Here is a 72089-nt window from a genome sequence, read left to right as displayed (position 1 = left end):
CTCGCTTCCAGCGGCTCCCACCATCCCTTGCCAAGCCTTTCTTTGAGGACAGACCCTGGCAAAGTGTCCTGGCCGTTGGCAGAGGAAACACTTCTTGATGCTTTTCCCAGCCTTTCCCTCCCTTTTGCCTCCTTGGTTGGCGCCAGAAACCTTGCGCGCCCGCGCTCCATCGATTTCCATTGGCACTACATCATCGGCAGGCAGCTTAGGCATCTCTGGAATGCGGTAGTCAGAGTGGCGCTCTCCCCTCCCTTCCCGCCTTTCCAAAGCGCGCGCTTCTTGGCAAGCGCCTATCGCCAGCGCTGCTTTTGTCAGCTGATCCATAGTCTCCGGGCGGGGCGCACGGGAGAGCTCATCTTTAACGGTTGGGGACAACCCCTCCTCAAACAGCATCCGTATGGGAGGGCTATCTAGATCCCATTCGAGCCGGTGTATTAGCATCGCAAAGCGGGACCAGTAGTCTCTCACGGAAAGTTCCCCCTGCTTGCATCTCAGCAGCTCCCTTTGGTTCACGCTCTCCCCCAATTGGCTAGAATACATTGCGTCCATTGCCTGAAGAAACTTCCGAACATCCTTCATGGCGGGGTTCTGCGAGGCCATTAGGGGTCTAACCCATTCCTTCGCGCTGCCCTCAAGGTGCCCCACGATATACGCCACCTGCGCTGCCTCGTCAGCAAAGTCATCATGCTGCAGCTGCAAGGCATACTCTATTTCTGTTCGGAATCCATTATATTTCTGGGGCTCCCCCCAAAATTTGTGTACTAGTCCTGGCACCTTCTTTGCCACTGGGGTAGGTCTAACCTGCGAGTCCTGGGTGCGCCTCTCGTCCAGCCGCGCCATCAGCAGTGCTACATGCCGTTCCAGCTCCTGGTTCCTCTTTAGTAGGTCCGGCGCCTCCAGTCTGGCTCATGTTTCCACTGCTTGCGCACAAGTAACAGCAGAGACTCTCGGATTGCTGTAATGGTTGTGAGGGGTTACTTGTGCATAACCTTACTTCAGTTCAGTTAGTTTGCTTGCCCCAACCATGCCTAGGGTCGGAGCTCGCCCTCCGTGACCTGTTAGTCACTTGCAGAATCCGAGAGTGGGCGTCTCTTGAACCTCTTCCAGCATAAAAGCTGTTTGACCCCGAGTCTCCTCCTATGTTCTCTGCACGGAACGCGTCTGCGCAAGTAAGGGGAAGGCAGGGGCGTCCCAGCACTCTCTCCACTAGTGTCGGGGGAAGGGTCTTGGAGCCCTGTCACCAATTCCTCCATCTCCCTCTCTTCTCTATGGGTGTTACGTTGAAATCCTTCCCCCCTGCTCGTCCCCTCTCCGGCATCGCTGGGTAGCCCTGCCTCTGTTTCTCGCCCTGATGGCAGTTCCCTGACAAGATGCTTTCTTAATCCCTTGTTTGTCCAGGAAAGCTGTCTCTCCCTGGCGGAGAGGGGTCTCTGACTGCTCAGGAATGTGAAGCCCCAGTGATCTGTAATGTGACCCTCTTTGCACTGATGGCAAGGAAGATCAGGAAGAAGAATCTGGATAAAATTGCAGTAAACTGTAAGGGAGATTCAGAGGCCTAAATAGAAAACTACTGTATGCTGCGTGGAGGACCCCTAATTTATGTGTGGGCTTGCATTTTATGATTCTGATGCATTTAGGCAGAAGTACTGTTTTTATATATCAATATACAGATTTATGTTTATAGATAATGTTTAATGTCTAATGTTTTACAATTTTTTTATTTGTTGTAAGTCACCCAGAGTGGCTGGGAAAACCCATCCAGATGGGCAGGGCATAATTATTATTCTTCTTCTTCTTCTTCTTCTTCTTCTTCTTCTTCTTCTTCTTCTTCTTCTTCTTCTTCTTCTTCTTCTTCTTCCCTCTTTGGCGATCACTCGTAGCCAAGTAAGATTGTCATCCATAAACACGGTTTTAACAATGAGTCCGTAAGTGACTGTGGAGGCCAATTCTGGATCCACACATCCTTCCACAGTGGGGAAATTGGTTTCTGGGCGGGAGTTGATCACGGTGTGGATTATTATTATTATTACCCACTGCTACAACTGATTATTGTTTTTTAAAGTCCTCACCAAAGCCTATGAACATTTTAGGGTGCCTTTCTCCTAAAATACATGTTTTTGCAAGCAATTCCCCCAAATATATGCATTTTTGTAGGCATTTTGGGATTGGAGAACTGAATTACTAAATTCGGAAGAACACAAATTTTGAAGGATAGTTGCCCTCCAGTTTGCACATCATTGGAGAAAGGTATGTTCACTTTCACAGGTGAAGAAGCCCAATTTCTCCACCACCCATCCTTAATCTCCACTTGCCACCTGAAGGCCTACAGTGAAGGACAGGAATGTAATTTCTCCTGGAATAAAGTCCCAAAACCTTGGGTTTGATATTTTGGGGAACCAAGTAGAACTAAGATCAAAGGATTTCTACATTTTCTAACTTTACACTATCTGCCTGAAGTCCCCTGGAAGGAAGCTTGAAGATCTGCAGCAGCAGAATGACATTTTCTTTTTCTGATGAAGAGCCATAGAATGAGCTGGGATCATAACCTCTCTGTGTAATTACTTCAAAAGCATGGTGCCCAGTGGATGGTCTCTCCACACACCAGGGGCTACCTTCTTCACTTTTGAGCCAACTGACCAAGGACGGAATGAGAGTCCCCACCATGCAACATGCAAGACAGCTTGGCCTCCATTGAGAGGGAGAAATGGATTGCTATTCAGGTCATTGGGACAACTCCCCTTTCCCAGCAACCAAAACCTGCTGCTGCTTTCTTTCCCTTTCTCTCTCAGCATGCTGTCCATTTCTTCTCCTTTTCTTTTGACAAAACAGATCAAGTGGAGCTTGTCTCTGTTAAAACAGAATGGTGGACACAGGGAGTGGATGGGTGGAAGAATGAGAAGATGAATGAGCAGATGGGTGCAAATGGGGCATTGATTGATGGGTAGTGGTGTGCGTGCAAATGGGATATGACTATTGATAGCCATGTTCAAATATATCAAAGGATGTCACATAGAGGAGGGAGAAAGGTTGTTTTCTGCTGCTCCAGAGAAGCAGACACGGAGCAATGGATCCAAACTACAAGAAAGAAGATTCCACCTAAACATTAGCAAGAACTTCCTGACAGTAAGAGCTGTTCGACAGTGGAATTTGCTGCCAAGGAGTGTGGTGGAGTCTCCTTCTTTGGAGGTCTTTAAGCAGAGGCTTGACAACCATATGTCAGGAGTGCTCTGATGGTGTTTCCTGCTTGGCAGGGGGTTGGACTCGATGGCCCTTGTGGTCTCTTCCAACTCTATGATTCTATGATTCTATTGGGTCCACTGCTGGCCTGCGATGTTCAGAATGTTCCCCGGGGGCCAAACTGGGCTGGAAAAAAAGGTGGAGCAGGGAGAGTTCTTTGCCACCATCACCACCCCAGAGGAGGTCCTTCAGATGAACTCTGCCCTGCAGTTCAGTCATCTTCAAGAGTTTGTGGCCCTCTTTCTTTTCAAGAACTTTTCAAGTTCTCATTTCTTTTATCCTGTGTTCACAGATAAAATCACTGCCTCAGACATGGGCAAGGAGAAGGAGATAGAATTTTATTACATTAAGAGAGAAAAAGAAAACCCAAAATGTATGAAAGCAAAGGACTTACTATCCGGCTTCATCTGTGTACCTTTCCTCCTTCCCTGCCTCTCTCTCTCTTTAATATATTCTCTCTCCCTCCCCACCTCCCTCTCTCATTCCCCAATTCAGAACAACAAGAAAAAAACTAATTATGTGATATTTCAGTTCCATGTCGTGTTAATGGCACCAGATCGTGGGTGACATTTCCAACTTGTTACCCTATTTTTCTCACATATTGTTATCTTTGCAACTCTGAAAGTGGTCTGGAGGCTTTTATATCCCCACCCTTCCTCTTAATCCTGGCTCCCCCCCTCCTCCGCACTGCCAAAGTTCTCTTTCATATATCAATTGGAGAGAATCAGCAGAATATAGAAATGCAACATGGTGCATGGCTTGGTTTGCTGGGATGAGCATCATAGAGGAGAAGGTGAATGACCCCGTGGGGAGGGGGCAGAGGGGCTGCCATGTCTGGCATGTCAACACTACCTTGAACTGTTTAAACATGAATTTATTCACCCTAGGGGATCTTGGGAACTGTAGACCTGTGAGCTGGAACTCAGGATTTCCAATAGAGGGGATGTGAACCAGTCCTTTATATTACACATGCGGGGGGGGGGACTAGATGGGGTCCCATCTAATGCTACAATTCTATGATTCTATGCCTAGTGTCATGGGGGGAAACTGAGTCCAGAGTCATTTTTGTGTGTGTAGGCAATGCAAACATTTAAAATAATAATATGAATGACAACAGCAACTCCACAACCGTAGAGCCTCTGCTTGTCGGGCAGAACATCCTGGGTTCAGTCCCTGCATCTCCTGCTCAGAGCGGGAGACGGCCTTGTCTGAAACCCTGCCGAGCTGCTGCTGCCCGTCAGTGTAGACAGTCCAGAGCCAGATGGACCAATGGGCCTGACTCAGTATAGGGCAGCTTCCTAGGTTCGTCTGCTCCTGCAGCTCAGCGGTAGGGCTGTTCTCTGACTTGGTATGAGGTGGCTTCCTGCCTTCCCAACATTAAGTCAAGGGTTGTGTTCCTTCCTCTCCTCCACTCACATAATCTGGGACCATTATAGTAATTTATATGTAACCACAGTAATTTGAGGTGTTAAATGCTAGGCCATTGGGGAGAGATTAATCTTGGAATATTCATGTTTCTAACCACCTTACAAATTGTTTTATATCTAGAATCATAGAATTGTGGAGTTGGAAGGGAACCCAGGGCTCATCTAGCTCAAACCCTGCAGTGCAGGATTCATAGCTCAAGCATCCCTGACAGATGGCCATCCAACCGCTGCTTAAAAGCCTCCAAAGAAGGAGAGTTTGCTGCCTTCCAAGGTTGTCCATTCCACTGTCAAACAGTTCTTACCATCAGAAAGTTCTTTCTGAGTTGGAATCTTCTTTCTTGTAACTTGAAGCCATTGGTTCGAGTCCTCCAGAGCAGCAGAAAACAAACTTGCTCCATCTTCCATGTGACAGCCCTTAAGGTATTTGAAGATGGCTATCACATCACCTCTCAGTTTTCTCTTTTCCAGGATAAACATACCCAGCTCCTTCAACCATTCCTCATCAGACTTGGTTTCCAGACACTTGAACATTTTGGTTGCCCTCCTCTGCACACCTTCCAGCTTGTTTATATCTTTATAATAATTTATTATCATTATTTATACCCCGCCCATCTGGCTGGGTTTCCTCAGCCACTCTGGGCGGCTTCCAACAGAATATTAAAATACAATAGTCTATTAAACATTAAAAGCTTCTCTAAGCAGAGTCTTCTAAAAGTCGCCACAACCCTAAAGTCAGTCACGACTGGACCTAATGGTCAGGGGTCCCTTTACCTTTAAGCAGAGAGGGACGTGGGTGGCGCTGTGGGCTAAACCACAGAGCCTAGGACTTGCTGATCAGAAGGTTGGTGGTTCAAATCCCTGCGACAGGGTGAGCTCCTGTTTCTCAGTCCCTGCTCCTGCCAACCTAGCAGTTCGAAAGCACATCAAAGTGCAAGTAAATACTGTATTTTTCGTACCATAGGGTGCACCGGCCCATAGGACGCACCTAGTTTTTTAGGGGGGAAATAAAGAAAAAAAGTTTATTTCCCCCCCCCCAGGTGCGGGGCTGGGGCGGGGGAAGCCCGAGCTTCCCCTGACCCCAGCCCCCAGAACAGGCTGCTATCCGCAAGCCGTAGGTGAGCTGCGCGAAGCCCAGGGTGTGCTGAGCTCAGTGCGCCCAGGCGTTGGGGTGCAGGCAGCTCTCTGCAAGCCGTGGGAGAGCTGTGCGAAGTCGCACAGCTCTCCCACGGTTTGTGGATGGCTTCCTGAAGCCTGGAGAGCGAGAGGGGTCGGTGCGCACCGATCCCTCTCGCTCTCCAGGCTTCAGCGAAAGCCTGCATTCGCCCCATAGGACGAACACACATTTCCCCTTCATTTTTGGAGGAGAAAAATTGCGTCCTATAGGGCGAAAAATACGGTAAATAGGTACTGCTCCAGTGGGAAGGTTAACGGCATTTCCGTGCGCTGCTCTGGTTCGCCAGAAGTGGCTTAGTCATGCTGGCCACATGACCCGGAAGCTGTAAGTCGGCTCCCTCAGACAATAAAGCGAGATGAGCGCCGCAACCCCAGAGTTGGTCACGACTGGACCTAAAAGGGTCAGGGGTCCCTTTACCTTTAAGCAGAGTCTTCCTAAGTCTGGTAGTTGCTTTTCTCTTTGACATCTGGTGGGAGGGCGTTCAGCAGGGCGGGTGCAACTACCGAGAAGGCCCTTTAACTTGGCTTCTTGCAGTGATGGAACCGCCAGAAGGCCCTCGGCGTTGGACCTCAGTGTCCGCGTAGAACAACACTTAAATTGTGGTGCCCAGAACTTTACAACACCATGCCTGTGGCATGCCACACAGTCACATAATTAAAAAGGAAGGTCCTTGCCCCAAGCAGATTGCAGACTATTATTATCAGGGCTTTTTTCAGGTGAAACTCGCCAGAACTCAATTCTGGCACCTCTCAAGCGGGCATTGCCATTGCCATTCTAAGAGAAATAAGGGAGGTGTTCATGGTGAGTTCCACCACCTCTTTTTGTGGAAAAATAGCCATTATTACTATTACCATTATTATTATTATTATTATTATTATTATTATTATTATTATTATCTACCTTTTCCGCTAAGAGGGACTCAAGGTGGCTTGCAGATAAAAACAGTCTTACTACATCCGTTAGCTGTTCCTCATAAGGCTTGGTTTCCATGGGTGACCTTGGGCCAGGCACTCACTCTCAGCCTATCCTACCTCACAGGGCTGTTGTGAGGATAAATTGGGGAGGAGGAGAGCTGCATGCACCACCTTGATCACCTTGGGGAAAGGTGAGATATTGCATTTAGTAGCAAGTGTTCTCTTCTTATCCCCGCATGGTTAAGGGTTCTTTCCAAACGGCACCAACCCACTCACAGCATCTCCAATTCCATTAAGGCCGTTGCAGCTGCTATAGCTCGATACGCTCCCAACCTATCTCAGAGCTGGAAGGAGGAAGGCTGTGATCGGAATAAATAAAATAATAATAATAGTGGCCTTAATCCTTTTATCACTTTATTTCTTCCAGTCGTTTGCAGAGATAAAAATCTGCTGTTGTCTGCAGGAGGGAAGCAAGGGAAAGAATATTTCAGGGATTGAGATTCCTAAGTTGTCTCAGATCTGAAGCCATCGGGTGGCTCAGTGGGGTAAGGAAGTGCAAAGTGGGGCAGGTCACATGGGAAAGCAGAGACTGATATTGCAAGAAGAGGGGGGCCAGAGAGAGAGAGAGAGAGAGAGAGTTGGCTCTGCAGATAGCAGAACAAGTCAAAAGAAGGCATAAGGTATGAGGGTGGGGAGGTGTGTTTTTGTTTTGTTTTTTAAAGGACAATGTCAAGGAGACAAACGGCATCTCCCAACTATCATGATTTACAGATGGGATTCAATCACAAACTTTTGATGTGGCATCACCTACCCTTTGGAACTTGCTGGATCTCTATTGCTCTAGAACAGCCACTCTAAGGTCACTTAGAGGGCGGTGGTAAGTCTGGTACAGAATGGTTGAAATATTCCTCTATATTGCCATTTCGGTGCCAAAGCTGTGACCATTCATTGTATGGCATGCATATGTTTAAATAAAGTCAGAGAATATAGCAAATGGTTGGGCCAGAACCAGACACTTCACACTGGCCCTTTCAGTGATAAAACAGCTCTTTGCAAGATGCTTTGCCTTTCTTTCTCATTTCTTTTCAAATTTTATTAATTACATTTATACCTCCACTTTCTTCTGTTGTGGAGACCAAGGTCTGCTTAGACTTGAAGCAAGAAGATGGCCATTCCCTGGGACCTGATTATAAATGAAAGGTTTCATTTTAGGCAGCATACAATCTTTTGGTAAAGCTGGATTTGTTTTAGAAGCTGATCAGTGAGCCCACTATGGAGAATTTACTCCCAGGAAACACAGCATAAGACTGCAACTGGTCTCATCCTGTTGAATTGGATATTATGCTGTGTACTGGTGCTGGTGGGGGCTGCAATAATAGATCAGGAGAGATGCATTTTTGTCGTTTCCTTGGGCGTATGGGAATGGGAACTGTCATTATGAGCTCTTGCTCTTCAAAATTTACCCCTAGACCAGGGACATAGGAACCAACTCCTAGGGGCCAAGGGGTCTTTGGTCCCCCCCTTAAAATATTTGAGTGGGCCAGCCCCAAAAAAGTTGATGGGCATTGCCATTCAAATGGTGTGCATGCGCTGCATCATGTGATCAATTATGCAGGACAGGGCTTATCTGGCCCCCCAATATTTGATTTAAGTTGTCACCCCTGACCAGGAATATAGAACCTCAGGCCCAGGGGACAAATGCGGACCTCCCGGCCTCTCTGTCTGGCCCTTGGGACAGAGCCATAGCCCTCAATGGCTCAGCTTGGCACCTCCTTGAGTCTGCCAGGCATGTGCCCCTGACATCTGATAATGCCCCTTACCTGCCAGGATGGAGAGAGGTGAGCACAGAAACTAGCCTGTTCTGTAAAGATAAAATTCGTATATCTTGTCGCACCCACTTCTGCCTCTGGCCCGGCCCCTCACTGGCCGAGAGGGGAAGGCAGCCCTTCAGTTGAAATAGATTCGCCTTCCCTGTCCTGCACCACTGATTGATATGAAACAAGCAAAGCATCCTGGTCTGGCTTCAGCAAGTCACATTAACGCATGCGTGCACACAAATTAAAGCAGGTCCCAAATTGGGGACCCTGGTTTAGGCCTTTTTGGTGACTGCTCCTTCCCAGACAGCTTTGGAGCTCCTTCCCATGGGAAATTAGACTGGCTCCCTCCTTGCTGTTCTTCTGTCAGCGAAGATCTTCTTCCTCAAACCAGCTTTGGAGAACTGACTGCTTATAATGAAGGGGGGGGGTGCCTTGCTGTTTTTATTGTAATTATCTGTATGCATTTAATAAATTGTATATTTATATATGGTTTAAATTCTATTAATATTAACATTGTTTTGATGGTTCTCCCCCCAGCCCCTGATGTTTTAGGTGTTCCTATTCTAACTCTAAGCCACACTGAGTCCAAGATCTAGAAAGCAGGACAAAGCAGAGCAGCAGGAGAATATTGAAACCCTTTGAAAGAGAATGGAGCAAAAACAAAATCCAGGCTCAAGGAGGTGGTTTTCCAAAGGAACTTAGGCGGCCATGCTGTGTTGTTTAACACTGTCTTCTGTTTTTAATATTTGATTGGGAGCCACCCAGAGTGGATGGGAAAACCCAGCCAGATGGGTGGGATATAAATAATAAATATATTATTATTATTATTATTATTATTATTATTATTATTATACCAGCCCAGAGAGTGTTGCTTTACCTCCCACAGTGAGCAGTTGGACCACTCTGCTGGGAGCGACAGGCTGGAGCCCCTCGTAAAGTCTGACCTTCCAGCTGTTAAGGCCGTCATTTCACCCCCAGTGATGTAGCACGTGCTGCAGAGATGCCGCCTGGGCAGGAATGAAAATGCTCCTGCTGTAAGTGTTTTCCTCACACCATTTCTTACCAGTCCCTACATGTCCCTGCTGTTCTCCCAGCTGCCCAGGAGCAGGATCTTCACAGGGGATAATGAGTGACGGTGGGTGCATTGCCGAGAGAGTGCTGCTCTGCATCTTCCCTTGTTGTCCTGACGCTTGCAAGGGCCCCTCTGCTGTCACAGGGGTGCTGTCTGTCCTTGCCACTGCTGGTCTCTTTCAGACATGGTTTGGCCCTTTCACACACCCACTGGTTTCTTTTTCTCCACCCCAGCCCATCCCCCACCTGCCTCTGAAAACCCTTTTACAAAGATGCACCAGGCCTGTTTGGCCTAAAACCACAGAGACTTCAGCACTCCAAGCACAACACAGGGACAGATAAAGCTGAGTGAAAATTGCCCTTAAGTAGCAGAGGATGTGGAGCAGAAGAGGGAGGGAAGGAGCAATGGTGCCGTTTAACAGAGCAAACCGGTGTTTAAAAGGCAGGATGTAAGGTTGACGGTCTCACCGGACTCTTCTCCAGGCAGGCACTTAAGAGATCGGTGGGGTTGAGGGGTTGAGAGAGAAGAAAACATTGCTAAACTGAATGATTCACTTTATCTTGCAGTTCCAGTTCTTCGAGATAGAAGGAGTCAGGAGGAACAGAAGGTTAATTTGGTTACAGTGTAGCCTTATGAGGCTTTGCCCTCGTGTGGGAAAAATATTGCGCCTGGGAAAGGGAAGTGGGAGTCAACAGGCACTCAAGGAATAGTTTCGGAGAAAAGGCTTTTATTTCTACCATCCATGACCTGGTAGAAGGAGCAAGTGTGATAAGTCACAAAAAGCATGCACGAAATTCACAGTCATGTGCACAAGCATATATACCCCTTTCCAGTTCCCTCCTCCTTTCTCCTCCCTCAGGAGTCCTCTGAGCATGAACAGAAAGCTGTCTTGGGACTATTGGACTCTTGGCGCCCTTCCCAGGAAAGGGGTTTTCAGCATGTTCAGATATGTTTCAATCTCTTGTTCTGGCCTGGTTCCCACACAGAAAGTAAGTTGCAATGTGGTTCTTTAGCAAGGCCAGAAGACATGAGAAAGGCCTAAGAAACAATGGACTGTGTTCCCTACCTTTGTTGCAATCTTTTTAGTTCCAGCAAGCGGAATGTTTCTGATGCTTAGCTAATGCCTTTTAGCTGCTGAGAAAAATGATTTTGAAAAGCTCTGAGAAGCTTTGAGCCTGCTTTGGTGGGGGGTGACTTCGGGCCTAGGTGAGGTCACCTGTCCTCACCTTCCTTCAACAGCCAGTGCTGTATTTTATTATCATGCAGAAGTGGGTACTGGGCACAGGATCTAAAGTATCTGGGCTTCCATTTTTTTTCTTTAAAAACACCAATTTTCTAGTCTCTGTGAACTCTCCTGAACCTGCATCTGATGAGGTCTCAGTCGTTGGCCACTGCCTGTCTGTGACTGTATGTAATGAGGGTGACTTCTGCTGGTCAGCAAATAAGACTTAGATGTCCTGCTCCGCTCTTTTCCCTAGAAGGTTGCAGGCAGAAGGTCCCAGGTTCCGCCCCCTATAGCATCTCCAGGTGGGGCTGGGAATGTCCCTCACACTGCCAGTCAGTGCAGACAGGGCTGAGCTAGATGGCAGCTTTCTATGTTGCTAACCCCAAAGGAGCGAAGCACCAGTTCAGGCTGGCAGACGTTGGACACTGAGAAAGAGAAGCAAATAGCAAACTGTCAACCACCACATGACACCTGGCAATTTATTTGCAGAATGCCATTCACTCCTGATTAATACATTTTAATTTATTTCTGCCTTCCTCCGAGTGCGCCCTTTTGTCCAGCAGCAACAGCCACCTTGTCTTGCTGCTCGTTGTATGTCCAAGTGAAATACGGGACAGTATTTTCTAATATTATGTTAAAATGCACAATAGATCACCCTGATGCAGTCTCTGTGTGTATGTCATTAAAATGACTTATGGGCCCTGGCCAAAAATTTAAATGTATTCATCCCGCATTAGTGTAAAATGAATATTAATGTCATGGGGAAAGACTCATGCGATGAGGTTTCACTGGCGTGTTTCAGAAGGTGTTTTGTGCCAGGTTTGTCTGCCAGGTGGCTGAGCACTCAGACATAGGCTGAAGTCTCAGTTATTGTCGTTGTTTTTTAAAAAAAGAATTCATTGCAGCCCCACGTTTCCTCCAGGAAGGCATGCAGGAGCCACCCGCTTCTGACAGCCTCACGTTTGACTGAGACATTGGGTGTGTCAATGTCCTGCATGAGTGTGTAAGGTCCTAACTAGCCAGGATTCTCTCCTGCATGGAGAACTCAGTGTGCAGGTGGTTGAAGTGGGATGGTGCCATCTGCCTCTGGGAAAAGGTGGCCTCAGGACCCCTCACGTCTTCTTTCTACATGGGGGGGGTCCTCCAAATCCCCTCTTAGGTATGCTGCCCTGGAAATCCAGATGTTGTGGAACTGCAGATCCCATCTGTCCTAGACAGCACAGGTGACGGAATCTGTGGGGAGGGACCCTGAGGCTCATCTTGCCCAACTCCCTGCGATGCATCTGCCCTTGGTCTGTATTCTCCACAAGGGGCGATGGTGCCACCACTTTGCATTTGTCTGGGGATTGTTTGTGATTTAGATGACCAAACAATCTCATGGGGCAACACTTCTACTAAATATGATTGTATTTGGCAACATTCATGAATACTTGATATGTTTTGTATCCTAGCATGGAATATATTTTACACAATTCATTCTTTTTAAAGCTTTTTGATTATCTTGTATTTTTGTTCCTCTTGCCTTTGTGATTGTTTTTATGATACATTTTATGATTGTTTTGTGATTGTTTTTATGATACATTTTACGTTGGATATCTTGTTTGTTGTATTTGCAAATCTTATTGTTAAAATTATTAGTATTAGTATTAGTATTATTAGTATTAGTATTAGTATTATTAAGGACTTCCGGGTTAGCGCCATCGACTAATGGCGGATTCCCTCCGAGCTCCTGAGGGAATCGGCTCCGTAGAAGACGGGTCTTGCCGCGGCGGTGACGCGGGGACCCTCAGAAACCACAGGCGTTGCAGCCTGTGGACCTGGTGACTCGGCGGGCACCATTTGCGCCCCCTGACCCGCGAAGGAGCCTTTTTAAAGGCTACGGAACAGGGGACGGGGAGCGGCGCGGTGCTGAGAGTTGATTGCTTCTCCTTCAGAGCGAAGCCGCATGCCATGGCCGGAGAGCGCTGACTTCTTCTTTTGAACAATTGGACTCTAAAACTAACAACCCGTGAGTAGTACGGAAATTGGAATTACAAAGGGAAAATTCTTTTTTTTTTCTGAATTAGGCACGACCGGGGAAGGCGCAAAAAGGAAGTCCGTCTCCCCGTCCTGTAGATAATTTAAAGCAAGGATTAGATAACTAAGGCCGAGAGAACATCTTTTTCTTTACTGGATAAAAGTTATTAATTTCACGATTTGGCAGTATAAGTAATTTTGCTGGAGGATAAGAGTTGATTTTGAAAGCTGAAGTGCAACCCACCGGGACCCGGGAGTGATCTGCAAAAGAGCCTGTTGAGGAGACATAGAAGAGTTTGACAGCTGTCAAACTAGCTATCAAAGCTGAAAAAAAGAGAACTTTGTTCCTGTTGTCTTTGTTGGCTATATTTGTTACAACTTGGTTTTAAACCGTTGAAAACAAAGAAGAACTGAAACAAGTTAACTTGACTTTTGGATTGGAACTGGAAGGAATACTAAGTAACCAGAATCCCTCTAGAGGGGGTTCAGGGACACTACAAGAATGGCTGCAGGTGGAAAAATACAGGCTGAACTGGACAGAATGTTTTTTCTCTTGGGAAAGTTATAAGGTCAAAGTGAAGTTTGGGCTACAAATGTTACAATTTTGAACTTAACAGTAAATAAACTCACTGTATTTGATAAGGACTTGACTCAAGAAGCCCATGCAGCTGAACAAGAAAAGAAATCTGAGATTTTTGAGAGAGTGGAGAAAGAGATATGTGTTGTTACGGAGGAGAGGGAAGGAGGAGCTGGAATGCCGCAGATGATAAAGGAGAGCCAGAGGCCTGCTAAGATGGATACAAAGGAAAACAAAATTTGGATGATGAGAATCTGGTTTGAATTGGAGAATGAAGGATGGAGAGATCTCCTCGTGGGGAGATTTGAAGACCTATGGATTACAAATCTGATTAAGGTGGAAGTTGGTGCTTTTGGGACATTTGGGACATTTGGACTTAAAAGGAGTAAGAAACAAGATTTGGGCCCCACTTTTAAATATGGAGGTCTGGCTGGAAGAAACATGGACCCTATTGGGACAGAGCTTCTCCGAGACTTGGTGTTCAATACAAAGGACTATCAAAAAAACTGGCAGAGAGGAATTGAGAGAGAATTAAGAGCCTCGGACGTGAGGTCTCCAGGCTGATAGTTGATAGACTGATGGACATTTGTTGGGGATCGAAACCGGGAAAGGGGGGGTGGGATTTTGGGAATCCAAAGGGTGTACGATTACATTTTGTTTCTTTTTATTCTGTTTCGTTATCAGTATAAAAACTGGGAAATTCGTGGAAGGGAACTTGGGTCGACTTTAGAAAAGGGTTTAAAGAATGAGCATTGACGTACAAATTGAGGTTTATAAGTTAAAATTGGTTAATTAAAACGAATTAAATATAATAAGGCAAAATTTGGGGACAAGAACTTGCTGAGCTAACAATTGGAACTGGAATACAAGAAGGGGAGGTGTGGGGAAGTCAGGGAAAGATGTTATTGAAAATAAGGAATGTAAATGCTATGTGTTTTTAATTTTTCTTTTGTTTTTTCTTGTTTTTTGAAAATTTCAATAAATATCTTTTTTTTAAAAGGTATTAGTATTATTAATACTATATCCTCCACAAACTTTTGTCAAGCTGTCTGCCTGTCTGGATTCCTTAAGTGAAAGTGGGAGAGGGAGGAAGAGCTCAAGCAACAGATATTATCCTTACATCATTCCAGATGACCTTTCAGAGGTCCTCAACGGAGAAGGCAGAGGAGGAAAACTTATTGGCATTTGCAGCAGCAGTGGCAGCTGCCATTGGGGTAGAAAAATATAAATGAAAAGACATTCAACATTTCATTTCTCCCAATAAAATATTATATTCAATCATCATCGTCATCATCATCATCATCACACAGAGTTAATGTATGTTGAGAATTGGAGAGAAAGAGAAAATAGAAGCCAGAGGAATTTAGAGGGAGGGGGAAGAGAGACAGAGAAAGAGAGAGAGAGGATGAAAAGGTTATTATAAATGTGTCAGGCTTGTTTATGGCCCTTTATCAGTAAGCAGGGAGAAAAGAGAAGAGGCCCCGTTAGCACATTTAAAAAAAAAACAGTTTGGCAGCTTGGCCCAGGAATGTAAATAATATTTATATTCTTGAGCGTTTGTGTTTCTAGGCAGAGAGAGAGAGAGAGAGAGAGAGAGAGAGAGAGATGGGCATGCAAATGCACCTCCTGATCTCTGTGAGAAGCCTTTGAAGGACCAGAGGAAGCGTCTTTTTCCCATTTCCACACCCGTATCTGGGTCATGGATGCTGTTGATGACTGATGTGCTGCCAAAAGCAACCCAGTTTGGGGCTGAGTGTTGCAATTCCAAAGCCTGCACTTTAAACAACAACAACTACTATTACAAAAAAAAACAACCCAGCAACAATTCTGGTGGTGACAATTTGACTCCAGTTTGGCTGCTGGTGGGGGGGTATTTATTTGCAGGCTGTCATCAGCAGCGGGTCACTACCGTGAGTCCCAAAGGGAAGGTGTGATGTCATTGTCACAAGTGATTGGCTGTGGATAGGCTTGCTCCCAAAAGAGAGATTGGAGCAGTTTGGGGGGTTATTTGGTGATTGTGCTATTTTATATTGTTTTGATTGATTCATTGTGCTGTTATTGCATCTTTGTTTGGGATTAATAGTTATTCCCTGCTTTGGGAGCCTTTGGCGAAAAAGCGGTATATGAATAAATCACAACATGACACAACATCTCAGAATCAGCTCTGATTTCGAAGCACTTTGGTGTATTCTCACTACACCTGTGTCTTGTCAGCACTGTTTCAACTTTTTAGCACCAAAGGTATCTACTCCCTTTCACCTTTTTTGCAAAACCATCAAAATCCTTGCTATGCTTTAATGCAGACAGACAAACCATCTAGTCTGAATTGTGCCAAACCAGAGTGTTGCTGGATCAGGCCAAAGGATCCCATCTGGCATCCTGCTTCTGTGCCTTCAGAGCACTGGGCAATGTCACTCTCACAATATTGCACCCAGCAGTTGGCATTCAGTCTTACAGTGCTTCTAAAGATGGAGCCTCTGTTTAGTCCTCCATGACTTTAGGCCTCCATGACTTTGCCTAATACAGTGGTACCTCGGGTTAAGTACTTAATTCATTCCGGATGTCCGTTCTTAACCTGAAACTGTTCTTAACCTGAAGCACCACTTTAGTTAATGGGGCCTCCTGCTGCTGTCGTGCCGCTGCTGCACAATTTCTGTTCTCACCCTGAAGCAAAGTTCTTAACCCGAGGTACTATTTCTGGGTTAGCAGAGTCTGTAACCTGAAGCGTATGTAACCTGAAGTGTATGTAACCCGAGGTATCACTGTATTGATTTAAAGCTATCTAACATTCTTGGAGACTAGAGGTGTGAGAAAGCTCCCCCCCCCATTCCTCCCTGTATCCATCCCATGCAGCACTACTTCTCTTCTGCTGCTGTTCGTCTTCCGCCAAAAACAACCTGACTCATTTCTTTGTCAGCTGTAGTGTATGGTAATTATGTAGTTTAATAACACACCTAATTCTTACTTCCTGAAACATCATGAGAACAGAAACACCAGTGTTTACCCCCCAAAAATGCATATATATGGGAAAAGTGTGCATACAGTGTGTGTGTGTGTGAGAGAGAGAGAGAGAGAGAGAGAGAGAGAGGGAGGGAGGGAGGGAGGGAGGGAGGGAGGGAGGGGGGGAGAGAGAGAGAAATGGATTGTGTTGGGGAAAATCCCTTGCACAAATGTGTAAAACTCTATAGAAAAATGAGGTTATGCAAGATAATTTTGCATTACAAACTGATGAATGTTCCTGAGAGTTTTGGAGGGTTTTTAAAATGCAAATTGCTGCAGAAATGGGGAGAACTGGATTTAAGACTGCAAAAATGAAAAATGGGGTGAACCATAAATGACAGATCTGTCTGTCCCTACATATAGCTTAGGGATGAAAATAGCTAGGTGTTCTAAACCGCTGTTGAACAGTTAATAAGAAAGAAAGAGGCGGGCAGTGCAGATTTTTGAATTGCACCATGCAGGGTCAGAGAGAGAGAGAGAGAGAGAGGACTGCAAGATGGAATTCCCCCTGCGGATTTTTCATGCACCTCCTGGGTGGCACATTCATAACTCTCACTGTCAAATGTGATCCCGCTTTTGTCCACGCCAGTTAACTGTTCTCACGTGGCCTCTAGGAGCACATGGGTCACGCCAGCCTGGATCATCCTTCATCATTGTGATTATTGACCATTTCAAAGCAGCAGAAATCATTCAAATGACGTTTTTTATAAGGCTTTCCTGTCACTGTTAGTGTGGCAGATCCTTTTCTGTGTAAAGGAATACCTTAAATTGCTCCGCTGCTCATTTTCAGTAGAGCTGATCTCTTATTTTTAACCCAACCCCCCCCCCCGCCCCCAACCTCGGCCGCCTCCAGCATTGAATGTAGATGCAAACCAGGACAGTACCTGAGATAAAATGAAGCACCACTGCCTGCAGGTTGGGGGTGGCAGGTAACAAAGGCGCTGAGACCCACGCCCACAGAGAGAGAGAAATCCACTCTCTTTGAGGATTAATTTGTTTTCAAAGCCTCTTTCCTTCAGGGAGCCAAGCATTCTACTCTGTGCTTCAATGAGATGCTGAGCATCGCTCCGTCTCTCTGCCATTCTTGGAAATTGCACTTAATTTGAATTGTCACCACTCAAATGCTGAAAATCAAATCCAGGCACCCTTTGAACGATAGGAAGCTATTTAGGGCTATGCTGTTTGGTTGTCCCAATAGACCAGCTACTTGTAGGTTCCTGGCTGCATGACACAAATATGGCAGTTAGGGATGGCAGGATCAGAAGATTTCTGTTCCATGACAGGTTCTCATTCTTATAGGTATGTTCTGCCCCATTTTGGCAGGAGATGTGTGTGTTTGTGTTAAAAATGCATGGGATTTTCACATTTAGATTGTATGTGCTTTCCCCTAAAGTACATGTTTGGAAGAGTTATTGTCTTCAAATATGCCTCTTTGCATACCTTTCAGTGCATCTTTCCCCTATGGATTTTTGCATACATTTCCCCCTTAAAATAGACCATTTTGTGTGCATTTAACAAACCTGAATCCGCACCATCAGTGAAGTTCATAATCTGATTGAAAGCTGTGTTGAAGTCTGAGACTGGCCAATAAGATCAGTTCTCTATCAAATGTGAACCAAATTTCTCCTCCATCCCTAGTGACATGCAGCATGGCTCTCTTTCTTAGGAGAGAAGTCCAGACTTGCCTTGAAGTCCATCCCTTTGACCTAGAACTCTGGTCTCCACAGTCACAGCAAGATGGAAGGGATGCCTGCCTTGGCTGTGAGTCCTGGAAGAGCTGCTTCTGCCTTGCAGGTCTTCTCCACCTGGCCTGGGAGGGCACGGCCTGGACTGACTCCAGCTACAAAAGATGAGGTTGCTGAACAGACTCTTGGGACTCAGCTATATAAAGGTAAAGGTTAAGGGACCCCTGACCATTAGGTCCAGTTGTGGCCGACTCTGGGGTTGCGGCTCTCATCTCGCTTTATTGGCCGAGGGAGCCGGCGTACAGCTTCCAGGTCATGTGACCACCCACGTCCACTCAGTGTGTTTTAATTGCAATATGCAATGTGACACTAGATGGCGGTAGTGAGCCTTATGGAAAATTCAATGCATTTTTATTTATTTATTTTTGTAAATAAATTTTTATTGGTTTTACAATTTCAAATTCAACAATTATTTTCCATCAAAAAAAAAGAAAAATGAGAAATACAAAATATCCAACATGGAATATAAGAGCGCAAATTCCAATTAACATTTTTTCACCTTCCAGAATGATCTGTACTGCTATCACTCTTCCTTGTTCGTCTTTAAATAATTGTTTGGGCTCAAATTTTGAATTGACATACAGCACAACTCTCTTTTTTTCTTTTTATCTGCTGTTACAAATTCCTTTCCAATCTTTTTATTAATCAGGACTTTCTTATTTTTTTGCCACATTGTCTCCTGTAAACATATTATATCTGCCTTTTGTTTTAAAATTACATGTTCAATTTTATTTCTTTTAACTTTATTTTTCAGACTGTTTACATTCCAACTCATTATTCTTAAATCTGCCATTTTTTCTTTTACTGTTCAAAGTCTTGTCTTTTCTCTTTCTTCTTTCTTCTTTAAATTATCTGTCTCCCCTCCAACTGTTCCCTCTTCCACCTCAGCAGTTACTCTCTCTAAGTCTGTTGGTGTCTGTGTTGAGAGCTCTCTTTCATATTTTGACCAAAATATCTCCATATCTCCATATTAGTGAATCTGCATTTCTGCCTTCTGTATGTAAATGAAATTCCTTCAGATAATTCCCATCTGTATGAAATATTTGCCTTCCTTAACGCATCTGCCAAAAATTTATACTGGACTCTCTTCTGAAGAAGGCGGGGAGGAATGTCTTTTAACATCACAATCGGGTGTCCTTTAATTTTGAGTCTGTTTGTATAGTTTGTTTGCATAATCGTATCCTTAAGAATCGTAGAATTGAATGTTACCAAACAGTCTTCCACCAGTTTCCTAGCTTTAATATATCTTGTAACAACCCGATAGCAGCTATCAAAGCTATATACTCCTGTTCCCCACCTAAGCACTCAGCTAGTGCCTTTGTTAAGAAAATTTTAAGGTCCCTCACCTTCTGAAGGAATATCCCCCAGCCTGATCACCTGAGATTTCTGTCTCATTTCCAGCACAGCTAGAGCATCTGCAAATGCATCTTGTCTACCACACAGACCTGCCATGTCACCTCTAATAACTTCCTGCTCCTTTTTCAGTTCTACATTTTCATTTTCTATTTTTTGTGACTTTGCTTCTAGACCCTTCAATGAAAGGTCTAGTGCATCTGTTTTCTTAGTTAGTGTCTCTATTTTATTACCCAGACCTGCAATTTGGGCTGCCAGCGTGTCAGAGTTTTGTTTCATTGCCTGCATCATATCTTGTCTTCAATTCTGAAAAAAGTGTTGCCGTCTCAGAAGGGGGGGGGGGGGTTATCCGGCGTCTCTTGGATGTTACCCACAGATGGCCTTCTCGAAGCCAAAGCTGCCTCCTTCCTAGTCCTTATTCCCCTGTTCTCAAAACAAAGTCGTCCCCCCCATATGCTTTGTTGGTACTTCAAGGTCACTTCTGTTTCCCTTATAGCTTCAGTACTTTTCCAACCCACAACTCCCCTCACAATAATTATTTCTTAATTTTAACACAAATTACAGTTATTACTAACTTGATAATAAATTATCTGGACAGGGGAGGGAGCACGCTAAGTTGTCAATTATTGTATCAATTCCACAGATTAGTTAATATTTTAGACAAAGTTAAATGAAAAAGAAATAGACGTAGGAATAGAAATACAGCCGTACCTCGGCTTGAAATTGCTTCAGGTTGAGCGTTTTCGGGTTGCACTCCACAAAAATGACGCCATGCGCAGAAGCGGTGAATGGCGACCCGCACAGACGCAGGTTGCATTCTGCTCTGGATGTGAACAGGGCTCCAGAACAGATCCCATTCGCATCCAGACGTACCACTGTAGAAGTAAAATGCAAATAAAATAAAATAAAATGGTCAAGAGGTCAAGACAAGACTTTGAGATTTTGGCTTCTTCCTTTCTTCACAACTCTTAGTCCGTTTATATGATGTTAATATTTTCCACGTAGCCACATATAGGACATGCCAAACTGCTCTTATTCAGCCTCAAGGTATTTCCAGGCACTCAGTTTGTAAGTGTTCTCCTGCGTATCACTGGGCTTTAAAGTTCCAAAGTAAATAATCACACCTTGTGGACTTTATGTCTCACACACATATCTCTTGGAGGTCATAGACAGCTCAAATTCACTGCTGCTTGAATAGCATTCTTAGAGAAATTAATCCTTTCAGATTTATATTTCCAAACCAACAGAATGTTTTCAGGTTTTCTCCAAAACTCAGACTTCCCATCAGCAGAGCTATTCCAAAGGGTTAATTCCCCTAGTCCCTCACATGCATTTTTTCCCCCATGCAGTGAGTGGTAGCCAGAAAATGGAAATTGACTTTTTACTTTCCGTTTTGCCGAATTTCAATAACAAAGCTAGGAATGTTTTACCTTTCCTCAGCTTAAATCCTTGTTTCGGGAGATCATTGCCAATGACATGAGCTTGAGGCTTTGCTTTTCCATGGTGTTGCGTTGCACCCAGGAGCACATTTAATCCCGCTTTCTCCCTCCCCCCTCAAAATTCGGCAGGGTTTTTTGGAACTTGTGGGAGAGATCTTGTCCTCAGCTGACCCACAATGATCCCCCAACCTTGGTGGAGCTTTGGGGGGAGGCGCTTTCCCCCTCAATCACCACAGTGCTCAGGCCTGTAGCCATTAGCAAAAACAGGAAGTGCCAATGTATTTTTAAAAACACTTTTAAAAAAGCATTTTCAAAACAGTTTTTATATGCTTGTAGATTCCACCTTGGACTGGGGTGTGTTGAGGCAGACATTTTTGCTGTGACTTTTGTGTATCTTTATTTAGATCTTGCTGTGATTTATGTGGAAATTGTTCACTTGGGTTGTGTATTTTATAACGTTTTATTTATTGCTTATTACTACTTTTATTATGCTGCAGTTATGTATTTTTTTATGTTGTAAGCCGCCTTGAGCATAGTTTGAACTGTGGAAAGGTGGCAAACAAATAAAATTATTTATGTATGTAAGTTAAAAGGTAAAGAACCCCTGGACAGTTAAGTCCAGACAAAGGCGACTATGGGATTGCAGCACTTCAGGCCGAGGGAGCCAGTGCTTGTCCACAGACAGCTTTCCGGGTCATGTGGCCAGCAGGACTAAACTGCTTCTGGTGGAACGAAACATCGTGACGGAAACCAGAGCACACAGAAAGGTGGGGGCCTCCTGATAAGATGGCATCTGAGTATATAAGGGAAGAGACAATCGCTTCATAAAGCTGTTTAGGGCTTCATAAAAAGGTAAAGGGACCCCTGACCATTAGGTCCAGTCGTGACCGACTCTGGGGTTGCGGCGCTCATCTCACTTTATTGGCCGAGGGAGCCGGTGTACAGCTTCCGGGTCATGTGGCCAGCATGACTAAACCGCTTCTGGCGAACCAGAGCAGCGCACGGAAACGCCCTTTACCTTCCCGCTGGAGCGGTAGCTATTTATCTACTTTCACTTTGACGCACTTTCGAACTGCTAGGTTGGCAGGAGCAGGGACCAAGCAACGGGAGCTCACCCCGTTGCGGGGATTCGAACCGCCGACCTTCTGATCGGCAAGTCCTAGTTTCTGCGGTTTAACCCACAGTGCCACCCGCATCATACACCAGATCTAATACTTGCTAATTGGTCTTTTCCCCTTGCACTTATGAGAAAGCATAAGGAAATCTCCTAGTTCTGACTCAGGCCACAGCAACATCAGTTTAGCCACCAATCTCTCTTCGCAGGGAACTCTGATGTAGCTCCCTGTGGGGAATGGGGCCTCCCATGAGGTTTGGCATCGCACAACACAGACCACCAGCTGACTCAGGTCTTTTACCTGCTGCACACCTGATTTGTAGCTTGGAGAAACCATTCTGGGCCAAATTAGGCCAAGGGCTACAGGTTCACCACTGCAGCTCTACACCAATTGGCAGAGGCTCTTCAGTCAGCACGGCAAGTAGCCAAGGATTATGGGACCTGTAGGCCAGCGGCATCTGGATGGCCCCAGATATAAAATAAGTGTGTGGATAGGACTCTGGGGAAGGGACAGAGCTCTGTGGTAGAGCAACTGTATTGCATGCAGAGGATTGCAGGTTCAATTTCTCGGCATCCGCCGGAAACCCCAGAGAGCCAACTCCATCCACTGTAGACAAAGTTGAACCAGATGGACCAATTGCCTGGCTCTGCAAATGGCCACTTTTTATGTTCCTGATACCAAGAATATATCAGTCGACTAGCATGCTGAGATACTAATGTTGCATTCTGACATTACCAAGTTTCCTACACTGAGATAGCTCTCCAGGGGGGAAATAAATGCCTGGAGCAACCTTGAGCTTTGGCCTAGAATCCTCTGCCGGATCTCAACTTGGATGCTGAAAGAAATAGGAAATTAAGCAGAATCTATTCTGTTGAGCCCATCATTCACAATGGCCCATGAAACATTTAAATGATGCCATCATTTTGATGCATTCTTCACCCAGAGTCACAAATTCCCAGTCCAAGGTGCCAGGCTACCGAAAGAAGGCTACATTGAGATGCAGATTGCTCATATTTACGACAAAGAACACAGGCGCTGTCCCCGGGCAAAGCGGCGACAGCATGCTCAAGGAGGAGGAGCAAAGTGGCAATTGCAGTCAGCAAAAACCAGCACAATTCATGCATCATGTAAATGGTTATGTATATTAAAGCAATGAGGACAAGGCATATTGATTTAGCACAAACATCGAGTGTCCCAGGTGCTGAAACCTGGGGAAATAGAAACCACAGCGGGCGGAATAACAACACGACGAAAATGATAAAAGGATATGAGTGTTGGAAAAGACACACAGGACGCACCATAAATTCTAATAATCCATATTTCTCGAAAGCCGCAGTATTGACTCCAAAACAAAAGAGCAAGCATTGTAATGTAACAAATGTCAAATGGGATAGCAACAGGAATTCAATTTGCTCCAGCCGTATATCAACTTGAAACTTAATGTAATGGCACATAGTTAAGGTTGCCCCTCACTTAATAGCTATTACCAGGCTCTGGGTGGGTGGGCTCCCCCCCCCCGGCCACACACACACAAGCCTAAAGCAGTGAGCATTTGGCATCTTGATGTGGAGGGAGGGGAAGCCCACTCACCTCGGAGGAGAAGGAAGTGTGGAGAGTCAGGCAGGATGAGGACAGCAGGCAGGTGGAGATTCAAGATTCTTTAGCTCAGGAGTGACCAGCCAAATGAGACCACAAAATAGCCAGGCAGCAAAACCTTCATGAACTGTCCCCCAGACTGCTCCCCCTCCATTTCCCCACATGCAGGGGTCATGCACTAGGACTGCGCAGGGTCTCCCCAATCTGATCCAGGGTTCAGTCTGGTGCTTTGGAGCAACCTTGACTGACAAAGGACAATCCAGACTGACCTGAAGCTGAGCTCACCTCCAGGAAGCTCTGTACCATTGGAATAGGGAACCCTTTCTAGGCCAAGGGCCACATTTCTCCACTGGCAACCTTCCGGGGGCCACATGCCCATGGTAGGCAAATGTGAGCAGGAGCAGCAAGTGTCATTCTCTCCACAGTCCAGCAGCCCACATTTCCATGCTGCAAAGTCTGAAGTTTCTAGACATGAGGACAATACCCACCCCTCTCCCTCCTCCATCCCTGGCAAGCCAGAGGCGTCATTGCCATCCCTTGACACATCGTGGCCAGGCAAAAGTGCTTGAGATGGCACAGGACAAAGCCAGGAGGAGCTGGAAAGGGGCGTGACCTGGCAAGACCCGAGGGCCCAAAAGAGAGGCTTGGAGTGCACCAATTGACCCCTCTGTCAGGAGGTTCCTCACCCCTGCTGTACAGGATGGCAGCCTCCTCCCTACTGTGCCACAAGATTCCACCGAGCTTTTTGTATAGCCAGCTTATCTGCTCTATGTGACCTTGGACTGATAGGCTGGACACTTTCCAGCGAGAGAGAGTCTGTTAGCTCTCTCTCTTCCAGTTCTTCTTCACCTTGCTGTTCACCCCCCAGTTTGTCCCAACTTTTGTCTTCAGAACGATGCCCTTCTGCAAACCACTGTTCCAAATCTATACTGCTCCACTGCTCCTGGGCAGCTTCAGGATCCTGGTCAGGAGCAGGGGGAGGGGGAGGCTCCCGCCATTCCTCATCAGAACTGTACTCCTCAGCCTGGTCTCTGACACCTGCCTGCTTGGCTTCCTCTTGAGGCCTGGCTCCTGCCCTTCAAAACTGAACATGGCATCACTGGTGCCGAACAAACTTTCAATGTAAACAGGAGCAAGAACAACCAGCTTCTCCTTTGCTGGAGAAGACATTTCTTAATTTCACTTTCTGATCCCAGGAAACTTTTATTAAGGGTCACTCCTAGAAATGTACTGCATGAACATACTCTGAGGCAACAGCAATTGTATAATGCTTCAGAAAGTAGGGGGGATCTTAGGTTTCCCATTGGGTTACTTTCTGAGCCCCCTCCCCCAGCAAGAGCCAGTGAGGTGTAGTGGTCAGAGTGCCAGGCTAGGACCTAGGAGATCAGAGTTCAAGTCTCCACTCGGCCAAGAGCGTCGTCTGCATTCCCAAATGGACAGTAGCAGTGCAGTGGACCAATTCAGCTCCTCGCTGCAACTAACTCCAGCAAATAGCGGTGCTAACAACAGCTTTCTTGTTCAACCCTCACTATGACTGTTGACAAGAAGGACTAGAAAGGACTGCGCTATGGAGACAAGCCTTTCACCGTATTCTAGAAGAGACAAAGACTTGTGGAACAGTGGGGATCGCAGCCTCTGTGCTCCAGTCCCATGGGAAGGGTAGCAGTGCAGCTAACATTGGAAGGGGCATGTTGGAAGGGGTGTTGCGCTTATGCCACCCCCCGACTGACTGATAAAAGGAAGGATCTAGTCATGCATCACATTGATAAACTACCTGCAGGAGGCAGCGATGGCCACTGACCTAGAAGGCCTTAAAAGAGGGTCAGATAAATGCCGGGAGCAGGAGAGGGCTGCTCATGGTCACCATGTGCAGTTGCTCTGCTCTGCCTTCGGGGTCAAAGGCAGCACATGTCTCTGAGGACCAGCAGCTGGAAAGCGCAGGCGGGAAGAGGGTGCTCTTGGGAACGGATCCTCCTGGCAAGTTTCCCATTCAGGCATCTGGTCGGCCCCTGCTGTACTGAATGGGGCCCCTTTGGCCAGATCCAACAGACCTCTTCTTAGGTTCTAGTGTTCCTACATAGGGAGGGGGAATGTGTCAGCTCCAGTTTCTCTCAGTTTCTCATTTTTCTTAAGTTCAGTCCCCCACAGTAGCACATCAGCTTGCAATTCTTCTTCTATTATTATTATTATTATTATTATTATTATTATTATTATTATTATTATGTTCCTCTTGAAAATTCAGCAGCATTTGAGCAGCAAATCTCTCCTAATAAACAGTTTTTTTTATGCAATTCTGCCTACAATACACCATTTTGCCTAGCAATTCTCCCTCATATAATGCACTTTTGAACATTACATTCTCTAATACTGTATATGACAGGGGTCAGCAAACTTTTTCAGCAGGGGGCTGGTCCACTGTCCCTCAGACCTTGTGGGGGGGCAACTATATTTTGAAGGGGGGAAATGAACGAATTCCTATGCCCCCCAAATAACCCAGAGATGCATTTTAAATAAAAGCGCACATTCTACTCACGTAAAAACACGCTGATTCCCAGACCATCCGCAGGCCGGATTGAGAAAGCAATTGGCCAGATCTGGCCCCTGGGCCTTAGTTTGCCTACCCATGGTATATGCATTCTTATCTGCACTTCAGGCTTTTTTATGCGCATTACTTGGCTGAAAAAACGGCACTGCAAAATTCGGAGAAGTGTGACTTTCGAAGGAGGACTGCATTTGAGTCTGCATATTGTTTCAAAAATTGTAAATCCTGTAGGTTTGTCTTTAAATGTTGATTGAATCAAATTTATACTTTAGATGAATATCAGTGGCTTGGGTGCTGCTTCTGGGTTACTTGTCAGCCCCTGTGGCAAAAGGGTGCTTGACCAGATGGGCCAGGGGCCAGATCCGGGGCTCTTCTGATGTTCTTACACTCTGATATACCTTTTCAATGCCTGAGCAGGACTCACACGGTTAACTTTTCAATAGCTGCTTGTGCTCCTTTCTGTTACCAGCAGAGTCTTCATCCCATTTTTGCCAAACACTCAAGGACACCCACAAGGATTCTGTCCAGCTTGGGAGAGACCTGGATTGACGGCGGGCTGAGAAAGGTTTTGAGTGTCTGTTTATGGTGCCATAAAGACTTTTATGTGTTGCATTTAGCCTCATGTCTCTGCATTCGCTGCGTTAAATATATAACATTTTACTTTCAGTGCCACGGTGGCTGCGAGCAGGAATATTTAAGACTAATAAATAATAAGTAATAATGCTTTCCACTGAGATGGATTTAAAATGGCCACAGAGAGCACCTGCCTTTCGGAGTCCAAGAAGGCAGGCTGTTTGCGAGCTCTGCCCCTGCGGCTGGACCAGGGCGCACTCCCCATCACCATTTCTCTGGAAAGACAGCATGTCACATTTGTTGCAGAAAGAGTGCACCTTTGCTAATTGGAGAATTAGTTGGTACCCAGGGCACAAGATGCTTGCGCAACATCCCTAGAAGCCAACATTAAAAATTGAAATTTAAGGAAATGTAGAGGAGGAGGGGCAGAAATATTATGCTAATAACTCCAATGCAGCGCACAGGACCTTGAGTCCTGACCAGAAAGCAAAGCAAATGCAATGGAGAGAAACCAGTTGGCTCCATCTGACCTTGCTCTGAATTACAATAATGCTTAATATTTGAATAGCACTTTCATAGGATAATAGGAAGCTGCCTTAGAATCATAGAAATTTAGAATTGTAAAGTTGGAAGGGACCACAAGGGTCACCAAGTGCAGCCCCCTGCAATGCAGGAATCCTCTGCCAAGTCGGGTCACAAGGTCCAAGTAGCTCTCCATTGCCTACACTGACTGGCAGTGGCTCTCCTGGGTTTCTGATAGGATCCTTTTCCATCTCTGCCTGGAGGTGCAGGGGCTGAGTTTAGGACCTGGGTTTGACGCCATAAGGTCTCAATTTATATTTTTCATTGACAATGGTACAATGATCTCCCTTCCATCTCAGTCATGGTGGCCACCATGAAGAAATTATCCTAAAGCTCTAGATTCAAGTATTCCCTGTGGATCTGAGCTGAATTTGTAATGTAAAAGATTTTCCAAGTTTGTTTTGGTGCCAGGTGGATGACTGCACACAAGACTTAACATATGTACATGCATTTGTCTTGGAAGACAACACTTTATGTTGGGGGGGGTTCCCCCCAAAATTTTCAACAAAGTTTGTAAAAGAACAAGAGAGAAAGAGAGAGAGAATCTGTTATTGAGTGGTGGCCCTTCCTCTTGTTCAGCCCATTTTGCCTGCGTTGTTTTGCAATCCTTACAAGAGGGGCTGAGGGATACAGGAGGGATTCATTCCCTTGAGTGTGATCTGCCATGGGTCGTAATCTGCCATGCTAGCAGTGGGAGGGGCTGCAGCCAGGGAGGGGCTTCCTTGTCTGCTGCTCTTCACCCTTCCCCTTTTGGGGGTGTTCCTGGGCACCCCCTGCACATGCCTATGCACTTCAACTTCAGATTTTATTTTATTGCACTGGTTTAGATTAACTCTTGGAATGATAACTATCAAAAAGTAGTGGAGAAGCTGGTTACCAACAATCTAGATTCACAATGATAGGCATCCAACACCAAGAACTTTAAAAGAACCGAGTAAAAAGGGAAGTCAGAGGGAATCAAAACATCAATAAGTCGATTGACAAAGAATATATTTTTGTTTTTTCTTTATTATGATTTGGAAACATTCGTATACCAACAAGAAACTGGAACTTCATATTGTGATCTTACGTTAAGTAAGCATTTTTGTGTGTGTTTTTTAAAAAAAAAACAATAAAATGTGGGGGGGAGGTTTTATTTTATTACCTTTGCATGCCACCTTTTCTTACAGGAAGCTCAAGGGAGCACGCATGGCTCTCGCCTCCCTCACTGAAGCCCCACAACAACCTTCTGAGGTAGATTAGACTGAGAGACAATGACTGGGCCATACAAGCTTCAAGGCTGAGCAGGGATTTTAATCTGACACTCGAACCATTCCACCACCCCCGGCTGCCACGTAAGGCCAGCACGGTCGGGGGCACTTCGGGGTCTCTTTATGATGCAACGTCCTTGGCATACCAAGAGAGCAACATGGAAAAACCTCAAAGAAAACACGATTGGAATAGAACCAGGTGAAGAAGACTCCTCCATCTTGTTTCAGCCAGCAGCCATATAACTGCCTACAGGGTATGCTTTAACATTCCTCAGATGTTAACAGTCTCACTCCCCACCAAATGACCCTCCTTGAGCCCCCATTTTTGGTCCCCACCCCACTCCTATCAGCAGAAGGAGGAGTGCCACCACAACTACTTGAATGGGACACAGCACCCTCCACCATTGAACACATTAATCCCGTAGAGTTGGCTTTGACCCCAAGGGTCATCTAGTCCAACCCCCTACAATCAGAGCTAAAGAGTCCATGGCAGGTGTCCATCCAACCTCTGCTTAAACACCTCCAAGGTAGGAGAGTCCACAGCCTCCAAAGGAAGACCGTTCCACTGTCAAACAGCTCTTAGTGTCAGAAACTTCTTCCTGATGTTGAGTTGGAAGCTCTGTTCTTGTACCTCGAAGCCATTGCTTCGAGTCCTACCCTCCAAAGCAGGAGAAAACAAGTTTGCTCCATTTCCATCTGGCCTATTTTCCATACTAAACATGTCCAGCTCCTTCAACCATTCTTCATAAGGCTTGGTTTACAGACCCTCAGTCATCTTGGTCACCTTCCTCCATACACATTCCCGCTTGTCAATGTCCTTCCTAAATTGTGGCGCCTCCTCCCCTGGCTCAGCAGTGACAGCACTAGTGGGGGGATAGGGACATTCCAGGATCAAATCAGAAGCCAGAATGGCTTTCGTAATTCCGGGGCTGTCCCTGGAAAATCGGGACACTTGGAGGATACACTACAGTAATTTGCCTCATCTTTCCCAGAACCCCTTTCCCTTCTTTTCTCTCTCCCCACCCCCAGCTGTGATGTGATTGTCACAAGCACAGAGGCTGTGGCTGCATCTCAGTTCACCCAAGAACACCTTGTGTGAAGAGCAGAGAAAGTAAATACCTCAGTGTTCACCATATTAAAGCAAGCCACGCTGGTTATATGTCCTGACATTTTGATAATAACATTTCCACCATTCTCCCCTCCTCCTTTCTTAATTTATTATCCTACACTAAGCTCGGTTTTTGCACTGGCTGCCTTACATCTCTTTCTGCGCTGCCCTCCCCCCAGCCCAAATACTCTTTAAGATGGCCAAAGGGGAGAGAGCGTCAAAACGCAAACCTCCGCTTCTCCAGCACCTCACTCTTGCTTCCTCCCCATCCCCTCCCACCCCCCTCTAGTTAGAATCTCTTAATCAAAGTGACAATCTGTCTTTTCCCAGAAAAGGGAAAGAGAGCCTTTGAACAGCACTGCTGCTCGGCTCTTCCCTTTGATGTGGGATTTAAACTTGCGCCTTCAGCAATCTCCAGAGTCTGTCTGCACATGCGTGTACATGAAGTGTTTATCCTTGTTCTGTTACATGCGCACACACGGGATGGGGGGGTAAGGAGGAGGAGGAGGCAAGAGACTGGTGCTTTGCTCTACCAGTTCCATTTCCACAACCGGTCAAAGGACAGGCCTGCAGAGACGCACACTTTCTCTGCCTCTGGCGCAAGTCACATTCGACAGCTGGATGTTAATTCTCCCAGCCCTCAAGATTCTTTCTGGTAAACTGCCGGCGATGTCAGCTCATCCCCTTCCAGCATATAGTCATTAATTTATTTGGACTGATAGCCCACAATACCCAGAGGGCTTGGAGCACATAGCAGGACTCTGGCCACATCCAGATGGCAGGCTTGTGCACTCTCCCAGTGGTGCACTGAGGGCAGCATCCGCTCCCATGTCTTACAGCTGAAAAGAAGGATGCTCCCAGAGCCAGACGAAACATGAGGGAGCAGCCATGTCTGTTGCTCACATTATCTATGTTTTTGTAATGAAGCTGAATGCTGGGAGAATCAGGACCGGACCAAAGGAAGTCCTTCTTCACACAGTGTAAGGTTAAACTATGGAATTTGCTCCCAGCAAAGGCCACAAAGGCTATCAACTTGGACGGCTTCAAAAGAGGATTAGATAATTTGAGGGAGGATAAAGCTACAGATGGCTCCCTCCCAACCCCAAAATTGCATGATTCTATGATTCTGTAACCTACATGGCTCTGTTCTGCCTCCCCTGCTGGAGGCAGAAATGCTTTGGAATACTGGTTGCTGCAAACCACAGTGGCGGGAGCAGCGTTGGAGTCCTCCTTGGGAGCTTCTCAGAGGCATTGGGTTGACCACGGTGGGACCAGCAGGCTGCACAAGGCAGAGCTTTGGCTGGATCCAGCAGATGCTCTTATTATATTCTATCTCTCCTATCATGAAGAAAAGAAACAGTGATCTGAGCAAATATTTCTGATGTGACACATGAAAATAATGCTTTCGTGACATTTCTCCACCTCCATTTTGTTTCTCCATATTATCCTGTTAAGGATAATTGAAGCCAGTGGGCTTATCTTCGGATAAGTCACTGCACTTTTAATCTCTTATTTACATCCCCCAAGACAACCAGCATGGGACACCTTTTGAACCTTTTGATCTGTTTTTAGATAAAACATATTTCATAGAATCATAGAATCATAGAGTTGGAAGAGACCACAAGGGCCATCAAGTCCAACCCCCTGCCAAGCAGGAAACACCATCAGAGCACTCCTGACATATGGCTGTCAAGCCTCTGCTTAAAGACCTCCAAAGAAGGAGACTCCACCACACTCCTTGGCAGCAAATTCCACTGTTGAACAGCTCTTACTGTCAGGAAGTTCTTCCTAATGTTTAGGTGGAATCTTCTTTCTTGTAGTTTGGATCCATTGCTCCGTGTCCACTTCTCTGGAGCAGCAGAAAACAACCTTTCTCCCTCCTCTATGTGACATCCTTTTATATATTTGAACATGGCTATCATATCACCCCTTAACCTCCTCTTCTCCAGGCTAAACATGCCCAGCTCCCTTAGCCGTTCCTCATAGGGCATCGTTTCCAGGTCTTTGACCATTTTGGTTGCCCTCCTCTGGACACGTTCCAGTTTGTCAGTGTCCTTCTTGAACTGTGGTGCCCAGAACTGGACACAGTACTCCAGGTGAGGTCTGACCAGAGCAGAATACAGTGGCACTATTACTTCCCTTGATCTAGATGCTATACTCCTATTGATGCAGCCCAGAATTGCATTGGCTTTTTTAGCTGCCGCGTCACACTGTTGGCTCATGTCAAGTTTGTGGTCAACCAAGACTCCTAGATCCTTTTCACATGTACTGCTCTCAAGCCAGGTGTCACCCATCTTGTATTTGTGCCTCTCATTTTTTTGGCCCAAGTGCAACACTTTACATTTCTCCCTGTTAAAATTCATCTTGTTTGTTTTGGCCCAGTTCTCTAATCTGTCAAGGTCGTTTTGAAGTGTGATCCTGTCCTCTGGGGTGTTAGCCACCCCTCCCAGTTTGGTGTCATCTGCAAATTTGATCAGGATGCCCTTGAGTCCATCATCCAAGTCGTTGATAAAGATGTTGAATAAGACCAGGCCCAAGGCAGAACCCTGTGGCACCCCACTAGTCACTCTTCTCCAGGATGAAGAGGAACCACCCTTTGGGTTCAGTCAGTCAGCCAGTTACAAATCCACTGAGTGGTAGCATAGTCAAGACCGCATTTTACCAGCTTCTTTACAAGAATATCATGGGGCACCTTGTCAAATGCCTTGATGAAATCAAGGTAGGCTACATCCACTGCATTCCCTTCATCTACCAGGCTTGTAATTCTGTCAAAAAACTAGATCAGGTTAGTCTGACATGACTTATTTTTCAGAAATCCATGCTGACTATTGGTGATCACAGCATTCCTTTCTAGGTGCTCACAGACCGTTTGCTTAATGATCTGCTCCAGAATCTTCCCTGGTATTGATGTCAGACTGTAAAGGTAAAGGTACCCCTGCCCGTACGGGCCAGTCTTGCCAGACTCTAGGGTTGTGCGCTCATCTCACTCTATAGGCCGGGAGCCAGCGCTGTCCGCAGACACTTCCGGGTCACGTGGCCAGCGTGACAAGCTGTGTCTGGCAAGCCAGCGCAGCACACGGAACGCCGTTTACCTTCCCGCTGGTAAGCGGTCCCTATTTATCTACTTGCACCCGGAGGTGCTTTTGAACTGCTGGGCGGTAATTATTTGGGTCCTCTCTTTTCCCCTTTTTGAAAATAGGGACAACATTTGCCCTCCTCCAGTCTGCCGGGACTTCGCCTGTTCTCCAGGAATTCTCAAAGATGACTGCCAGTGGTTCTGAGATCACATCTGCCAGTTCTTTTAATACTCTTGGATGCAGTTCATCTGGCCCTGGAGACTTGAATACATCTAAACTAGCCAAGTATTCTTGTACTATCTCCTTAGTTATTCTAGACTGTGTTTCTTCTGCTGAATCATTTGCTCCAAATTCTTCAGGTCGGGCATTGTTTTCTTTATCGGAGAAGACGGAGGCAAAGAAGGCATTGAGGAGTTCAGCCCTTTCTGTGTTCCCTGTTTGCATTTCACCATCTTCTCCTCTGAGTGACCCCACTGTTTCTTTGTTCTTCCTTTTGCTACGAACATACCCATAAAAACCTTTTTTGTTGATTTTAACATCTCTAGCAAGCCTGAGTTCATTCTGTGCTTTAGCTTTTCTGACTTTGTGTCTAAACGTGCTGGCTTGGATTCCTCTTTGGTGGTTTACCCCCTTTTCCATTTTTTTGTACACATCCTTTTTTAATCTTAACTCAGTTAAAAGTTCTTTAGATAGCCACCCTGGCTTCTTTAGGCACCTTCCATGTTTCTGTCTCATTGGTATTGCCTGAAGTTGTGCTTTTACTATCTCCCTCTTAACAAACTCCCAGCCATCATGAACCCCCTTTCCTTTTAGTATTACTGTCCATGGGATCTCACCCAGCACTTCCCTAAGTTTTATGAAGTCGGCTTTCTTAAAGTCAAGAATTTGAGTCCTAGTATGCTTGGCTGCTCCTTTCCGCTGTATAGTAAACTTCAGAAGAGCATGATCACTCATGCCTAATGATCCTTCCACTTCTACCCCACTAACCAGGTCATCAACATTGGTTAGGACCAGATCTAAAATGGCTGTTCCTCTTGTTGCTTCTCCCACTTTCTGGACAATGAAGTTATCTGCAAGGCCAGTGAGGAATCTGTTTGACCTTATGCTCTTGGCTGAGTTTGACATCCAACAAATATCCGGGTAATTGAAGTTCCCCATTACTACTATCTCCCTTCCTTTTGCATGCTTGGCCATCTGTTCCAGGAAGGCATCATCTATGTCCTCCGTTTGGCTTGGGGATCTATAGTAAACTCCCACAATGAGGTCACTGTTATTCTTCTCTCCCTTAATTTTGACCCAAATGCTCTCACTTTGGCTTTGAGGTTCTAAATCTTGGATCTCTTCACAGGTGTACATATCCCTGACATATAACGCCACTCCTCCTCCTTTCTTGTCTGGTCTGTTTCTCTGAAATAGATTGTATCCCTCCATTTTTACATTCCAATCGTGGGACTTATCCCACCAGGTTTCAGTGATGCCTATTATGTCATATTTAGTTCGCTGTACCAAGAGCTCAAGCTCATCTTGTTTATTTCCCATGCTTTGTGCATTAGTGTACAGACATTGAAGTCCATTAATCATTCCCCCATGTCTCTTATTTAAGGATTTTTTTCCTCCCACCACTAGGTCTGCGTGCTGTTTGCTCCATTTGGTCTATGACATTTGGATGATCATCTTCATCAATTGATAGACTCCTACCTTCAGGAGCACTGTCTCCCTCCCCCACATTAGTCATTTTAAAGCCCTCCTGATGAGGTTTCTAAGATTTTTGGCAAAAACATTTCTCCCAACCGTTGTGAGGTGCAGCCCATCGCTTGCCAGAAGTCCATCTTCAAGAAACTGCAATCCGTGATCTAAGAATCCAAACCATTCCTGTTTACACCATTTGCGAAGCCAGTTGTTCACTTCCACTATTTTTCCCTCTCTCCCTGGGCCACGTCATTCAACTGGGAGGACAGATGAGATGACAATTTGTGCATTTAATTGCTTCAATTTCCTGCCCAGAGCCTCGTAGTCTCTTTTGATCTTCTGGAGGCTATTGCTTGCAGTGTCATTGGTTCCCACATGAACCAAGAGGAAGGGGTATTTGTCAGTGGGTTTTATGATTCCTTGCAGTCGTTCAGTTACATCTTGGATCTTAGCCCCGGGGAGACAGCACACTTCCCGAGACATCTGGTCAGGCCCACAGATCACTGCTTCTGTTCCCCTCAGTAGGGAATCCCCTATCACCACTACACGCCTCCTCTTAGGTTTGGTTGGGGTTCTTCCGTGAGCTGTCCGTTCCAAGGTCACCTGCACATTCCCTGAGGACTGACTTTGCTGCTTGTCTTAATATACCTGATCGATTGTAATGAGGGAGAGATCCTCAAATGGAGTCTGCTCTTTGTCTTCCATGCTAGGGGAGAGGACTTCAAAGCAATTGTGTATTTCTAAACAATCAGAGCGAACCCTGGGCCTCCTACTTCTTTGAGTCACGTTTCTCCATATATCTGGCTCCTGTGTTGGTGAACTAGCCTTGCTGAAACAATTATGAATTAAGAATACAAAAAAGGAGGCGCGAGGAAGTCATGGAATTAAGTAAATGAAAGATAAAGATATGAAAATACTGGATGTTATTGTTTTTAAATGTTGTTGTTGAATGTCTCAGCTTTCAGAACATTTCATCTCAATCTTTCAAAAAGAAAACAGCCAGGGAGAGGAAGGGGCAGGGAATTTTGAAGTGGATGAAGTGGCTGAAAATGGTCTGACTGCATGTGCCCCAGTGCTTCCCCTAACCCTTATAATATCTTGTGACATTTCTTGCCAGTGAGTCACAAACAGGTAAATGTCATTTTATTATCCCCAGGCTCACTCCCTTCATGAAGTCGTTCCCCACCCCCAGCTCATGATGACACAGAATTGTCTGTTTTGCAGTCATACAGTTTTGGTAACCAACATAAATGAAAATGCATCAAAAGTCAGCACAGACAGAGGAACAATCCCACAGGCAATGTAGATTAAAGCTGTAGACACAGGAAGCATCAGAAATTAAATGCCATGGTTAAACATGTGGAATATAATCCACTGGGAACAGTCAAATACAACATTTCCTAGAGTGGACATGCAAGGGAACGCTTGGTCCAGCCGAAACATCCTGTTCCTCCTGGCCTGGAGCATCCTTCCTTGCATGGGACTAGTGGGTGGGCGTGACCTTGCCAGCCCTGATAAAAGGCCAAGGCATGCTGCCTCTCTCTCTTTTCCATCTTCCTTTCATCCTGCGAACTTCCTGGACTGAACTGCTGCCTGCCAGCCAAGCAGTCCCCCAGGTCATCTCCCTTATGGGGTGAACCTGTCTGTACAGTGGTACCTCGGGTTACAGACACTTCAGATTACAGACTTCTCTAACCCACAAATAGTACCTCAGGTTAAGAACTTTGCTTCAGGGTGAGAACGGAAATCGCACGGCGGCAGCAGGAGGCCCCATTAGCTAAAGTGGTGCTTCAGGTAAAGAATAGTTTCAGTTTAAGAACAGACCTCCAGAACGAATTACGGTATGTTCTCAACCCGAGGTACCACTGCACATGTTAGTAACTTCCAGCCTAAAGCCTGCCTTCAGAGATCAATCACACTGTGCTCTGCCTGATTGTGCGTAAACTTTCTTTTTATTGCTTATGAACGAGACTGTGGTGCCTTTATTCTTTTAGGAGGGATTTAAAAGGGGATCTTACTAGGAAGATGCAATTCAATCTGAGGGAGATTGAACTGCATAATAGTAAGAGGTTCTAATGAGCCTGCAACCAGATTTCTGCTGTGCGTGAGAAGGGGAATGTAAACTCTGCTGCCTAAGAAACTTGCTAATGCAAGTTAGGAAGGATATTAATAAACAATATATCTTCTCCTGCCACCCTGAACATTCCCACAAAACAGGGAACAGAATGCATATTTCCACAGTCCAAAAAGTACAGTAAAAAAGAGTAAGAACATAACAAGCATCTGCTGGATCCGGCCAGTGGCCCATCTGGTCCAGCCTCCTGTTCTCACAGTGGGCAGCCAGATGCCTGTGGGAAACTTGCAAGCAGGATTTCCCTCCTGTGGCTCCGGGTGAGCGTGTGCAGGAGCTCTGCTGACTCCGACTGCGGAGGAAGAGCCCGGCCATCATGGCTTAGAGCCTTCAAAAGTCCCTCCTTCATTAATCCAAGTTGGTGGTCACCCCTGCCTCCTGTGGAAGGGAGTTCCATAGTACAACTCTGCCCTGTGCGGAGAATCCCTTCTCTCGTCTGTCCCGCATCTTCCAACATTCAGCTTCCTTGGATGTCCCTTGCATTCTAGCGTTATGGGAGAGGGAGATAAACCGCTCTGTGTCCACCTTCTCTATGCCAGGCATAATTCTTAGATCACAAGTGAGGAAGGAATAGTTGTAAGAATGGGGTATAAGAAAAGTCCTGCTGGATTGGACAAAGGCAAATCCAGCCCCGTATCCTGTTCCTATAGCGGCCAACCAGCAAAGTACAGTGGAAAGAATTCACTTAAGGCAGCTTCTGAATTAAGTTCACACACGCACCCCACACACCCCTGCGTCCCAGTAGAAGGACCTCCTCTGGTGCGCTAAGAACCAGAGCACACATTGTGCAAGCTGGTACTAGCCCAGCAGTGGGGGCCCCAGGGCCACAGGTGTCATTAGGCCTGGGGGGTCCTCACCTCACCCCTGAGGCTTTCCCCTAGCCACGTCCCTCTGTCCTGCACATCAGATCATGGAACAATCCCTGCCTGATCAGAAGCACCTGTTCAAACCCCTGAGCCAATCATAGAATCGTAGAGTTGGAAGGGACCTCAAAGGTCATCTAGTCTGACCCCCTGAAGTCCTTTGCTCACATCCAAAGTAAAACACACTACCTGACCTCATGGCGATGTCAGGTGATTGGCAAGTGGGTGGCCCTGTCCTCCTGTCAAAATGGCCCGTGGGGATGGGTGCAGATCCCATTCCCTGGCGCTGCACTGGACCAATGATAGGTGCATTTATTGCTGTTCATGTGAACTGTTTTGGATGCATTATTATTATGACTATGCTATTATTAAATTAAATTAAATTAAAAATGTAATTAAATTTGTATGACATCAGGCTGGGGAAATGTTCTCCTGCTTAGACTTTCCCTGCCCATGTGCACTCAGCTGCTGCCACTCGGTGCAGACCATCCATGGTTAGGTAGACCACTGACCCTACTCAAGAAGCACAGCTCCCTTTGTTCCAGGACCTGGCTGTGCTTCAGGAACTGGTCACTCAGGTGTAGCCTGCTGAGCTTCTGGGAAGAACAGCAGGATATAAGTGTGGCAGCCTCTCTCCAGACCGTCCTGGCTGGACTCTGCTCTCATAAGCCTGCAGAGCAGCTATTCTCAAAGGGGGCTAGCTCTTATGTTTAGCAAAAGGCCTCAGCCTGAGTAGGGCCGCCATGTTTCAAAAAGTAAAATTGTTGAGCTTTATTTAGGAAACCCACCAAAACCTGTTGAGCTTTCTTTGGGAACAAACCAAAATTGTTGAACTTTTTGGGGGAATCTCCAAAATAGTGATCTGGAGCTTTTGGAGCTATTTCTGCTGCTTTTTCTATCACATTGCCATCAGGGTTTTCCCTGACACTTTGCCAGTTTGACAAAATTCCCCCCCCCACGTCATTTGTGCACCCAAAAACCAGGATGTGTCAGGAATTTTCCTGGTGTATGGCAAGCCTAAGCCTGAGGGGAGCTCAGTGCTCTCTCTCTCTCTCTCTCTCTCTCTCTCTTGCATCAAGAATTTCAGTCAAGCACTTCTGCTGAAGCGCCGCCTCCTTCTTGGCTCCTTTGAGCTGCAAACCAAGCATGCAAACGTTATACAAAACACAGAACAACTTGAAAGCTGGAACAACCAATCTCCAAAGTCTCTTTCGGCAAATGGTTTGTGGGGGGAGGGGGTAAAGTGAATCTTCTGGAAAAGCAGGCTCAAAATGCAGTGCCACCACTCTGGGTGGAGCAAAACCAGAAGCTACAAGGAGCAGAGGTGGAGGAAGGGGGTGCGGTGAGGGTGGGCCACCCCAGGTGTCACCACTGAGGGGGGTGACAAAATGCCGGGCAGCACTCACCACAGGGCCTGCAGCGCGCCCAAGCCACACATCTCTCCTGGGAGTGACACAGTGGCTTGGGTGCCCACAGGCTCTGTGCTGCCCCAAACAGGCCACCGGCCGCCTCCCCCCCCCAGCTGTAGTGCGGCTGAGTGGGAGGAGGCAGGCAGACTCCTCGGAGGCCCCATGGAGTGTGCTGCCCTGGCTGGCCCTGCCCTGCAGGCAGCTGGCCCTGGCCCTGGGCACAGGGCACACGCACCACACCCCAGGCACCTGATCGGCTTGCTTTGCTGCTGAGCAGGAGCCACACGGGCAGCCAATGGTCTCTCAACAAGTGTCCATCGCTGTCCATGGTGCTGGAATCCTTCAACCGTCTAGAAGCCGAGAGTAATCATGTCAACCCAGTAATCAACACTGAAACCGAGCAGAGGGAGCCAGCTTGTTTTCTGCTGCTCCAGAGGGTAGGACCCAAACAACAGATTCAAATCGCAAGAAAGGAGATTCCTACTAAACATTATGAAGAACTGTCTGACAGTAAGAGCGGCGACAGTGGAGCAGACTCCCTCAAGAGGAATTGGACTCTCCTTCCTTGGAGGTTCCTAAGCAGAACTTGGATGGTGCTCTATGAGGGATTCTTTAGCTGAGATTCCTGCATTGCAGGGGACTGAACTAGATGGGCCTTGGAGGTCCCTTCCAACTCTACAATTCTTTGATTCCAAGCCCATCCAGCGTTGCTTGAGAGGGAGAGCAACACTGCAGCACTGGACTGGGAAACCAGTGACCCTCTAGATGTTGTTGGACTCCAGTCAGCATGGCTAGTGATTATGGATGATGGGAAATGGAGTCTATCCTTATCTGGGTGGAACTTGGGGTGCCTGATTCTGGGGCCAAACAAGACTGGTCACCCACCAACATTATGCTCTAAGAATCCAGTTTTGTGTGCATGTCTTTCTAGCACACCACTCTGTCTCTGAAATGGCCCAAACCTGCTCCTGGAGACGTGGCCAGCACTGTGAAGATGGCAAGGATGTGCAAGCAGGTCTGCTCCACTTCCTCATTTTCCCAGTGTTAAGTTTGGTTCTTGACATTTCCACATCAGTTTGTGATTTTCTTTTTAAGTCCTCATGAAAACTCATTAGCATTTTACTGCACATTTCTCCTAATAGACACATGTTCATTTGTCATTTTACCTCATATTTCTGCAGGTACAATGCCTCTCTTGTATCTTGTTTTCACTGGTGGATGCTTTCTTGTGCATACTTTACCCACTATAAATGCATTTTAGTACACATTGTGTGGCTGGAAAACTGCAAAATTCAGGGGAATTTCTAAGGACAGCAGCATTTCAGTTCACAAATTTCTTTGGAAAGTGCAAATTAGAATAGTTCCCCTTTAAATGCAAACTGAATCAAATTTTCCCCCTTCCCTCACAGAAGGGCAGGTGGATATTTGGTGCACCTTTCACTCAGGGCTCATATTGTGACACACTCCCCTCCCCTCTTCTGAGATCTAGAACACTTTGAGAGACTGTTCTAGAAGAAGAGGAGGAGGAGGAGGAGGAGGAGGAGGAGGAGGAGGAGGAGGAGGAAGTTGTTTGGAGAAACTGGTTGATTATTATTTTTTAAGCAGAGAGGTCGCTTGTTTGGCACATGAAAGGATGTCTCTATACACACATGAGTGCACATGGCCCTTGGAAAAGAAAAGGAGAACCATCAGAACAGGCCTGCTGGAGGATGCCAAGGGCCCATCCAGTCCACTATCCTGTTCTCACAGTGGCCAACCAGATGCATGTGAGAAACCTGTAAGCAGGATTCGAGCACAAGAGCCACTCTCCCCTCCAATGGCTTCTGGCACCTGGTGTTCAGAAGCGCTGCTGCCTCCAACTGGGCTGAAAACACGACTGCAGTGCCTGCCTCCACGTTGACATGCATGTGGTTGTGGGGACAGAATGAGCTGGGGGGAGAGCCCTGTAGTCTACCTTGAGTTCCTTGGGAGAAAAGCTGAGATATCAATGCTAAGGATAATGATGTGGCCCTCAGAAGATCAAAGACATTAGAATCTGGCCCTTGAGCCAAAAGGAATTCCCCACTGTAGGAAGAAGGGCTTGAGGCCTGAATGATCCATAGAATCATAGAATTGTAGAGTTGGAAGGGACCCCAAGAGTCATCTAGCCCAACCCCTGCAACCCAAGAGAGGAGAGTGTGAGTGACTGTGCTCATCCAGCCTTCCCCCGCCAGGCCTGCACGTTAACAGGCTGCTTCCTCTCTCCTGAGATTCCATCCAGGTTTTGCAGCACCTCTGCTGTGTCTGAGAGTCTTCCCTGCCTCTCTCCATCCCAGCCTCATGCATACCCAAACATGTGTTTGAATATGCAGATTAAACACAATAACATGGCCCTCCCTGCACTCGAAAACAACCCCCCATCCCAGATGGGAGCAGGCGGGGGAGGTGGGAGAAAAGTAAAAAGGAACAATCCCGCCACTCATAACCAGAAGCATTAATTATGTGTAATGACGGACATTCAACTCCCTGAAGCGTTTGCATAATTACTAATGCTAATGGCTTTATGGCACCTCTCTCCCTCTCCACCCCTCCCCCTCTGGTGGAGGAAATTTAATTGGAAAAATGCAGGGAAATGCAAAAGGGGTGCTGGAGCGCTGGCTGTGCCTGGAGCCTCCGGCTGGCTTCTGGTTGAGTGAGTGTGTGGCCAGCAGCCCGGCCTCCCCCTTGCCCCCTCCCCACAGCTCCAGGGGGGAAGCTGACTTTCAAAGACATCCATGCAACTGCTGCTATCCAAAAGGGATTATTATCACAGTGTAATGAGGTTTAATGGAACAATGAAGTGTTTGAGTGCGTAAGCCTCAAGGGTGGGCAGGGAGGGTGAACTGGGGACCTCCTTCCTGCAGACCTCATTCTGCTGCACATCCTGTATGTTGCATGCTAAAAGGTCTGATCCTTGGCATCTCCAAGAAAAAGCACCTCAGGTGGCATCTTTGGGAACAATGCAATGGCAGCGCTGCCAACCTGAACACAGAGCACCCGGCCTCACGATCTGATCCTACACAAGCATTGCACCCAGGTGCTAGAGAGGAACAGGCAATCATTTCATTTAGCCCACATTTTAAAGCAAACTGGCCTCATTTGCATTTCCCAAATTAATATACAAACTGGAACATAATTATCCTTTATATTTTACACTTCTCTGAATTTTGCAAAACAATTCTCAGCTGAAATAACATGCCAATATACTTTTTTATATATTTTAAAAAGTATGTCGTGTGTGTGTGTGTGTGTTTATATGATAAAATACTTTTATGAATGTGTACATTGAGAGAAAACAAGTATTTAAATACATATTCTATGATTTTTAAAAGTATTTAGAAACATGCTTAAATAAGCATTATATGGATTAAAAAAACAGAAGGAAGGAAGGAAGATTACAGATTGATTTCAGTAGCAAGATGGAATGGAGTTGTAAATGGATGCATGTGAAATTGACATGGAATGGAAACAGACTGAACTGTCTATCCGTGGTGTTTATAGAATCATGGAATTGTTGAGCTGGAAGGCACAGAGTTGAAAACGCTTAAGGCATGCAGAGTCAAAGCTTGGCAGGAGGATTGGAGTGATCATTCTCTATATTAAGGCAGTGGACATAGCTGCATTGTAACTTTTGAATAAATGTGGTTTTTTATTTTTTAAAAAACTTGATAGGACTCCTAAGGAAGGATATTTTAGAGAGATGTCTCCACTATCATCTATGCACAATAGCCTCCCATATTTTACTCACAAGTGAATCCTGTCCAATGAAAGTATCCCACAACATTAATTAAAAATTTCTTGGCTTTTTTATTTTTTAAACAGTAGAAATAGCACTCACTCTCCATCCTTAAAAATAATAAAGGGGGAGGAATTCTGTTGAGAAGAAATAAATAAAATAGCCTCCCTCCACCTGCAGGAACAGAAACTGACATTAGGGGAATGGAGAGCACCTATTGCAAGGGCCAGCAGTAGATGATTCATAACTAATCTTCCACCCACAGTAGATCAAGCTGAAGCTGTGCACACGAAGTATCTCATTAAAGGACTAAAAAGCCCAGAAAGGCCTCAGAAGCATTTTGCTGTCCACATTTGACAGGGCGGTGTTTCAGTTGCAGTTTATTTTATTGTTGTTGTTTTAAATGCCATAAATTAAGTCTGAAAAAACACAGGTTTCCTATTAAACATCCCAAGCAGTTTGCTATTCAGTTTGCCCAAGCAGCTGAGTTTACTCCAGCCATCCTGCCAGCTCCCCTTGACCCCCAAATGATCATCTCTTAACTGGGGAAACAAACAGAATGACCATTTTTACTTTGATAGTATTTAAGCCTTCTGTGCTGCGCTGTTTTGACAGTGGCCCCTTTTTGCAATCTTGCCATCCTCTGGTGCTGGATTTAGCCACATTTAACTGCACCATCCTGGCACCCTGGGCTCAATCCTGCAGAAAGGAAGCGAGGGTTTTACACGTTTCCTTGCTGCAGGGGCCCATATTGCAGTACCGGATTGGATGGTTTATTGATATTGTTCCCTCAGCTCCAAAGCCAGAAGCTTTGGCAAAGGGGTGGCTTGACAGGGAACATAGGAAGCTGCCTTATACATCCAGCTATACAGCTGCGAGTATAGTGTTTTAGGTGCATTATAAAAATGTGACACTAGATGGCAATGCTGAGCTTATGGTAAATTTAATATATTTTTCAAAACGCTTTTTAAAAAAGCATTTTCACAGCATCTGGATTCCATGAGAGTCACACCATAGATCTAATAGCTCAGTATTTCTCTATTGAATGGCAGCAGTTCTCTGGGGTTTCAGGCAAGGAGTCTCTCTGCCTGGAGATGCCCTTGGGGACTGGACCTTGGACCTTCTGCATGCCAAGCAGAGGCTCTGCCCTTCCCATCATTTCCAGGGAACTTTCAGGGAAGAACTGGAAGGCAAAAGAAGACTTGGTAGCCACTGGTCCTCTTTCACTGCTGGCTCACTGCAATAGCGTTGCAAAGGAACGAGACTCTTTGCTCATTACGCATCATTCTGCTATGAGTTCCTCAGGCTGAAACGCTGAGCTAGAGAAAATGAAAATTATTGCACAAAGACATAGCAAGCAACCTGAACCCTTAACATCTGTTCTGAGAGCTCTCTCTTCATGGGGGGGGGGGTGGTCATTGCACAGTGAAACTGGGCATTAAAGCAACTTCCATTTTTAACAGAGACTCTGTTTTTATATTGTTAATGCAGAAATCCCCCTCCCCTTTGAAATAATTTTCTAGAGGGATGTTTAGGAGTGCAAAGAATGACTGGTGTTTTTCTCAGCTTGATAACTTGACATCTTGTCGGATTTAAACTGACACTGTGAAATCTTCTGCGGTTGCAATAGAGAAATACTTTTGTATCCAGCGGTCATTGTTCACCAGGCGCTCCAGAGAGTTATGTAACACACACATACAGAATCTTTTAGAATCCGCACCGATATGGCGTCGTGTAAACCATCTAATTACAGGTCAGTGATAGTGAATATTCAATATATTGGAATCAGGTGACAGATGATAATGGCACTGAATGGAGTGCAATGATTAAAATGGTGAAATCTATAAGTGGTGTCACATCCATGAATTTTGCAGGTGTGGTATCTGCCCCCCCCCTTTAAAAATAATAGATTCTATATATCCATCAATGTTACAGCTTTCTTGGTTACTTAAAGGAGCAAAATATAAAGGAGCAGATTGTGCACTGGAGGGGGTTGGACTAGAGGACCCTTTAGGTCCCTTCCAACTATAATTCTATGAGTCTGAAAAAAATAGAAATAGATATTTACTTTAAATAAATAAATATTAGCTATATTTTGTTTTTTGTTTTTTTAAATCATAGGTAAAAGTAAAGGTAAAGGGACCCCTGACAGTTAAGTCCAGTCATGAACAACTCTGAGGTTGCGGCGCTCATCTCACTTTCAAGGTCGAGGGAGCTGGCGTTTGTCCACTTCCGTAGACAGTTTTTCCAGGTCATGTGACCAGCATGGCTAAGCCGCTTCTGGCAAAACCAAAGCAGCGCTCGGAAAATCATAACTTTATGACAAATGCCAATGTCTCAATTCCATCTTATCATCTTCCACAGATCTTCCTATATAAGGTAATGTGTCACCTTGAACCTTATTGTCCCTGAACCATGTGAAGAATGACGGCTTTCTCATAAAAGTGTTACTTATTTCCCTGCCTGCTCATCCTAAATCCATCACAACATTCCAGCATGATAGCACCAGTTTTCATGTTCCTAGCATATTAATATTTTCCGCTGTGAATTTCTCTCTCTGTCTCTCACACAGAGAGATGGGGGGGGGGAGTTCTATATTGGAAACACAATTTGCATTTGTTCTATGCTTCCATTTATGGCTTTCCTCCCTAATTTCATTTTGAGCCATTGGGTCCTCAAGATGCAATTCAGCATTGTGTTCTTGTAATTGCTTAGATGTAGTCACCAGTCCCCTCCATCCTTCTTGCTTTCTCAATCACTCTCATCTGGGTTTCATATAATTAAATAATTGTCACAGGGGGTCATGTAAATCTCTCCCGATTGTGACACCCAGTCAGCTCCCCCTTGCTTGCATGCCCCAATTTCACCAGTGGGAAACGCAGTGGCTCCTATTGGGACTGGGGATGAGCCTACAAGGAGCCCTTGCCCCCTTTCCAGACTTATTTGCATGTCTATAGGTTTCTGTGTGTCCCCAAGCAGAGCAAAAAGAAAACAGGCCTAAGAGGAGTGTGCTCCTCTTTGCATTTAGGGAGAACTAATTCTGTCACTCCAGATGCCATTTCTTTGCCCAAAGATGGTGTTTGCCTCTTTCGAAGCTCCAAAGAGAAGATATGTACCCAGTACAGGCAGCATGCAGACTTGGAGAAATCCAGTTATTACTGGATTCACTCATTATTACATTAAAACCCCACCTCTTCTGCCAAGGAGCTCAAGGTGCCACAGTTGGTTCTGCCCCTCCCCATTTTATACCCACAAGAATGACTGAATGAATGAATGAATGAATGAAACTTTATTTGCGTCAGCTGTCAGCCATAGCAACAAAAGAACATTGTGATATACACAGAACAAAATAAAAAGTTGATTATATGAAACACAGTTTAGGGTCCTGAATCAGCAGTCAAATACAGTGGTACCTCGGGTTAAATACGCTTCAGGTTACAGACGCTTCAGGTTACAGACTCCGCTAACCCAGAAATAGTACCTCAGGTTAAGAACTTTGCTTCAGGATGAGAACAGAAATCGCACTGTGGTGGCGCAGCAGCAGCAGGAGGCCCCATTAGCTAAAGTGGTGCTTCAGGTTAAGAACAGTTTCAGGTTAAGAACGGACCTCCAGAATGAATTAATTTATTAACTCGGGGTGCCACTGTAGTGGACCTTATTGCCCCAGCTAGAAACCTTGCCACATCTGCTCCTCTTGATCTGCCAGGAGTAACGACGCTGTGGCAGTGGTTGGGCAACCCTGAATGGTCAATAAAAGAGGCGTGATAAGCTCGTTCCTCAAGTCTTTGTAAAGAGTGCACACCAGGAGGGCATGCACCACCGATTCGGTGCTGCCATCTCCGCAGGGATATAAGCGTTTTTTGTATGGAATCTGTTCGAATCGTCCCTCAAGTACATCCGAGGGCAGTACATTCAGTCTTGCGAGGGTGAAGGCAGGTCTATATTTTGGGATTGCTAGATTAGACAGATAGGATGCCAGAGAGTCAAAGTGGGAGGGGGTGGAAAATAGTCATACCATGGGCAAAATTTCCTTATTGTGGCCAAGTTGCTCTGACGCTCAATATCATTTAGGCATTGGAAAATTAGACTGCTTGCTTTGTTATAACCCACAGTGAGTAGCTGTTGTGGGGATAAACCACAAGAGCAAAACAAAACAAAAATCCTTCCAGTAGCACCTTAAAGACCAATTAAGTTAGTTCTTGGTATGAGCTTTCGTGTGCATGCACACTTCTTCAGATACACTGAAACAGAAGTTTCCAGACCCTTCTATATAGTGAGAAGGTGGGGAGGGGTATTACTCAGAAGGGTGGTGGGAATGGGTGCTACTGGAAGGAATTTTTTTTGTTTTGACTATGGCAGACCAACACGGCTACCTATCTGTCACAAGTTTGGGATGGTAGCTAGAGGCATGTAGATATGTTTGTCGGTCAGTTGGTTTACGGTATAAGGTGGTGTCTATCTCAAAGTTAGCTGTTTTACTACAGCTCAAAGATCTCAAAGTAGCTGTTTTACTACAAAGGAATTTCAGAAATAGACTGGAAAGAGAAGCTGCTGAATTGCAACTTATCACCAAACTTAAAACCATGGAGAAACCTGGCCTGAACAAAGACATTGGATTCTTATCTCATTATACATGACAAAGCCACTTTTCACCTTCTCACCCCTTGCTTTTTCCTGTAATACCTATTGCAGTCGTTAAGAGTCGTCAACAGGCTCATCACAGCTATCTGCCCATCACCCATTCCCACCACCCTTCTGAGTAATACCCCTCCCCACCTTCTCACTATATAGAAGGGTCTGGAAACTTCTGTTTCAGTGTATCTGAAGAAGTGTGCATGCACACGAAAGCTCATACCAAGAACTAACTTAGTTGGTCTTTAAGGTGCTACTGGAAGGAATTTTTTTTGTTTTGACTATGGCAGACCAACACGGCTACCTATCTGTCACAAGAGCAAAGTTTTTGATTGACAGTTTTAGACCAGGCAGTCTTGTGGCAGTCTTGTTGTGCTAGGGCTATTATACCAGGGTGGTTGAGTTTAGGCGAAGCCAGAAGTTGAATGTCCTGTGTCAGATCCATATTTCTACTGAGGGGTGATTGGCCTCTAGGCGCAATGATGCGTTTGGGACACAGGGTGGTACAGAAAAATTTTGCCTTAAGAACTTTGATTGGATAGCTTCCATGGATCCATGGTGGGTGCCAGTCCAAATCTGTTCTAGGGGTTTAGCTTGGAACACTTTCAGAACTGAGAGTATATGTATGCCACCTTTGGTGTGGAAAAAGCCTGTCAGAATTTGATGCTTTTTCTTTTGCACATTTCCCCATGACCCTGTGGACTGGGAAATAAGGCCAAGATATTCGAAAACTTTGACCTGTTCGATTGGCTGGTTGTCCATACGCCATCTGTGTGCCCTATAGTTTCTTGAGAAAACCATGGTTTTGGTTTTCTTGTAGTTCACGGCCAGCTGTTCTCTCTGGCAATAGCCTGAAAATGCTCTGATCAATCTTCTTAGGCCTACTTTTGTTTGAGACAGGAGAACCGCATCATCTGCATATCCAACAATGTATATCCTTTGTTGAACTGATCCAATAAATTGTCGTTTTCATGTACTAAAAACAAGATTTTCCCAGTGTTACTTACAAGCTCTGCTCCAACACTACAAGGACATAAGCAGAGACTGGGGGATGAGGCCAGTGGCCCACCTAGTCCATCCTGCTGCTCTTGCAGTGGCCAACCAGATGCCCCCATGGGAAGCTCCCAAGCAGGATCTGAGCACAAGGGCAGCATTCTCCCCTCCCAAGGTTTCCAGTCTCCATTGCTATCTCTAATTGTGCAGGTAGAGAGCAGAGCCCTCCGGGCTGTAGCCTTCAATAGCCTTCTCTTCCTCCATGAATGTGTCCAATCCTCTTTTAAAGCCACCTGGTTTCACTGAAACCCATAAGGAGGTCACAGTGCTGGGTGGGTTGCAGCACTGCCTGCTTATTTTCTTGGACTGTGAAAGAATCCAGTTTGCTCTTTCTACATTTTGAGCCTACTCTCCAAATAACCCGATCAGGTACAGTGGTACCTTACAAGACGAATGCCTCGTAAGACGAAAAACTCGCAAGACGAAAGAGTTTTTCGTTTTTTGAGTTGCTTCACAAGACGAAAACGTCTTGCGAGTTTGTTTCCTTTTTCTTAAAACCGTTAATACCCAGGGAATCCGTGCTTCGCAAGACGAAAAATTCGCAAGGCGAAAAAACTCGCAGAACGAATTAATTTTGTCTTGCGAGGTACCACTGTAATTGCTGTTCCACCTTTTCTATTTGTCTCTACTTTTCTCTTTTCCTTAGTCTCACAACAATCTGGCTCTCATGAGATGAGAAACATATTGTTTTTTGTGTGATTTTTCTCCCTTCCTGGTTTTCTTGCATTTTCTCTAGCAATCAGGGTCTTTAAGACCTCATAATCCCCTAGCAGTGACTCCCCACTTTTCTCCTAGTAACAAAGTACATGGTCCAGGCATGCAAAAGTAGGTTTGTCAGTTTAAAAATTAGCAACCTTTTTATTATCAGGCATTGTTCCAACACTAGTGCATAATAATCTTATTAAATTCCCTCTTTAAAAAATACCCCAGAGGCAGACCTGAGTCTCCCCAGGTGTTGTTGGTCACGTGGTGATGGGAGTCCATCAACATCTGGCAGATCACAGGTTCCCTATCTCTGGTTTAAGAAATCATAGGTGTCACCTGCTGAAGCCCCTTTGAAGTGATGCAATGAGTTATTTGATGAGCACCAGTCTTGTAGTTTTGTGGTGCAAATTAAATGAATCTCTGGCTGACATTTCTTGTTCATTTGTTTTTAAATTCTACTCTTTGTTAAGGCTTCCTTCAGCAACCTGGTGCCCTCCAGATGTTTTGGACTATGACTCCCATCAGCCTCCGCCAGCCGAAGTTTGATCTGGAAGGCAACCAACTTGGTTGCATTAAAGACTTGTTTCATTAAGGCACATTGCACCTTTTGCAATGCTGATTGCAATGCTGAGATATGATTAGCCTGACAACAATTTACTGTGGGAAATCTGTTTCATTTCATTTTCTATCTAACCAATTTATACTAGCTGCTATTCAGATTTTTCAAGCTAAAGTGTTTTCCCAGCTAATTTTTGGGATCCCAATATGGATACAAGCATATAATAGTAATTTAGATAAGATACCCTCAAGTTTCTTGAGACGTATCCTGCGGCTCCCATTCAATCAAGTACGAGACAATGTGTGCAGAACTAGGTATACACACGATGGAATGTTGAGTCTGGGCTAGCCCTATAAAATACTGGTTGCGATGCCATTTCCGTTACCAACCTTCGAGTTTCCTTTCTGACTTACTTAAGGACTCTTAGAAATCCAGATGGTGCCAACTCTCACATAGAAAAATCAAGTCTATTGGTATTAACTTGGAACCCTTGTATAATTCAAGTGAGCAATATATTTATCGCAATAGTCAATCCAGATAAAGGGACATTAAAAAACCAAACATCGAGTCAGGTGTAAATAAATTTTTCTCCCCCAAGTTTTATGGTTTAAATACAACAGAAAAGGGTCACTTATATTTCAAAATTAATAATTCCAGTCCAACGGAAGGCCTTTATGTTAGCCCAACTGAATGTTTTCCCCCCAGCTTTTGTCAAGAGCAGATATTTAAACATCTCTAGAAATGACAGACATTGCAGATGTTCTTTGAATGTGCTGGATACCATAGAGCATATTCTTTTCTACTGTCCATTGTACAACCAGCTACGCAAATGTGTGCTATCCCCTTTTCTGGGTAGTCATAGCACAAGGAAAATATCAGATTCTATCTGTCTGACATTAACCCGAAAGTAACCACAAGGGTGACTGAGTTTTGGTCAATTGTATCTCTTAGAGTGCTGAATGACACTATTTAGTAGGAAGACACTCCGATGAAAATCCTTGTTATTACATGGCTGTTTATTTGAATATATTTTAAAATTTTAAATATGGCTATTTTATATGACCTATATTTGTAATGCCTAATAAAGGTTTGGCAAAGTAAGACTGTGTGTGTTCCATACAATATGCTTTAATGCTTAATTTTATAGGGTGACATTTGATTGATGGCATTTATTTATTTTTTCAGTGCCTGTGAGACGTTTCTACCAAAACTTGTGTTTCAGCATCATTCTTAAGGCTTGTCTCCTTCCTTGCTATACTGGTTCCAGATATGTTTTGGAGCTGCTGACTTCTTTCTTTTGTATCCTTTTGTAAAAAGCCATTTTGAATCTTGCATCTCCCCTTTTACTCATGAAATGTTGAGATTTCGCTGTCGGTTCTTGCCTCCATCATATGAAATTCATTTCCTCATTCCAATTTGCCAGCCTCCAAATACTAGTAGAGTGCAAACTGTCTGAGAAATCCCCAAGCTCTGGAATCCCACATTCTTCTCTCTCTCTTCATCTGGGCAAATAAGTACAGTGGTACCTTGGGCTGCATACACTTCAGGTTGCATACGCTTCAGGTTACAGACTCCACTAACCCAGAAATAGTGCTTCAGGTTAAGAACTTTGCTTCAGGATGAGAACAGAAATCGTGCTCCGGCGGCGTGGCAACAGCAGGAGGCCCCATTAGCTAAAGTGGTGCTTCAGGTTAAAAACAGTTTCAGGTTAAGTAAGGACTTCCGGTCAGCGCCAGTGATTAATGGTGGATTTCCCTCTGAGCTCCGGAGGGAGTCTGCTCCGCGGGTTCGGGTCCTGCCGCTACGGCGAAGCGGGGACCCCCAAAAATCACAGGCGGTGAAGCCTGTGAACGAGGAGACTCGGTGGGCACCTTTTGCGGCCCCCCCCCAAAACTGTGAAGGAGCCTTTTTAAAGGCTCCGGAACAGCAGCGGGTGAGCAGCGCGGTGCTGAGAGTTGTTTACCCAGTCCGTGGAGTGAAGCCGCATCGCCATTATCGGAGAGCGCTGATTTCTTCCTGAGAATTGGACTTAAAAGCAACTACTCATGAGTAGGATTAAAGGATTAATTGAAGCTAAATTTTGATGAATTTTGGCACCGAAACGGGAAAGGTATAAAAAGGAAGTCTGCCTTTCCGTTCTGCAGATAGACTAAAGCAAAGAGACTGCTAAGCTGTAACTTTTGGAGAATTTTTCTTTGGATAAGAGCAAATCCACCGTTAAAAAAGTAGCCCTTCTCCCGTCTGCAGGAGCGGTGGGGGAGGAATTTGTACCTTATATACCTGCATGAAATAGAAGAGAATAAAAATACATCTGCTGTTTTAAACCCTGGGGACGGACTGTCTTGACAGGGAAGCCGGTTTGTGGGCTGTCAGCACATTAAGGTAAAGTTTTTGGAAGTGACTTTTGAGCTAACTCTGTGAAAAGATACAGTGTCTCTGGACTGTCTTTGGACTGTGTAGCATTTAAAATAACTCTAAAGGCAATTGAAACTGTGGCTTCTTAGGGGATACGGGGGATTTTTAAAGAATACTTTTGTTTCAAAAATCGTAAAGTGAAGTTGGAAACTTCTCCCCCTAGAGGAGACTTTGTTGCAACAATAACAACTGAGCCACTAGCTGCTGAGCCACTGGAAATTTCCTATTCAAAACAATTTTACAGGCGTGAGACTGACCTTGGCTTGGCATGAGAGTGTTATGGCAGATGGTAAAGGGAAAGTAGAGCTACAGGAAAAAGGTCTTAGATCAGGCAGACAATACAAGACTGATATTTTACAACAAAGAAGGGCCTCAACATCCGGAGGCACAGGAGCAGCTGCTGCCTCGCAAATAAAATCAAAAACTATGACATCTGAAGACGCATTGGCAAAGGCACTTGGCAAAATTAATGAATCTTTGGAATATCTAACGAAACAAGGGGCAGAGACAAGTAAACAAGTTGCAGAAACTAATAAACAGATAGCTGAGATCTCAGCAAAAATTGATTTAAATACTACAAGCATAAATGAATTGGGAAAGAAGGTGAATTCTAATACACAGACGATCGAAAAACTTTTAGAGGAATCGGCTACAACTCGACAGATTGCAGAGGAGGCAAAGGAAATTGCAACTGCCACTCAGGAGAAGATACCACCGGTCTTTAAGAAATTGGAGGACCATGATCTGACACTGTCCATGATTGATTTGCAAAGAAAAGAGAGGAATTTAAGAATCAGAGCAGTACCTGAAAGTGAGAAGGATAATCTGGTGGACGTTCTTACAAAAGAATTTTCGGACTTTTGGCAACAGGGCCTGGAGAAGGAAGAATTCAAGATAGTAAGTGCACTTAGACTCGGCACAAGACAAAGAAGGAATAAGGCAAGAGACTGTTTGATAACTTTAAGATCAAAAGAAGAAAGAGACAAAAGTACAGACCTCTGGAACAAATTAAGTACTTAACCCGAGGTACCACTGTATCTCTCTCTCTCTCTCTCTCTCTCTCTCTCTCTCTCTCTCTCTCTCTCTCTCTCTCAAAAATAAATAAATAATTCCATATACTTCATTTTCATAACTCAGAGTCAACATTTCTTACGCAAATCCAATTTCATGCTTCCCTCTGTCTGTATTAAGGGCTTTATCCTGCAAACAGCAACATCTACATTATTCTATCAATGCTGAGAGTCTATCCTGGCAGGGCTATCCTGATCTACAGAGCCCAGGAAAGCAGGAATATTTGTAGCATCTGTGGCTAAATATATTCATACCCACCAACTGTCCCGATTTGAAAACTCATAAGCCATCATGGCTTCTCATGTTGTCACAGAGAGTCCCGAAAATTCCCAACAATTCCCCAGAGCAGACAAGAGGCTCCTGCCACTCAGCTTCACAATGGCTAACTGCCATTCATTGAGTGCAAAGAAGGCTGTTGAGAGAGGAGCTTCCGTTTCACCCTGGACACGTGCCTTTGCATTCTCCAGCTGGCCCAGGCTCCCTTCCCTTTCCCTGGCTGTTGGCTGCCACAGCGAATGTGGTGGGGCTCCTGAGGGAGCAGAGGGCGGGAAATGGCAGCTGTGGTGGTAGAGGGAGGTGGAGGAGAAGCAGCAGGAGGAAACAGCTGCCCTGGTGGTAGCAGTGGCGCGGCCTCTTCAATGGGCCCATTGTCATGGATGCGATCCTGGGAGTGGGCACAGGAGGAGGAGACCAGCGGTGCCCTCAGCCTGAGTGTCAGCAAGTTGAGGCAACCTCAATGACACCACATGGACCGTTGAGCCACAGGGAAGGAGGGGAAGAGGGAAGTCAATTACCTCCAACATTCCTCAGATGAAAATGCCCCTAATGTTGGAGGGTATGAATATATCCTACCCAGAAATCTGGACCTGGGTGTTTGCTTCCTTGGTCAGTTTGTTGTATATTTGTCAATATCAGGGCAAAAGAATAGCTCCTTCTTTTGGCTGACCACCAGCTCAGCTCTGAGTCCACCTGCAGCTCAGGACTGAGACTCAGGGCTTATCCACATGGAACTTTGAAGCTGCTTGTGTTTCTATTATTCAGTCATTTGTTTTACAGGGCCCACAGCATTCCAATAGCATGCAACCCAAAGCAACATAAGCGTGTGGGGATTCCTTTATCCTGAGAGTAGCAATCACAAATGGAATCCACTTGTCCAATTATGAAATTTTACTAGAAATAAAAGATAGAGGGAAAGCAGGCAACAGGTCAAACCAAATACACAATAAACCAGAGCGTGGTAACTAGACTAATCCTGGTTTATCCAGCACAGTATGGTATTCCTAGTTTTTTTAGGAGTAGTCCAGTCCGGCAGAAGCTGAGGAGGATCACACTTCCTGGTGACCTGGCCTGGGTGCTGGTGGTGAAATGTTTGGGGGATACAAGGGCAGCTGAGCAGTCTTTCCCCTGTCCTCTTCCTGACCAAGGAGAGCCAGAATCAGTCAGGTAAGCCACATTCCCCAGGAGGGCCCCTGGAGAGAGATGCATCATGACAGTCTGACTTAGAGAAATGGTGGGGCCAGGAGACGAGGTTCCTATGTGGCATAAGGCAACCTATGCTGCTATGTTCCTTCACTGGCTTCCTATGCAAATCACAAGTTATAGATTTGATAAAGCATCTCTCATTTTATACCGCACCTCGTGCCTTGCCTCTCTTTATCTTCAGCCCTTCATGCAATGGAACCTCCAGTGATATGGGAGCGGGGGAAAGGGAGCAAGATATCAAGGCTATGAGAAAGGAGGGAGTTTGTCCTTCTACTGCCTCTAAATGGGAAGGAGGAGAGGAGGGGGGGAGGGGGAGATCCCATTGGCAGCTGGAGTACTATGGCTCTGGGTGAAGCCCTTGGAACAGCCCATCCTGTTATGAAACGGCCCTGCATTCCCCACCCTTAATATGAAGCATTAGAGTGCAAGTTGAGATAGTGAGGGGCAGAGATTGACTATGCACTTTGTACACAGTCAGAAAGCCTTGCCACAGGCTCAGAGCACCTTCTTGGGATCACAACACTGGTACAGCCAAGGAAAGCCAAACAGAGTAGAACTATTATCAAACGTGAAACACTTTTTGCAGTTCCCTGAGCCAATTGGGAGATATGATTGGTATGGCTAAGGCAGCAAATGAAGACACTTTCTTCCCAGCCTGCGATGAAACCTGGAAACAAAATGCAAGACACCCATTCATTTTATGTTTTAGTATTGTTTCTCCATGGTGTTGCCTTCACACATCTGGTCTCCATTTTTGTGGAACCAGTCACCCCACACAAGCCTCTTCTCACTGCAAGTCCTTTTTTGGCCATCATCTCCAAAACATACCAGGTGCAGACTGAACCCATTCACAGGTCAGATACATGGAGGAGGACTATAGAGGCCCAGTGATAGCAAGAGGTCATCCTGTACAGGGTCTGTCTACATCCTTAAGAAGCATCCTGCTTCCAGCACTAACCCTTCAGAAGCCCCCAGAGAACACAAAGAGGGCAGGAGGGCAACAGCTCTCCCTTTGTGTTTATCCTTAGTGAACAATGTTCAAAACTTTGGCTGCTCAGTGATGTACAGTGGTACCTCAGATTAAGTACTTAATTTGTTCTGGAGGTCTGTACTTAACCTGAAACTGTTCTTAACCTGAAGCACCACTTTAGCTAATGGGGCCTCCTGCTGCTGCCACGCTGCTGGAGCACGATTTCTGTTCTCATCCTGAAGCAAAGTTCTTAACCCGAGGTACTATTTCTGGAGTCTGTAACCTGAAGTGTATTTAACCTGAAGCGTATGTAATCCGAGGTACCACTGTACTGTGACTGTCTATTCCTAACTATCATGGTTAATAAAATCACAAAAGAGCTCTTTTGGATCAAACAAAGGTCCGTCTAATTCAATATCCTCTTTTCAACTTTGGGCAATCAGATTTCACCAGGAAGTCCATAAGCACAACAACTAGACAGTCTACGTTTATACCGTGCAGCAAGTATGGAAGGTAACAAGATGCCAAATCATAACACGAGCCCTGCTGGATCAGGCCCAAGACCTAGTCCAGCCTGCTGCTTTCACAGTTACCAACCAGATGCTTACGGGAAACCTGCAAGCAGGATCTGAGCACAGGAGCATTCTCCCCTCCTGTGGTTTCCAGCAACTGGCGTTCAAAAGCATTGCTGCTTCCAGCTGAGCAGGTAGAGAGCAGAGCCACCATGGCCAGTAGCCACTGGGAGCCCCTCTTCCTCCATGAATGTGTCCAATCTTCTTTTACAGTCATTCAAGCTGGAGGCCATCCCTCCCTCCTGCAGGAGCGACTTCCGTAGTTTAACTTTGTTCTGTGTAAAGATGTGCTTTCTTTTATCTATCCTAAATCTCCCAGCATTCGGCTTCATGAGATGTCCTGGTGTTGTGAGAATGGTAGATAAACTTTTCTCTCTACACTTTCTAAATCAAAAGGAAAACAAATGGCCTGTGATTCCTTCTGGTAGATTTACTTTCAGTTTAACTGCAGGTGGTTCCCTGACTTCCCTCCCCTGGTCTTACGTCTCAGATTTAACCACTTTTGTCAGCGGCGAAGCTATCCGCTCGGGTGCCAGGTGCGGCACGCGGATCCTGCAGCCAGGGGCGGGGTGAGCCACCTATGGGGGTGGAGCGCGCAGCGTGGAGCCTCTCCGACACCTCCCCCTCAACTGTAGGGCAGCTGAGGGAGAGCCAGTGGGCAGATGCAAGCCCCACGCTGCCATTTCAGGCAGCACGGAGCATGCAGGCACCCAAGCCACCACATCATGCCCAGGATAGACGCGTGGCTTGGGCACGCCATAGGCCCCTCAGTAAGTGCCAGCCCCCACGGTGTGGTGCCCAGTGCCAGCTGTATTTCATTACATTTGTTGACTGAACTAAAAAGTTTTGTGAGCCCTATTATTATTTTTTTAACTCAGATTTTTGTCATTTTGTCACACACACCCCTTAGTGATGACACCCAGGGCGGCCCACACACCCCGCATCCCCTTCCTCCGCCACTGACTCTGGTCTCATTTCTTCTCCTTCACTTTTAAGCCTGGGAGCCATGGAAGGATCTTGTGCAAGCAGACTGTGTAGTAATGAAGTGACATTCACTTCTGCTGCTTCTCCTCTACCTTTATGCTAAAAATGTGAGCTTCTGCTAATGCAGTAAACAGGTTGAAGATCTGAATGTAAATTCTTTTCTCCCAGATGTACCACAAATGGCCATATAAGACCTAACACGGATCTCCCCATGCAATTTTCTTCTTTTAAAAGCAACCAAAGGAGCATGAGAGTTGAGCTTTGGGAAAGGATGGTCCTCTATTATCACATCTCAATGTTTTACTTTCATCTCCAGGTGATATCTGTACTTCAAAAGTAGCCTTGAAAGATGCTACAGATCTGCCTCCAGCCCTGATCTGACCTAGATTTGGGACATTGCCTGGAGGCACATGAGACAGCCAACTTGCTGAAGCTAAACAGGATTGGATTGGTTCCTGGATGGGAAGCCACTTGGGAATCCCATGTATGCCACTTGGTCTCCATGATGGAAAGACAGTGGGATATAAATGTAATAAATGCATAATGGACTGTGGCATGAGTTGGCTAACCATTGCCCCTTCAAATGTTGTGGGACTACAACTCCCATCACCTCTCACCACTTGCCATGCTGGCTGGTACTGATTGGAGTTGGATCCAATAACATCAAGAGGGCCACAGGTGAGCCACCTCAGCCCATGGAAAGTCCAGATGTCCTAAGTAGCTCTGAGGAATGAAATAGAGAATACTCCCCAAGGTCAGCATCAGACATCAGCTTGAGCGTCTACCCAGAAACTGATGTGAAACATGTTAGCTCAGTGGTAGAAGACATGTTTTGTGTCCAGGAGGCCCTTGGTTCAATCCTCAGCATCTCCAGTTGAAAGGCTCTCTGGTAAAGGTGCTGCAAGGCATCTCCTGGGATCTTGGAAAGAGACCTTCAGAGGAAGACCATAAAGGGATTTTTTTTTTTTTTTTTTACTGTGACGTGGATGCTTGTAAGTCAACTTCCTATGTAGAAACATTGGAGTGATGGAGCTGCTGAGGAAGCTCAAACAGATCACACAGAATTGAAAATGGCAAGACTTGGGTTAAGTTCTTGATGGTGCATAGACACAAAAGTGCCCACCACGTGCTTGGGGAAGGGGACAACTCCCTGGCAAGGAGAAAGTGACCCAGAAGTTGGGACACTTGACATCTGCCAAGCTCCCCACCCCCCACCCCCACACTGCATGGCATCTAGCTAAAGAGCCTAGCTCAAGCTGTTGCCCATTTGTCAACATGACATTGAATGACAGATTGGAACAGACGCATGGATGACAAGCCCAGGACATCTTGAAGGCCTTTTCCAAACTGCCTGCTGGTTCCTCGTTGCAGCATTAATCTCCCATGACAGAGAGATCCAGTGTGAATAAGCCAGCTGTGCAGTATGAGCTTATGTGAGCTTAAATAGGACAATGTGTCATATGTTCTAAAGAGAACGTTAAGTTCAGAGTGGGGGGAGAACACCCAGGACCGCTCAAAAGCACAGAGCAGAAAGTGTCCCCAAAAGATGTTCAAGTGATGATGGCGGAGAGCCAGTGTGCTGTGGTGGAATAGGACCTGGGAGATCAGGGCTCAAATTCCCCACTCAACCATGAAGCTCACTGGGTGATCTTGGGCCAGTCACTCATTCTCAAGTCACAAAATGGCTGCCATGGGTGTGTGGCATAACACAAAATGGTTGCCAAATCTCAAAAAGCAAAAGTAGAGACAGGACCACAGAATGGTACAGGCATGACCCCCTGCCCCCATCGGCCCTCCCGTCATCAGAAAAAAGAGCACCTACATTGGGCCTTGCTGCACTTGCTCACCGAGAGAAGTTCTGAGCACCTCTCCTCTGCTCAGAGCAGAAGGCATGGGCATCTGCTCACAGCCCCCAGTGAAATGTTGGCTTTAGAGATGTCACCCTTCACCCAAGGCTCCTTCTTTTCTAGGCAGAAGCAAAACAAAAAAAAAATGGAAAATGGACTTTGCCAGCTACTTCCCAAGGAAGATAAGCACCATTCATATGTGCTTATTTAAGCAAGCCCTTAATGCACATTGGGGAAGCACTACAACTATTAACCTCAAGGAGTGGTCGTCCTCCTACTTGGTGTCTAGAACAATACAGATTTGGCTCACACAGAGACAACACCTGCAAAACTGACATGCTTTTAAGAACATAAGAGCATAGGGTGCTGCTGGCTTATACCTTGCCCTGGTACTGCCTACCAAGGGACGGAGGAGCCCGACCATTGCAGTTCCTTGCCCTGCCTCTCTCCCCCACCCCCGTCTTAAGTTCAGTTCACATGACTCTGTCAGGGATTCTTTAGCTGCGACTCCTGCTTTGCAGAGGGTTGGACTAGATGACTTTTGGGGTTATTTTGGCTAAGGTGTGCATTGTATTATTCCCCCTGTGTTCTCTTCATCTTCTTCTTGCATGTTCTTTGGTTGTAGATCTCCATCACAACATTGGAAGACGCGTGAATTTCAAATATGGGCTGCCTTTCAGTTTGCATATTGCTCCAGGAAGTGCAAATGACCTTAGTTTGCATTAACATGTGAACTGGACCAAATTGCTTTGCCTGCCTAGCCTACACTGACGGAATGTGTCTCTCTGTGGTTTCAGAAGACGCCTTTCCCAGCCCTACTTAGAGACACCAGGGAGGGAACCAGGGAGCTTTTGCTGCAGAGAAAGGGCTCTACCAACCAGCCACAGCCCTTTCCCCTAATGTAAATCTCAGGGGCTGCATGCTCCGATGTAAGAGAGGGGCAAAGCCAGTCACACGATTGTACAAAATCCCTGTTCGCTCCTCACAGGTCACCCAGTGCCAAGGCATGATTGCATTGTCCAAAGGTGCCACAATTATCCGCCAGCTGTTTCCCTCATTCTCTCTCTGAGGATTGACAACATGCATTCATGTCTGGCCCAGTGACTCCCTTTGATTTACACTTCAAATATTTTTGCAGGCATTCTGTTCCTCCATCTCCCCTTGTGGCACAGACACCCCCTGCTCTCCCCCTCTCTGCACATCCATGAATCACAGCAGAATAATAAGCTCATTTATGAGCAGCAGACAAACTTGGAGGACCAAAGAGCAGACTAAATCACCACAAAGCTCTGCAAAGCCGATTTAGGGCTTCAGCAGGGCTTCCCGTTATGATTCCCCCCTCCCTCACTGCTTCCGTGCTAGAGCACTCAATGCCTAGGGATATAAACCAAGGGAAATAGGTATGTCCTTAACAAAAGGGTTTCCAAAGGACCTTCCCAAGGCTGGCGCCAAGGTTGGGCGCAGTCGGGCATCTGCCAGGGCCCCATGCCCAAGAGGCCCCTGGAGCTGCTCCTTCTCTTCATCATTGCAGCTGCCTTGCTTGCTCCCCAGCCTCTCACTCTGCCCCAGACAATGGTTGCCTGCTTGCTCTTTGGCTCCAGGGTTGGGCGAATCTGTCAATTTCAGTCTGCTAATCTGAAATCTGGTTCTCCGCAGTTCCAGATCAATTTGCAAATTCTTTTTTTAAAAAAAGAAAGAAATCCTCGTGAAAATTTGTCAGCATTTAGTGCAAATTTATCCCAATATTGTATACATATTTTTGTATGCACTTTTTGCAAGCAACTTTCTCTAATATAATGCAGTTTTCTGGGTTATTTTAACCAATACATATATTATTATTTTTTGCACATGCTACACAGTGCATGAATTTTTGTACACACTACTTGGTTGGAGACTTGCACTGCAGAATCTGGAGAAGCGCAAATGTTGAAGGAATGAGGGCATTTGGAAGTGGAAATCAGGCAGATTTGCCTTTTAATTGCAAACTGAACTGTATTTGTCCCCCATCACTAATTAGCTGACAGACTGGCAAAGGAAGCAGGTGTTGGCGTTAAGGAGGAAAAGGAGGAGGAGCAGCAGCAGCAGCTTGTGATAATGGTGTTGAGGAAGTAGACAAAGGGAGAGAGGTGGGCCGCATGGAGGGCTTCTTGCCAAGGAGTTCTCTAAAACCCAGACCTGTCACAGGGCTTGGCAACATCAAGTGAGACCTATAAAGGGGCCACACTCCCAAGCAGGGCACTGGATTTAGGGTCATAAAAAAGACATGCCAACAACAGTTAGAATGCAGTCATCATGGGCCACCCCATGAGGATGAAGGAACATGGAAGAGAAACACCACATCTAAAGAAGCAGTAATCTAACTTTGTTCTCCAAAGAGCTGACAATTTCATTCCCAAGTGAAATTAACAATGATAATAATACCCTACTCTTTTGTTCACAGAGCACCTTAGCATATAACAAAGAAAAAAAGAAAATTCAAAATGACATCATAATAGATTATTGTATAACCATTTAAGAACAGCAACCCATTGAAAATCAAGCTTAAAAACAACAGCAGCCAGCAGCAAGCCAAGAAGCAAACTGGCAGATTTCCGCTGGTTGAAAAGCTGGGCTTTGAAAAGCTCAATTTTTAAACAAGAAGGAAAGAGAATTCTGTCATTTGCACAATTAAGCTACAGGGTCCATTCAGAAGCCCGACTGGGGTGGGGGTGCTCTGCTGCTAGGAGGCAAAGGGGCCCAAACTTGTGGTGGTGGGAAAAGAATTGCAGGTAATGTAGACACCGTGAAAATCAGCTTTGCTTTTACTTCTGCAATAGACTGTTGCTATTCCTGTGAGGGACATTAAATTAACACAATTTTTAAAAGCATGTTTTCATGCAACCATTTTGAAATTTCCATAGGCTTTCAATTCACTGCAGCAATGAAAGGCACAAGCAAATCAAGCTCCAGGTTTTGGAAGGTGCTTGGACTCCATGCCTCCCGTCAGTCAGTCTCCCTCCTGTTCTGCACCACAGCAGCCAGCCAAATCCCTATGGGAAGCTTGCAAGGAGGACATGGGCACAAAAGCACTCTCCCCACCTTGGGATTGCCAGAAACTGGTATTCATACTGCCTCGGATCTTCAATAAAGCCACCACAGACCCTCCAAGGGTCCCTATTTTCCAGGGGCAGTCCCAGATTCACAGAAGCGGTCGCAGTTTCTGATTTGATTCCCAAATGCCCTGCTTTTCCTTAGGACATGCCTATTTTCATCACAGAAATGTTGGAAGGTATGGAGTTATCCAACCCCCAAGACATCTGTATAAGGAAGTGGTTTTTAAAAATGTTTTATTATGTTTTAATATATGTTGGAATCCGCCCAGAGTGGCTGGAGCAACCCAGTCAGAGGAGTGGGGTATAGATAGTAAAATTATTATTCTAGAATAGGATGTCCCTAATTTCATCATAGAAATGTTGGAGGGGGTGCCATCATGGCTAGTAGCCAATGTCCTTCCTCCATAAGATTTCTCCACTCCCCTTTCAGGGCAGTCAAAGTTGGTAGCCTCCCCACCTATGGTGCTAGCAAGTGCCATTATTTAACTATTTATTTATTTATTTATTTATTTATTTATTTATTTATTTATTTAACATTTAACATTTAACATTATTTAACACCACTTCCTGCGGTGGCACCAACTTGGATGGCTTTAAAAGAGGAGGAAAGGGCTACCAACCCTGATCAAGACGCTCTACCTGTTGGAGGCAGCAGTGTTTCTGAAAACCAGTTGCTGGGATGACAAGCGGAGAGAGAAAGCTCTTGTGCTTCGGTCCTGCTTGCTGGTTTCCCAGAAGAGGCACCTGGTTGGCCACTGTGAGAACAGGAGGGTGGGCTAGGTGGACCCTTGACCTGGTCTAGCAGCCTCTTCTTATGTTCTTTTGTCTGTCCTGAGGGTCCCCCAATTCAGCTTCTTCTGCTTCCTAGCTGCTTTCTCCACAAGCAGAATTCCATATGCCTCCCATAATAGCTTGCCACAACAGCTATTTTCTACTTGATCATCAGAAGTGGAGAATATTCCCCTCCTGACATGTAAAAGGCCCAGCCATCTGTATTCTCAGGAAATTTGTAACCTTTCATGCCAAACAATCTTCATTTCATGCGAGCCAAATGCAGGTGGGTGAAAACAACCCTTTCATCAAGCGGCATCTCGAGATGAAACAATAACCCTGTGCTAATAATGACCATTTGTAATGAGAGGGAAGAGCCAACAGCTACCCAGGGTGTTTTTGGCCTCCGTATGCCTTTTATTTATTTTTGAGCAAGCAGGAGCAGAAGAAAGACAAAAAAGAAATAGCCCCCTTTTTAGCTAGGTTTCAATCAATAAAACGTTCAAGACAATGCAAAGGAGAAGGAGAAGGAGGCGGAGCTGGATGGCAGATAAATGAAATTAAAAGGTTTCTGAATGGATGATTCAGACACCAGGCGAGGTGTCAGGCTCGCAATTAGGCCGCTCCACATTCTGCAGGGTCACACTTGACAGACAAATCAATCCTCAGCCCCGTTCTAAACAGCCGCCTAATGAATAAATCAGCAAGGTCGCCCGTGTCATTGCCTCCAACAGCCAGCCGGGGCTGGACTCGCTCACCAAGATGGTGACAGCCACACAAGTAGAGCCACGCAAGTAGGGGACAATCTGGTAAGAGTGTAAGAAGCGCCGTGCTGGGTCAGAACAAAATCTGCTCTGCTTCCACCATGGCCAGCTAGACACCCAGGCCAAGTCTGCCATCCTGCTCCAAGGCGCCTAGAGCAGGGTGAATCTTCCCAGGACAATTGGGTGACTTTTATGCTCTTCAAATTCCTTTCAGATCAGAATTAGCCCATTTCTTCCAGGGTGGCTAAATACTGTGCTGCAGCAGAGATTAATATTAGCAGGCTTATAACTTTTGCCTTCTATGACTGGTATTTTATAGTGTGATACAGTTATTTGTAATTTTATTAGTATGGTTTTCTATTTTGTTTTGTCTGGTATATTTGTAAAGGTTTATTTCTGCATATTGATCACTGACTGTGATAAAAGTGACTGACTGGCTGAGCAGAGTAGAGGGACTTCAAAGCTTGAAGGGTCTACTTTGTCTTTTTAATAGATTTGTGAGGTCACCAACTGAAACCAATTGTAAACAGGGGCTTAGAAACAGGTAGAGAGAGAATGAGGGTTGTGGGCTCCAGGAGACATCCCTCCATCTGTGGTGGGAATGCCCTTAGGTTTCATTATTCTGGTCTCAAGTATATCAGGAAATGGCTAAATTGATTAAATCACCTATTCAGGCTTCCCTACAACTTTTTCCCCTACAAAAGTGGGTGGAGAAATTAATGTGAATTTTATCTTTGTACAGTAAGTTGATTTCTACACACACTCATGCACCTCTCTTTGTCCAGCATCCATTCTGGATGAGGCCAATGGCCCACCTAGCCCAGCCATCCTGTTATCAGGGTGGCTGAGCACCCTGCAAGCAGAACCTGGAGCCCGCGAGCCCCCTCCCCTCCAACTTCATTGGCACGCTCTGAAACAATAGGCAAACCAAAATACAGTCATCTTTCAAAATTCACTTTTCCTCAAATTTTGCAATGCAATGGACCGAAAATGCAAGCACCAGGGTAAAATGTGCCCCCGAAATGTGCACATTGGTGAAAGGAAGATGTAAAGATGTATTATATTAGGAGAAAGTGCAATGCAAAAAAAATGTGTCTTTTAGGAGACAATTGTACTTAAAGCTGGTGAATTTTCATGAGGACTTTTTTTTAAGTTGCAAATTGATTTGGAAGTGCAGAGAACTGAACAGAAGTCTGGGACAATGAGAAATGGAGAGAAACTGAAAATGACAACAAAATTCAACATAACTGCTTTTTTGCCATCATGGTAATTAGCTGCTGAGCACATCTGGCGGAGGGTTTGTGTGTGTTCCTTGTTTGGTGCTCACTGAGAGGTCAGCACGTTCCTGCTTACAGGAGCTTTCCCTAGCTGTTAATGTCCTTGCCGCCTCTTTTCTAAGTGGAGTTTTATTGTTTTTGAATAGAGTGCTGTGCTGCTCACTCTTTTAGCCATTTTCACAAAGTTATTGATTTTTATGGTAAGTTCCTTTGTAGGGGTTTGCGTCACTGGTTCATAAATTTTTCAAATAAATAAAATGAAGCAGTGCCTGGGTGCCATCCTGTCATGGCTGATGTCAGGGAGGGTAGCCCTTACCTGCCCTTTCAGAATAGTTCAAGGAAAGCAATAGCACAATGGGGGAGAGACGCAAGTCGTGTGTCCCCCCCACACACACACCTCCCAGCAACAGGAGAGACAAAATCAAGGAGCAGGATGAATGGGGGTATGCAAGTTGTGCCGGATGAGGCCAGGCCCCTCACCATGGTGACTATGTTCTCCCTCCAAGGCTGAAGGCAAGGGAGGGCTCCTGTGCTCCAGTCCTGCCTGTGGTCTTCCCAGTGGGGCAGAGAGGATGGTGAACTTGACGGGCTACTGTCCTGATCCAGCAGACCTTTTCTTGTGTTTTAAAGTCCTTCTTCACACAACGTATCATTCAGCTTCAGAATCCACCGCCCTAAGATTTAATGGTGGCCAAGGAAAACGAGTGAGGTCCTGGCAACTTAAACTGATGGAATATGCGCAGCTTGAGGACCTAACATATAGAGAACAAGAAGAACATACATTTAAAGAAGATTGGGAAATGTTTATTGAATATATGGGGAGGAGTGTACACTTGAAAATGTTGGCAGCATTAAGATAAATTCAACAGTGCAAGTAAGTTTGGATGGATGTAATAATGTAATACTGAATGGTTTAGTTTATGTAAAATGTGCAGGGATTTACGTTATGCAAAACGAATCATGGGAAGAGAAGAAGGGAAGTCACTGATATTTTAAGATTATCTAAATGAATGTTCTAAATTGTAAAACAGACAATTTAATGAATTATATATATTATTAAATTTAATGATAGATAGATGACAGATGATAGATGATAGATAGATATAGATAGATAGATAGATAGATATAGATAGATAGATAGATATAGATAGATAGATGATAGATAGATAGATAGATAGATAGATAGATAGATAGATAGATGATAGATAGATGATAGATAGATGATAGATAGATGATAGATAGATAGATGATAGATAGATAGATAGATGATAGATAGATAGATAGATAGATATAGATGATAGATAGATAGATAGATAGATAGATAGATAGATAGATAGATGATAGATAGATAGATAGATGATAGATAGATAGATAGATGATAGATAGATAGATAGATAGATAGATAGATAGATAGATAGATAGATGATGATAGATAGATAGATAGATAGATAGATAGATAGATAGATAGATATAGATGATAGATAGATAGATAGATAGATAGATAGATAGATAGATAGATAGATAGATAGATAGATGATAGATAGATAGATGATAGATAGATAGATAGATGATAGATAGATAGATAGATAGATAGATAGATAATTGATGATAGATAGATAGATGATAGATAGATAGATGATAGATAGATAGATAGATAGATGATAGATAGATAGATAGATAGATAGATAGATAGATAGATGATAGATAGATGATAGATTAGATAGATAGATAGATAGATAGATAGATAGATAGATAGATGATAGATAGATAGATATAGATGATAGATAGATATAGATAGATAGATGATAGATAGATAGATAGATAGATAGATAGATAGATAGATGATAGATAGATAGATAGATAGATAGATAGATAGATAGATAGATAGATAGATGATAGATAGATAGATGATGATAGATAGATAGATAGATAGATAGATAGATAGATAGATAGATAGATAGATAGATAGATGATAGATAGATAGATAGATATAGATAGATAGATAGATAGATAGATAGATAGATAGATAGATGATAGATAGATAGATAGATAGATGATAGATAGATAGATAGATAGATGATAGATAGATAGATAGATAGATAGATAGATAGATGATAGATAGATAGATGATGATGATGATAGATAGATAGATAGATAGATAGATAGATAGATGATAGATAGATAGATAGATAGATAGATAGATAGATAGATAGATGATAGATAGATAGATAGATAGATAGATAGATAGATAGATAGATAGATGATAGATAGATGATAGATGATAGATAGATAGATAGATAGATGATAGATAGATAGATAGATAGATAGATAGATAGATAGATAGATAGATGATAGAGATAGATAGATGATAGATAGATAGATATAGATAGATGATAGATAGATGATAGATAAGATTTAATGGTGCCAACAGTCTCTATGTGGCCGTTGGACAAATTGCCCAGAAGTGGAGAAGTCTCTTGGGGACAGTATTTATGGCGGATACACAGGCAACCTCCAGATTCAGAAGGCATTCCGTGGGGAGGGCTGTTGCTTCCATGTCCTATTTGTGGGCTTCCCAAGCACATCTGGTTGTTCTCTGACCCATAGGAACCAGGATCCTGGCTGAGATGGGGCTCTTCTGTCCCATAGGATCCCCCAGCAGTGACTGGTTAGTGGGGATCCAAGGGAACAATGTGCTCTGCAAGAAAGGGTCCCTTTCAGACACTATGTCATCAGGAGGTCCATTCTGAACGATGTAGGAAACAATAGCTCCGCAGAGGTGCTACGTCTGTTGTCTTTTCAGTGCCTACCTATTGCCCACCTTCCATTTTCAGAAAGACTTTTAGGTGGGGCAAGGGGCTGAGCCACCGAGCCATTGATCTCCTGACATCCATGCTGTTACAGCTTCCCTGGATGGGGCAGGGTGGCAGCACGGTTGGGGCGGGTGCTGTCACACATGGGTGGGAGTGCATAGCTGACTCCCCCAACAGGTCTGCACAGCCCTGATCTTGCCCCAGGTAAGCTGCTGGGATGCTGGCATTGGGAGGGGGTGCCCTGCCTTACCACCCAGCCACTACCGACCCCTCTGCATTGCCAGGAGACCAACTAGATGACCCTTGGGATGCCTTCCAACCCTGCCATCCCGTTGTTCTATGATGCAGCTGAATATACAGGCCCAATATACAATGTGAAGACATCTCAGACATAGGCTTCTGCAAGATGTAGCCAGTGGGGTTGGGGTAGATTTCTCCCCCTGCCTCTTCTTTCTCCCTAGACCCATTCTGCATCTTTCTTCAGCTGGGGGCATGTAGTCAGCCTGGCTTCCTCGCTCGCTGCACTTGCCTGGTGAGCATGAGAGTTGTGGAGAGGTGGCAATAGGAAGCCGACCGCAGCCATCTCCTGTTCACAGCCTGCGGCATGCTGGTGGCACTCGCCAGCAGCCGTAAATCCTGCCTCACTCATATCTGCAAAAGCTGATGCAGTCAAATAAAGCTGTTCTGACAGCAGCATTTAATAGCCTGGCTGTCTGCAAGAACCCCGGGTTCACATCCTCCCTGACAATGGATGTGCATTTTTACAAAGCAAGAATTTACTGTCTTAGTGCCAGATTTACAATCTGAGCAACCACTCAATACCCCCACATACCAAAAAAACAAAACCCAAAAAACCTATAAAGGGAAATGGGGGGGGGAGGGAAATGTTCTCTTTCTTTTTCTATATAAAAAATTGTCCTTTGTGCATCGGTGCCTGCTGAAGTCAGCGGAATAGTAACATGTTTGATTCTGGGCTTCGGCGATACAGAATCGCACACAAACTCAGGAAAAGCAAACAAAGGAGACAAACCATTTTGCTTCCATTTTACTGAGAGAGAGAGAGAGAGAGAGAGAGAGAGAGAGAGAGAGAGAGAGAGAGAATGAATGAATGGTGATTTCAACAAGGTGCCATCCATTAACCAGCCTTCCATAAATTAAACGAGCGCATGCACACACCTACAGCCCTAATATCCAAACCCACTATTTTGCTAAAATAGGTGTTTTTGTATTGTGAACCTGAATTGTTCAGCACAAGTGACTGTTCAAGGTCGCTCTCAAGTCAAGTGGGAACTGCAATAAAATGTTGCTGTGTTCAGGATTCCATCCTGCCGGCCACACCCTTTTCTGGGATATTCAGTTCCCCCCTCCTCTGGTTTTTCAGCTCCCACCCCCCAAAAGGAGTGCCTGGGTCCAAGGGTAGAATATCTGCCTAGCCTGCAGAAAGTCCCAGATTTAACCCCCAGCATGTCCCGGCAAGGTGGGCAAGGACCCCGGAGAACTGCTGCCACTCGGGGCAGGCAGAAGGGAGCTGGCTGGACCCATGGCTCTACAGGTGAGCTTCCTGAATTCCTCTGGGGAAAATGAGCGGCTGAAGTACCATCACGCTCAACATGGGGAAGGTATGGGATTGAGCTGGCAGGACAACATTAATTGGCGCATTGGCAGCATGGGTCTTGGCATGTATCACTTCCTCCCTGCAGAGTCTGAAAGAGGACTGGTTGCTGGGAAACAAGCTCACTTTGATGTCTGTGTATATGGACAGATGGAGCTATCCTTTGGCTGCATCCACAGCTGTCTAGTGTCCAGATCAAGGCAAGGAATAGTCCCACGCTATTTGCCTTGGTCAGACCACACCTGGAATACTGTGTCCAATTCTGGGCACCACAATTTAGGAAGGGTGCTGACATGCTGGAATGTACGCAAGGAAGGGCAACCAAGAGGATCTGGAAACCAAGCCTTACGAGGAGCAGTTGAAGGAGCTGGGTAAGATTAGCCTGGAAAAGAGGAGACTGAGAGGAGATACAATAGTCATCTTCAAATATCTGAAGGGCTGTCACATGGAAGAGGGAGCTCTGGAGGGCAGGACTCAAACCAATGGCTTCAGGTTACAAGAAAGGAGATTCTGACTAAACACCAGGAAGAACTTTCTGATAGTATGAGCTGTTTGCCAGTGGAATGGTCTCCCTCGGGGGATGGGGGTGGACTCTCCTTCCTTGGAGGTTTTTACGCAGAGGTTGGGTAGCCTGTCACGGATGCTTGAGATGAGATTCCTGCATTGCAGGGAGTCGGACTAGATGACTCTCAGGGTCTCATCCAGCTCCACAGTTCTATGATTCTATGGTTTTATGAACATTACTGTTCAATGGTAGCACAACACTGAATACCAGTCACTGGGGACCCAAAGCAAAAGAGCATGATTACCTTCACATCTTGCTAGTGGGTAGGGATGGGGGAGCAATTCAATATAGTTCCCATTTAAAGGTGGGCCTCCTAATCCACACTTTCTGAAACAAGTCAAGAGCCAAGCCCCAGACATCTTTCAAAATTCAACCGTCTCTAAATTTTGCAGTGCAGTTCTCCAGCCAATTTACCTATACCAAGATGCAGATACTGGGGCAAAGCACCCATTAACAAATGCATAAATTGTTGAAAATTTCATAGAAAAATGCTTTCTCTTACAGGAAAATTGCTTTGCAAAGGTGCGTGTATAGGGGGGAATTGCATACAAATTGGACATATTAGGAGAAATTTGCACTTAAGGGTTTTTTCCTCTTCTTTTTTTGGAAATGTAGAGAATGGAAGTAAAGACTGGCTTCACTCTGTGAAAGAAGCAGTCAATTCGAAGCACCGCGCCACTCACCCCACGTCGCTCCGGATCCCCAAAACCGGGTTTCCCCACGAGTAGGGGAGGCACAAAAGGTGCCAGCCGAATCCCACGTCCACAGGCTTCTCCCGCCTGTGATTTTTAGTGGGTCTCCGCCTTCGCCGTGGCGGCCAGACCCTGATTTCCACAAAGCAAATTCCTCCCGATCAGAGGAATTCTGCCATCTCATTTTAAGTAGGTGCCCGGGTGCCCCAGCCAACATCAAACTCGAAAGACTTGTTTAACATTCCAGAACTGAATGGCCAATTCACCCTGGAGGTGTCTTCCTTTCATGGAAGGCAGGTGTGTGCAGCCCCTGGACTCAAGCTGGAAGCTTGTCTTCTTCCTTCTGAGAAGTTAGTGGCAATGAACTGGGATTTGGGGAATTTGCCCCAACTGCCCCCACAAAACAGCCCCTGCTTACTTGAGCCTGTCCTTGCACCTCCAGATGGTGCAGGACAACATCATCCCTGACCCATGGCTTCAAGTTATAAGAAAGGAGATTCCAACTCAACATCAGGAACAGCATTGTGACAGTAAGAGCTCTTCGAGAGTGGACCAGTCTCCCTCGGGAGGCTGTGCACTCTCCTTCCTTGGAGGTTTTTAAGCAGGGGTTGATGACCACCTGTCATTGATGCATTGTAGGGGGTTGGACTAGATGATCCTTGGTGTCCCTTCTAACTATGATTCTATGTTCTCCTCTCAATCCCATCTTCTCCAAGCTAAGCTCACCCAACTCTCTCATAACAGGGGCAGGTGTCTGTCTTTCAAATTTCAGAGGTGCCCTGTGTGAGGCCAAAATTCAGCACCCCTCGCCTCTCGCCTTCTGTTCTGCTCAATTCACTACGTCATAGATGTGAGGCCTGGCAGCGTCCCCTAGACTTGGCACCCAGTGTGGAAGAACCAGTCGCGCTGGCTGCCCCAAATCTGCCTCTGTTCATGGGGCTTGCTTTCCTTGGTCTCTCTCCTCTGCCCTTCTCACAAACGGCAAGGAAGTGTGGTAAAAAGGGTGGCATGAGGAACGGGTGAAGGGGGAGCGGCAAGCAGGTTGCAGCAAATGCTGACCTGGTTTGGAGGAGCCTGATCCTGGGGACCGTGATGGGGAGGCTCCATGCCTGGGTGCTGCTGACATTTCCCTGCTGTTGTGCCACTGGGGGGGGGGGGGAGTGGATTGCTCAATGCATTTTTCAAATGCCCTGCATGTGCAATCTTGTTTTTGTGCCAATGTGTCTGTATTGTATACACCAGCCTTACTTATGCTTACATTTTTAATATGTTGTAAGTCTTCCTAATACCTTTGTGTCTAACAAGCATTTAAATAATAACTGGATAATAATGTAACGACCACAATCTATCTGGATATCACTTCAGGTGCAGCTGTGTTATACTCTGCACAAGAAGGTGCATTGTAGGACTAAAGTTCTATCAGTCACTCTTATTTTAAGAAAGGATCCCAGGCCGTTCCCTATTGCAGCGTCAAGGACGGAGGAGGCTGCTCCGATGGGACTCCTTCCCTCAGGCCCCACAACTGGCA

Source organism: Podarcis melisellensis (assembly GCF_964234715.1).
Source record: "Podarcis melisellensis genome assembly, chromosome: 9".
Classification (NCBI taxonomy): Eukaryota; Metazoa; Chordata; class Lepidosauria; order Squamata; family Lacertidae; genus Podarcis; species Podarcis melisellensis.
Note: the sequence above shows the minus strand (reverse complement) of the source record.